This window comes from Ixodes scapularis, unplaced genomic scaffold, assembly GCF_016920785.2.
Source record: "Ixodes scapularis isolate PalLabHiFi unplaced genomic scaffold, ASM1692078v2 PGA_scaffold2__306_contigs__length_199485367, whole genome shotgun sequence".
Lineage (NCBI taxonomy): Eukaryota > Metazoa > Arthropoda > Arachnida > Ixodida > Ixodidae > Ixodes > Ixodes scapularis.
The window spans coordinates 96,932,123-97,004,211 of record NW_024609857.1 but is presented as its reverse complement, the minus strand read 5'-3'; the positions used below and the strand labels follow the sequence as shown (position 1 = coordinate 97,004,211).

The 72,089-nt window shown below is 44.7% G+C and overlaps 2 protein-coding genes across 2 annotated transcripts in view; both read left to right on the top strand.

Moving 5' to 3' along the window:
• The first annotated feature begins 22,912 nt into the window (after window positions 1-22,912).
• On the top strand, window positions 22,913-24,403 carry LOC121836386 (uncharacterized protein K02A2.6-like). The gene has a single exon (XM_042291279.1). The coding sequence runs from the start codon at window positions 23,101-23,103 to the stop codon at window positions 24,262-24,264; it is 1,164 nt and encodes a 387-aa protein (XP_042147213.1). The 5' UTR covers window positions 22,913-23,100; the 3' UTR covers window positions 24,265-24,403.
• A 44,494-nt stretch (window positions 24,404-68,897) lies between these two features.
• The window catches only part of LOC8038819, a 10,074-nt gene continuing 6,882 nt past the window's right edge, over window positions 68,898-72,089 (top strand). Inside the window, exons 1-2 of the mRNA XM_040219466.3 lie at window positions 68,898-69,001; window positions 70,175-70,260. Of these exons, the coding sequence (XP_040075400.1) occupies window positions 68,956-69,001; window positions 70,175-70,260 (132 nt within the window). The 5' untranslated portion in view covers window positions 68,898-68,955. The remainder of the gene's footprint in view (window positions 69,002-70,174; window positions 70,261-72,089) is intronic.

Genomic DNA, 72,089 nt, shown 5'->3' with positions numbered 1-72,089 from the left:
ACCCACTATCCTTCCAATCGATCGGTCGAGCCAATCAGAGCTCGGCGTTTTGACGTCACCGTAACCCCTGCGCAACAAGCAGACGAACTTGCGGGCTATACTCGCCGACCTCTCCTCAGAGAATACAGCGAATGACCCTCAGTGTGCTCCGCGGAAAGGCGGACATGGAGGCATTTTAAAGTGCGGAATATTAACGTTTCTATTTTCTTTCTTAGGTGTACCCTACTGACCATCTATTGCGGCTGGAACACGCAATCATCGCCGAACTATTAAAAAAAATAATAAAAAACATATTTTCAAAAACCTCAGTGTTTCTTTCTTTGCTTACTTTTTGTTATTCAGTTTAAGTTCGAGAGATTAAGAAACGCAAACAGTGCCAAGTTTTCGGCATCTAAGGAACCTATGTCACATAAAGATGACACCAAGTGATAAAACTCTAGCTACCGTTGGTGTATGGAATGGAAGCTGCCATACCTTTACCGCTTTTTTTGCGGCTGGTCCAAGTCACGGAAGAGGCAGGAAAGGTAGAGCAACCATTTTTCCGCACTCCAACCGAAGTTCGAGCTTTCGCCGCTACGAGTGGACGCCTGCGCATGTGCAAAACCCTTCTTAAAAAAGGTACATTGCAGCTCCGCAGACAGTGATATTCCGAGATTGGGAACTCGTAGCAAACAGTTACCGTTTTCCGCGTACCGCAGTACCGGAGCCTTTGAAGCATGCTTTTAAGCACGCGCCCCGCGGTCAGTCTCACCCTGGCGCGCGCATTAAAGCACGCTTCAAAGGCTCCGGTACTACGGTACGCGGAACGCGGTAACGATTCGCTACAAGTCCGTAGTAACTGATAACAACTTCAAAGAACAATTCACGAAGCAAAAAGCGGGAAGGTAATAAACTACGCCCTCATTTTCTTAAGTTGTCACTAACTATATTCAATAGGTCTCTGCAAACGGTTCTGATAGGTGAAGACCAAGGATGGACATTTTCGAAATATCACTCTTGTTTTTTACCAGTATTGTAGACAAACTGAAATAGCACATGTTTGGAGAAAAAAAAAAGGAAGCGAATAAAATTAAGAATCGAAAACCCGAAAGAGATCAGGTATGTCGGAGGTTTGCTCAACACTCTTTCTACAATGAAAAGCGTTTTAAACATGCCATTTTCAAAAGAGGTCCTTTAACCGACCCTAGCAATCATATTCAAACTACGGCTGGAATAAAATCATATATATTTTTTAATAGTCCCTTTTATCCAATTTCGCTAAAAGAAGATGCTGTCAATACCGGGGATCTAAACGTTTGCCCAACTCCTTTGTCGTGCGAATGAATTTCAGTTTCCTGGAAGGAGACATTATGGAGGCTGTGATGAAGTGTAATGTAAATTATCTCTGTGGAATAACTTGAAATTGAGAGCGTTTGTGAACGTTATGAAACGTGGTGCAAGACGCAAAAAAGCAACGGACACAAGGAAGAAGACACACACACGTGTACTCACGACTAGAGTGTCTGGCTAAAAATAGGGTTTTTCAACAAATACAAGATAGACATCAACGTATCTGAATATTCTTCCAGTAAGTCCCTGTAATTTGTATTAAATGCTGGATCCACTCTTCCAAAAAAAAATACTCCTCAGTACAAAGGCCACCCTCGACCCCATGCACACTCCGGATTTCTGAATCCAAACTTAGTCTTGTCATCCAATACAAGTGGACTTTAAATAAAAGGATAGAACCTCAAGAAAATCGTCGACTGTTACACCGCATTGAGATCTGAAGGCTATCATCTCATTCAGGTTCAAAATACATTCCTGTACGCTCCTCACGAAGTCGCCGTGGGGCATAGCATAGTACAGGTCTTCAACGTCAATGCTGAAGGCACTGCAGCTTTTGCGCGGTTTCCCTTCAGGGACTCAATGACAGCAAAGGAACTCGGGGTGCCAAAAGGGTCACCTATTACCAGCGACTCAAGGTTCCTCTGTATACACCCAGACAATGCGTGAAGCCGGGTTCTCTTTTCTGATACAATAGTAGGAAACGGGATATCAGGTTTGTGTGTTTTAGCCATTAAGAATCCCTCCAAAACGAGGTTCTTTCGTTCCTTGACACTTGCGGCCACTTTTTGGAGGTCAAGTCTATTGAAGAGTCCCACAGGCTCTGCCTTAACCTTTGAGGGGTTTTGAACACTCCGTGATATAATTTTTATTGCGTTTAACACATGCAATCACGATGCTATGAAATAACTGCTGATACGCGGACGAGGGCGTAACTACCGAATATATGGTCGTTTTTATATGTTTTCGAACTAAAATATTTTAGTTGATAGTCAGCTCTTTCAGATTAGAAAATCTTGACGACCGGAAAGATGATGGAAAAGCCTCATACAAGCGTAACCGTAATATGGGACATCCTATACCAGCGAAAAGGCGGCTCCAGCAGAGTGGATTAAGGCGGAAAGGGACATCCTATACCAGCGGGGTGGAATATGACCGAACCATATAGGCGCACAGAACCATGTAGGAGGACGGAACCATACTAGCATAACGTAATATGGGATATCCTATACCAGCAAAAATGCGGTACCAGCGTGGTACAGCCATATGGCTCCACCATGCTAGTAACGCATTTTCTCTGTTATACAGGGCGATTGTTTTAAGCTTTACATATTTGTTTAAAAAGGTTATGAAAGCTACACTCCTGTGGTTTGTGCAGGTTAGTTATACGGCCAGGGGTACGTTGTATAGGGGCCTGATCGTAACGATCGCTCGGATAATTAAATAAAAATGGTAATTAACTTTTTAATTACTGAAAATGCACACATGGTGCCAATTAGAAACTTACTGAGAGTCATTGAAAACCACTAAATCAACTCTTTTTAGAAGGATATAACGCAGGGGTAGCATTTTACGCGTTATGTAAAAACGCTTCATTTGAATGCGTTTCTAGGTTTCGGTTTCTTATCGGAGCGCACCTCGGCGCCACGGTCCTGTTCCCCAGGGGCTTAGACGCGCAACAAGCGTGCGCCCTGCTTCCCTTCATTCTACGAGGGAGGCGCGGGGGTCGCTTTGCACTGCGGCCACCGGGCAGCACGATTCCGGGCGCAAAGATGCACATTGCAAAGAAACCGAAGTCTGGAAACCCGGCCAAATCGAGCTTTTGTTTTAGAACGCAGTAAAATGTTGCTCCTGTCTTATATCTTCACAAAAAGGTTTCATTTAGTGTTTTTTCGATGATGCTTAGCAAGTTATTAATTGAAACCATGGGCCTATTTTCACTGATTAAACATTTCAGGAACATACAATACTTAAAGAGAGGCTGAAGAGGCTTTGTATTTGAGGAAACACTTTTAAATCTTCTTCATTTACCTCCAAAATCTCGAATGTCAAAATTATTTGGTAATTTGGTGAATCGAGGCTGCATAGAATCATTTTTAAAGTATAGCCGGAGGCACTCTTTCCCGGAGAGTGGCGTCACAAAAGGAGCTTTTGAAATCTCTGCTCACGCATCTTCATCGCCAATCAAAGTTATGCACGCACACGCAATTTTTAAAAAGGGGAAAGAAAAACGTCACGACTGGTGCCAGTGCGGGAGAATAAACCTAGAAAGCTTGCGATTGGCCGCGCGGCCCTCAACCGGCACATGCTTGGCAGCTTAACGATCCCCTTACGACGTCACTACTGGTCGGATGTTCTTTTTGTGTTTTCTCACGTTTAGTTATATCTTCGGGGAAAACGAACATGATATTCAGATTCACGGGATAAAACTACACTAGAATCAATCTCCATCTAGTTTTCTGAAAGAAGTCATGCACTTCCCTTTAATAAGCCGACTCATCATTACAATTCAATTCAATTCAATTCAAGCTTTATTTTCCAGATATACACTGGAGGGACCTCCAACAAAAAGCTGCTATGTGAGCAGCTTGACGGGGTCTGGGGTCCTGTAACAAATGACAGCAGCAACTTCGCGAAAATATCCTATGTACATTCTGTAAAGTATATAATATCACAAATTAATACATTTCTCACGCCACAACGTCAGACCAGCATGTAAAAAAAAGAAAAAAGAAACATTTCTTATGATTTTAAGCAAAGTATGTGCGAAGTTTATTTTTAGGAAGAGTAAAAGCATTGCTACTATGAAGATGCCATTTATTTAAGAATGTTGGAATGTTGTAGTGAAGAGACTGAAGATTGTAGTTTGTGCGATTTCGAGGAACCAACCATTTCTCTGGAAAACGTGTATTCATTGTGCTTTCATGTAAAGTTAGTTCGGAAGTGCAATATAAAAAATTCATAAACGTAGAAGATGAGAAGCGGATTGAATGAAGTAGGCGGTACTCATAGAAATGTTCTACACGAATTACTTTGTATTTATGAAATAAGGATTCAGTATGATAGTTATACGGAACATCCGCAATAAAACGCAATATCTTTTTTTGAAGTAATAGAATGCTATTTAAGTTTGTCTTCGTAGTTGTTCCCCATACCAAGTGACAGTAATTCAAAAGAGAACTGAATAAGGCGTAGTATATTTTTAGCTTAATGTTTACCGGCAAAAAACTACGGCACCTAGCGACTGCCCCCACTACTTGAAAAAGTTTTTTCGTTAAATATTCAATGTGGTAATTTCACATCATATGTTCAGAGAGGTACACGCCAAGAGTTCTGTGTTGATGTACTATTTCGATTGACGCGTTTCCAATCACTAGGGGATTTGTAATATTTACTAATTTATTAACGGGTCTAAATAGAATTGCTTTTGACTTTAATGTGTTAATTTTTAAACCATTGACATCTGACCAAAAGAAAAAAATTTCTAATACGCAATTTGCCCTTCTTATAAGCTCATCAACATCATTACCAGAAAAAAGAAGACTCGTATCATCTGCATAAATTATAAATTGAGCTTGATCAGTAATGTTAACAACATCGTTTATATAAGCATTAAATAATAAAGGTCCCAGGTTACTGCCTTGTGGAACACCACAAACAATGCACAAATTTAGCGCTTTATACCATGCCCCCTTAGCCATAACTCACGTGCACAGACCACGTAAGTGTAGCTTTTACGGCTTTTTTTCAACAAATCTGTAAAGCACACAAAGAACACTCTATAGTTTGTCCCCTAATACAATAGGACTGTATGGTTCCTTCCCCGCTTGCATCCTTCAAGAGAGGCTCGCAGACATCCAGCGTTCCATTGGAATGCTGGAAGTCAGCGTGTCTCTACAATCAGCGATTGGTTTGAAACAAGCATGATGTTTGCACACAAATAAGCTGTTGTCCGAGGCCCTCGAGGAGCACTACTAGCAGTGGCGAAATGTAGTGACGTGGTAAATTTGGTAGCAAGTATTTATTTCTAGAAGAATTGCACTTAACAAAGCTGAACTTTGCTCAAAAGATGATAATTACAAATTCAATACTGAACATAGGTGTCCCTTGAGCTGTCAGACCAAACTCCCACTCTTGCCGCTTAGGGATTTCTAACTTGTGCGTAGAGGATCAGCACAACCCAGATTTGTGCTGCGAGCGCACCTGTGACATAAAAATTTAATAAACGTGAGATGAAAAATGAAAGACGTTTACAATTCTCTGTAATGCAAAATTAGAGCGCAGCTCTTGAGAAGGAGGATAGGAGGGTATGCCACTCAACCCCCTCCCCTCCTCCTCTTCTGTTCCCTCCCATTTAGCGGGAAATTCCCCTAAATTTCGCAGGAAAATTTTCTCACTAAATTTAGCGGGGAGATTGATGTAACGTGACCTTAAATCCAATTCAGTTTTGCCACTAAATGTAGCAGGGAAAATGACGTCACATGACTTTGTGTCACGTCAGCCAGAAAAAAATACTGTTTTTCCACTAGATTTAGCTGGAAAATTAATGTCAAATGACCTCTACATTAATTCAATTTCCTGCCAAGTTTAGCGGGGCAGTTATGCCGATAGCGACGCCGCAAAACGGGCTTTAAGAGCTCCGCCCTAAAAAACTAAATGCCTAACATGAAATAAAGTGATAATTAGAGATAAGACAAAGAAAAGAGAATCTAAGATACCGCTTTAATATCATTCCTTTTGTCCGTTCTCAAATATTTTGATATCAGGAAATGTTTATATCTTTATTCATAACCAGAGAACCCCTCCCAGTTTCAACATGAATGCAATAAATCAGTGCAGACTAGACCTTGTAAACCATAATGCACATGAAAGTGAATGTTTGCCACATAGTCTTGCATGAGTCGGTGGCTCAGATCTGTAAATACATTTGTAGTGAGGGTACGTTCTTGAATAAAACATTTAGGCTTTGAATTTGACAGTTTAAATATCCATAAGGAACACCTTATGTCACTGATGTTTCGTGACATATCAGAAATGGCGCAGAACTGTCATCCTTGCACACCTCAAAGAGTTTGCATTTTTTAGCGTGGCATTGGGGGTGCTATTCTGATATGCATACAGCCCTCTTTAACAAAATTTCGTCCATAGAGCTTTTTCTTGGTTCTTAACTCACATCACAGATTGAGTAGCTTGAATTCTCACTCGGTATCAACACTTCTATCTAATGATGTAATAGTAAAAGACAAGATGTATGGGCTTGAGTACGGCTCAACAAGCACAGATGTGAAGAAAAGTGCTGCCGAAAACTCAAATGTCAAAATAATAATTATTAGGTAGAATGCGGATACAATTATGGATATGGTCATGAAAACAGTTAGCACATTTTACATGAAGAATATATGTTAGACGCACACTCAAAGAAACCTGTTGCATTTATATTCATGCAAATTACTTCGGAAAACCAAGCGCTGCAGTCTGGGGAGGGAGTTCTGTGAATGAGTCTACTGAAAATGAGTGTAGACGGAAAAAGCAGTTTGATCTGCGACAATGAGCATTACATAAGCAAGTGGCGTGTCATTATTACTGTTACAATGCCGACTGTTTCTTATAGATTTAAACAAACTCATCCGCGTCATTCGGTGAGTTCCCTCCGTACAATACAGGATTTGGCTCTCTCGAATGCTCTGCAAGAAAGTTGATAAACTGGAAATATCTAGGGTAGGTCTAATAAAAGTTTTTCCAGAATCTTATCTCAGCATCGTAAAGAATATGAAAACCTTCTAGAGGCAAGGTTAGGGCAGGAGTTGAATAAAAGAAATACTTAGTTTTGCAAAACCACCTTGCAAAACCATAAATGTATAAAGTAGGTAGAACTAGTCATTATGGATGATTGTGCCCATTGCATAGTCTAAACATTTAATTTGCAACCTACAATATTTACAGGCTCAATCAACTCTGAATAAGTGAAACACTTGACATTCAAGATTGGTCTCACCATGACTGTCTACAAATATGCACATAATAATTTCCATGAACCTATGTATTCGAAGAAAATACTTGGCGCGAGCTGTTTATAGAAAACCATAACAGTTTTTAACACAAATAGAAAGCCTGTAGCGCGCCACAAATTAAGCAGTTTTCACTTCATTATGAAGAGCAATTACACATCTGTTAACCTTAAAACTAGGCCTGCACTGAATTGCTTTGTTAAGTTGAACGTGCTATGTTCTGTTCACTATATAAATCTTTGCAGAGCTGACAATCTGGAAGTTCCTGTTTTCTTATACTTCACATCTCATGACTGCTGGGCGCGACAGGTACATAACATTGATGACACAAACGTAACACACTGATTATTTTAAGAATTTGTTTGGGTATAGCAGGAGCCATGCGATCTGCTGGAAGTTATTTGTGTGACACCGTCAAACCTACATCTGCGGGCTTCACATTGTTCACATGTTAATCATGTCGGCAGACTCCTTTTTGTAATTGGAACTTCATCCAACACAAGATTTGAATATGCCTTTTGCATTTTAGGCTTAGTAGTGCTTTTGCTGTTTGACTTAAGGGATAGGTAAGAAAAATGCTTATTTCGAGTGGCATTCCTAACACCTGGTGGCACGAGGACTCCCTATCGCGATGCTAATCAAAAGTCACTGGCAGGGAGATGTTGCGATGCTCTTGTTGCTGGGATTACCTCCCCATGGTCCTGGCCAGACCACAGAAGAAGATTGAGTCCAAGCTTGTGGTCACCAGGATCTCCAGATCTTGAGGCACCCAGGTAGCTGAAAATAAAAACCATTCACACTCAAGTACTTTTCAGAGATACATTACAATGAATAGCATATTCTTGAGTGATCAGCACATAGATACTTTTATTTATATATTTTTTACTTGTACTTATAAAAACGAAACTGCTTCTTCACTGCCACAGCCATAGTTTCCCCTGAGGACAAGGCAATGTAGGCATTGAAATGATGGGTACCTAATTAAGGCAAATGATTAAACGCGTTCGTATAACCCTCTTTGGCGACAACCTGAGAGATTTCTGTCGAATATTAACATTCAACTGTGAAGACGCTAAAACACTACTACTGCAATGGTAAGATTTTCCTACCCTCGTGCTCAACGAGTGTCGAGTGGGGATACAACTTCAGTTCATACATTCACTGAGCATGAGGGCACAGTGTGCCAGCAGAAGGCAGGTGTCTGCATAGAAAGATTTTAGTTGGCGCACCAAGAGGCTAACCAATAAAAATGGGTACTACTCTAAGCAAAATGTCAAAAAAGCGCCGATCTCGACTTGGCACTAACAGTTGCACACAGTATCTATTTTACTGACTAAAGGGTACTCAATCATTATTTCCAGCTACCTAATCAAACTAAATATTCTTACCGGCCTGCTTTTTAGGAAAATCTCTAAATTTACCAGAGCTCCTAATGAGACCAACTAGACGCATTCCACCACGTACAGGCGAGTATGTTTAATGAACTAAAGTAAAATTCATATCATTCAATATACACAGATAGGCTCACAAACTGACGACACCATCATTGTTGTTGCTGGTTCTACTCTTGCATACGAACAAAAGTTACCTCATCTTTTCTCCGATATGCAGTAAAACCCCTTATCTTCGCGGCCCCTATTTCTTTTTGAATTGGTCACAGAGGACATAATCGCGGCCACTAAATTTCGCAAATTTAAAGGCCACATTTAAACGCTTAGGAACCGCAATTTTCCTGCGCCCTTTTATTTCGCGAACTTCACAATTCGCGAAAATGAAGGGCTCGCGTACATTAAGGGGTTTACACTACTTCCGTCTGTAACATGATGTTAACATTTCAAGGAGGCTAAACGTATTAGTGTAAGAAAAAAATGGGCCCATGCAAGAAAATGCCCTTTCCAGGTTAGGTACGCGAGGATTTTTCGCACTACCTATAACGTGGCAGATTTGTTTTGGCAGGGCTTTTGGTAAAACGGAGTCTCACTTGGCCAATACTCGGCGTCAACAATTTTGTGCTGCATTGTAAAAGATAAAGTAGCTTCCACAGTGCTTCAGCCCAGCACGGTTACGAGAGCATGTGGTTTAGTGTTGCCTCTCATATGCATGGTCTAGAGAAACTAGCGTGACAGAGTTGGAGCACTGCGGAATAATAACACACCGACTATAGAAGCGTCGAGGGATGCGCACATGCAAACTGAGCATATCTTAAAAGAAGTGGGTTCGAGCAAAGGTAAAAACAATATGTGTACTCACGGCGGCCATACTTGCCTTTCTCAAGCATGATTACTAGTCTCTCGGTACCACCATTTGGTAAGAAGCACCGGCAACACGCCTGTGAGACACCGCCGACTCCTGGACTGAATGACGACCTGCCTCAAGTCTTGGAAAGAGATCCGAAACACTGCGTCATGCCAGATGTTGCATCTGGCAGGGCAGGGGCTAAAACTAGAAATTAAAAGATTTATCAGAAGCGATAGATTCCTATAGCATAAACTCTAGGGTAGCAGTATTTTTTTAGGTCAGTGATGTGCTTTAATTAACGATGTGTCTAGCGTTACGTCCGACGGAACCCAAAATAAAAATTAGAGTTACGTTCGACGTAACTTTACCCCAAGGTGTCGAGTTACGTCCGACGTAACCCAATGTGACAATTAAAGTTACGTCCGACAGAACTCGAAATAAAAACTACATTTGTTACCTCCGACGTAACTTTACCCCAAGGTTTTCAGTTAATTACGTCCTACGGAACTCGAAATGAAACTCAAAGCTATGTCCGACGGAAATAAAAGTTAAAGTTGCATCCTGTGTAACCTGCGCAACCTTTTTTAATGTCACGCTTTACGGCCGATACATGACGTAAACACCAAACATGTTGTGAATTATTACTACGTTACGTCCGATGCAGCATTCGTTAATTGTTTAAAATCGCGACTCCATCTGTACCTCCAGGTACAGATGCCCGTCATATTTTTTTTTCTCGTGTTATCTCTTTCTTTAACACAATTTTATTTGTTTTTTTTTCTCCTTCGTTGCGACGCTTTCTGAGCATCGATGACGTTCGAAGCAATTATTAAGATATATAGAATGGCAATGTGATACGAACGTGCTGTTTATAGCAGCAGGGTTTCCGGCAGACTTGTTGAAGACTGGCACAATATTCACGTGCCACTCAAGTCGTCACGCGCACTAGCTTTGGGAGTGTTTTCTTCCAGAGTGTCTTAAATAAAAAGCTGTTTCGAGAGGGTCGTCCGGGTGTGAGAATGAAAATAGAACATCGGCCTTTAGCCATATAAACTTTGCTCTCAGCCCGAGCCAGCAAGGACTACAAGCAGGTGTAAAAACGTGACAAGGATAGCGAAAATGGTTTTCATATTGGAAAACAAAAAAAAAAAAATCAATAAATTGTTTTAAAGCCTCGATGTGCGAGGAATACACTCCATCACTCTCAACAAAGCTGAAGGTACGAATAGAGTTGAGATTTTAACCGATTCGCGAATGCTGCATCGGACGTAACGCAGTAATAATTCACAATATTGTTTGTATTTACACCATATATCGGCCGTAAAGCGAAACATAACCGTAGGTTGCGTAGGTTACAAAGGAAGTAACTAACTTTTATTTCGTTTTCCGTCGGACGTAACCTTACTCTTTATTTAGAGTTCGGTCGGACGCAGGGTGTAAGATAGACAGGTGGGGAAACGAGAGCCAAATGAGCGACCGGATTGTGTCCCCCTCGGTTTTCTCCTTTTATGTGGCGCCATCTATGTGGAGCACCGCGAACTCTCACCCCAGGTGGGCGACCTTGTGGCGACCGGCTAAACTGACGGAGATGGTTTCTCGTGGATTTTTAATAGGGGACTGTCGTGCTCTCAGTTTATTTTGCGCACTCTCCCATAAGGTTCCATGCAAATCCGATTCCGATTTTTTTTCCTCTCGCCGCAGCGCCATCTGTCGGAAATCGGGGGTACCCGCAAGCAGACGAGTACACAATCCGGTTACGGCGGTGCTGTAGGCTTTTATGGGCCGTTTCCCCACCCTGGTTGGACGTAACTTTAATTTTTACTTCGAGCTCCGTCAAACGTAACTTCGATTTTCATATTGGGTCACGTCGGACGTAACTTTAATTTTAATATTGGGTAAAGTGGGACGTAACTTCAATTTTCATAATGGGTTACGTCGGACCTAACTTAAAACCTTGGGGTAAAGTTACATAGGACGTAACTTTAATTTTTATTTCGGGTTCCGTCGGACGTAACGCTAGACACTACCTTTAATTAAACGCAGAAATTGTTGGTTTATATGATGAACCAGCAGCCCCTGTTTTGCATAAATGTAATCGACAGGATGAAAACAATCGCTAGTATGAGCTGGTCAAGAAAACGCTCGTGGTGAATAAAAGCTTTGTTCGATATACATGCACCTCATGCACAGGTGCAGTAAAGTTTCGGGCGGTGAACTTCATGTAAGCAATTTGGCGAGCTACGAGACAAGCGACGAGGACCCACTGTTGCTCAGTCTGCAGTGCCACGAGACACGCGTTATGAAAGCGAAGGGAGCAAGCGACCAACGCGAGGAGCGACGTTTTCTAATAATCCAAAAACCGAGCGACCCAACCAGCGACAGTGAGAAATCTCCGTCGCTCGTCGCCGGTACTCGTGGCTTCTCGCCGTCGCTCGTCTCATTGCTCGCTAAATTCCTTACATGCAGTTCAGAAAGGCGCTCTAAGTGCTTACCACTGCATTGGGACCAGCCTCGCATCCAATCATAACCACAGTTTTTTTTTTCCTTTTTTTTTTTCTTTTTTTACGCCGCCCGGGTACAAGTTAACATCGTACATCGTTTTTAGGCATGGCACCTCCGTTCATCGGCTCGATTTACATTTTCGGTATATGAAAAACCGTGATTATGCACAATTTTTTTAGCTTAAAATTGTCACGAACACTTGGCACACAAGTTTACATTCAAGCGCACCTAACGTAATTTAAAAGTAGAACCAAAAGGGGACGAGATTCACTTACCGCTTCACGGAAATACAGGCGCCTTCGGATCCTAGGTCTACTTCGAAGATGTCGGCGGTCCGGCGATCAGACGAGGCGAGCCGGCCGCGCTGCGGTGACCCTGGCTGACCACGCCTGGTTGAACTATGAGAGGCGCCGTCGAGTTGACACCCAGAACGTAAGAACCGGACTTCAAAACACCTGTCCCATAAAACGTAGAACGAGCCGACGACCCCACTGCCGCTATACGTCTCGCCTTTCGCCGACGCCGGCTATGGGTTGGGGGGTGCTGGGTTTGCGGCTGGTTGCGACGGTTGCGACGAAGCCACGAAAAAACGCCGAGTTGGCCGAGTACGAGTGACGGCCCTAGGTTCGTTGCGCGGTATCCTCGGCTTGGTGTCACGACTGGTCTGTTGCCGTGCACGTTGGCTTTGCTATGCGGTACGGCTGGTGCGGTTGTCGAATACTTGTGTTGCACATTATTCGAGACAGTCGCCCCAAGACGTCGCCGTGAAGGGTTGACCGAGGAATTTATGTGAGCTCAACGTCAGTCTATATTCCGTTTCGGCATGTAAGGTACATGTAACGATACCGGTGGTAAATTATGGACTTGTTTTTTTAAGTTGTTTGGTCGCCTTTCTGCATGTATGATTTGGTGATACCGGTGTTCCTGTGGTATAAGCGTTTTGTTGGATAGGCGTTGGTCGCCTACGTCATCGGACGCAAAATCATACTAGCCACACCGAATCATATCAAAAAGCAAACTGGTTGTCATTATAGACAGACGCGGAGCCATTGCGGTGCCGGTATCTCCAGTTATGCCGAACGCCAAACTAAACTAGCGGCATCCATAACAAGAAATTATGTGGTGAAATACCAGAACTGAACAAGCAGCAGGTATGTTTCTTGTACGTTTTTCCAATGGGGAAAGCAGACTTTGAGCGGCCACGTTCGTTTTTGACATCTTTCTGGATGATCACTGTCATAACTTTACGTGCACCCTACTTTCAACCATCAAGGGTTACTACATTTAAATCTTATGCGCTTATTAAAACGACACATCTATGATTAAAGCGGTTTTTCGCTACCACCTCTAGGGGATACTTTTCGGCTTCTGGTTGGCCAAGAGCATGTCAAGCCGTCTTTTTGCATCTGTTATACGCCCGAGCTCTTGCCGCTCCTCCCATCGACGAAACTTCCTCCACACATACGGCTCTGAAACGCAGAAGCAGAAAGCGTCCCAATACACCTTTTTGATAAATTTCCCAATCACCAAAGCGCATGCTATGAATGTAGTTACAGACGTTGCACGCGCTGGCGTTTGCAATAATGACTGTTCTAAGCAAAAGCCTAAAACAAATTTTGCTTCGCAGGCGCGTTCCCTCAAAGCCCTATTATAATTATTTACTTCGAATCTTTCATACAGAGAAAGCTGGCGCGCGCGTAGTGTAGAGTTACGCTTTCAGCATTCTCCTCGATGCTTGGCTATTTTAGTAATAGGCACTCTTGCACTGGAGCCGAATTTCACGGTTTTCAATTGACGATTTTCTTATATGCAATCTTTATGCATGCTGGCCAATCACGCTGCCAGTGTTTCGCTCAGGTTTCACCTCTCACATTTTTCTCATCGTTTCTAGGAATGAACTTCGTCGCCCTCTTTCAAACTTAGAACGAAACCTAAACGAGGTTTGCCTTCACCTTAGACAGCCATACATTTAGACATTTCCCAAACCAGGGTTAACTTATATTTACCTTACCCTACATGTGCCACGAGCAACAAAAGTGTTTCTTAAGCTCAAATGTATGCCGCGCTGCGTCGCGGAAACAGTGGCGGGCTTTAGGTACAGCGCGGAAGGATCGGCGGCCGAGTGGCCTAGCGCACCCCAGCTCGGAGCACGTGGAGCAAAAGCTCAAGCAGAACTCGGAGATCCCGGGTCAGTCCCCACCCCTGCCCGTTCGATCTAGATGAGCATCGTTCCGGCGTCCGGTCGTGTATCACTAGTGCGTGGTGCACATTAAAGACCCCACGCTAGCGGTTGTACTGCACTGGGAGACTCGCAGCCCGTTGAGGCAGACCAAGGCCCAGGTGTGAGTGTGTTGTCCACTTCGCCGTTCCTTAGTTTGGGGTTTTCAGGATGTTAACCGTTCAGAAACACGCCTGCACGTCCGTTATTATTTCTATCATTCTTCTTTTTAGTTAAGAAATTCAGATTGAATGGAACAATAAAAAAAGTACTCACTGAGTTTACGACCTTCGCTGGAAAACATAATCAATCCACACGCCAGAATTTGCTCGAAGCATAGAAGCGTTTTCATAGTCGATGGGCAGCTAATATAGATCTTCTGATAACTAAAAGCACTCCTGGTGTCTCCCCAATCAAAAATAAATAATATTCCAGCATTATTAGCAAGTGTTTAAAGTGTTACACATGACGACACCCTAGAAATCGCACTACGCAAAAAGTATTTGAACGCGATTCTTTAGCCTATGGACGTGATTAAATATATACCTTGCGCACTTTTTAGCCACGACTAACGCAGACACGGCAAACCAAAGAAATGAACCGCCGCAACAATTATGAAATAAGTATAACTGTCCTACAATGCGCCATGGGATCAGCAATTATAAGCATTCTAGCCGCAGTGGCGTAATAATGAATATATACTACCCTTCCTGGGTCCGAGATTGTATAAAAATATCAGCAGCGACGACACAATAACATTTATCATAGATTTATGTCCGTATAGTATAACTCGCTTATGTCAACATTCTATCATTTAAGATTTTATGCAGTATCTCTATCAAGTCTAAAATTGGGTTTAGATTCAAAATGTATTTTCAAAATGTATCTTTATTTTTACAAGCTGTTAATTCGTAAGATACTTCTTTGAGAATATGGTTCCTAGTAAAAAAAAAACTGCTGATGAAGGGATCCCTTGGTGCTAAAGTTCAAGTTAGCGATCAATAGTTAGCGTAGCATTTAACATCACAATCGAAGGAACAACATCACTTTCGGTAAACTGTTGTCCCGACATCGTTTTCTGCCACTCTTAATATGAACATTCTTTTTTAAAGTGTGCGCGCCATGTAGTAGCCGATGCGCCAATAACCCGCGTCCGCCATTTTTTGTGAATCTACTCTGAGCATTAGATTAGACACGAGGCCTGCGTCAGTGCCTGTCAAGGACTCGGATCCAATCACGCCCTTCGGGTCCTCTAGAAATTGCGAGAGCTCTGCGTATCCGCGGATTATCCGTGGATTATCCGCGGATATCCGCAGTAAACTGGCGGATGCCGATAAAAATTAGTCAGATTTTGCGGATATTCGATCGGATGCGGATGTTATGAGCTGCGGATACGGATATCCACGGATGCGGATTTCAATGTTTGCTTGGTGGCCTTCAGTTCGCCGACTGACGTTTCATCTACAGATCGTTTCGTCGACATGCGACGTTTAATCGATAGTTTGTTTAATCGAAAGGCTTCGTTTTTTTTTTTTGGTTTTTTTAGCCTGTGACATTTAAATTTTTGCGTATCGCCTGGATTACGGTTTGCAAAAAGAGGGGGGCATGCTATAATGAAACTCGTCTTAGTCAATCACGTGCTAGCTTTTAGCGGCTTAGTGAATAAATACGTTGTCGCCGAAGCGTCACAGAGGCATCTTCCCACAAAACGAGCTTCCAAAAAACGTACAGCGTCGACGAGCCGTGCGTTCATGACATTCATATCCTTGAAAAGTTGTCCATGAAAAGTGTTTCCATCAAATGCGTTTCGACGAAGCGATAGAGATCCTGAGAAAGATCCGATTTTCACCGAAGATTGCTTTAGTTAGTGCATTTTGTCTGGGCAAATATACTATCCACAGAAAGAGTAAAAACTGCAGGGCGTCAATCGTCCCGGGAAAGCTTGTACCTTGACGGAGGAAACGCGGAAAACTTTTATCGGTCAAAGTAAACCTCAAACGTACAATTCACAAGAAAGTAGAACAAACGTCCCCTCTCCACGAAGAACACTTTGGTCATGATACGAAAGACAAAAGTGCTTCGACACCACTGATCTCTATGTCTATTTGCTGAATAGCGTTTGACGAGCTCCGCCGATGGACCGGAATGCGGCCACGATCGGCCGTCTCTTTGGTAGAGCTATATTACCTCTAGCCAATCATAGGGTGTGTGTGGGGGGGGGGGGGGGGGGGGGGGTGATTTGGCAGACAGCGCTATGACGGCAGGCTGCCAAAAAAAAAACAAAAAAAACGTGGGTCTAGTACACTCTACCGTGGGTGATATTTTGTGCTTGATTGAAATTGTTCGACAAAACATATTGTTGAAACCCGCCGTGAAGGTAGCCCTTTTTTTCAGGACCACCGAAAGTTTTACGAAAGCGCAGCACCAAGGGAAAGCAGCGCAGCTCTCATCGAAAGCAGACGCCGTAGCGGAGTCTGCTTTAGATGCTTTTTTTATGCGACTTTCAATGCGAGCTGTGCTGCATTTCCCCGGTGCTCCGATTTCGTGAAACTTTCGCCGGGTCCTCAAAGATCGGGCTACCGTTCACGCTGGGCTTCAACAATATGTTTCGTCGAACGATTTCAATCAAGCACGAAATATCACCCACGGCTATTTTTATGGCAGCCTGCCCCCGCAACTGGCACAACGCTGTCTGCCATGAATGGGTGATAGTGGCTGCACCAGCTGAACATTGGCTAGAGGTAATATAACTCTACCAAAAAGATGGCCGCCAGTGGCAGCATTAGCCGTATGGGCAAACGCGATCCACCAAATAGACTTGGAGATCAGTGTTCGACACCGAGCGCGACCCTGCGGCTCCACGTTTTGCAAAGTTACGGAATCAACAGTGCACGTAGATAGGCGGCCCGTAAGCTTCCTTTGTGTTTTATTTTTATGCTTGAAGTTCTAGCCGAAGAAGTTTTGTAGCCCCTATTCGTCCGGCAACGACGCCAGGGCGCCAGCAATGCCGACGGCCACGGCATGCTGCCTCCGTAACTGTCCCGAGGAAATCGAAAAAAAAAAATATTTATTTGTGCGTTTTACATCTTACGATAGAGCTAAGACAAAGAAAGAAAGGCTTCTGTCCTCCTACAACTGCTTCTCCTCCTCTCTTTCCACATACATGTTTATATATATATATTGCCTCCTGTTTGCAGGCGTTCAGACTTCAGTGGAAAGTAAAGCGGTCAGCGTGATTTCCGCTGATTTTACGAGTATCAATGTACTTGCAACGTCTGGTTATTAGCAGGAACATCGCCATAGACTACGACGTCATCAGTGGGAAATGTTGAAGTCGTGAGTTTATGTTAAAGTGGAAGACGGGCGAGTTGGAGATCTGAGAACGATTTAGAGAATTCCTTGCAAAGACGAGGTTATCGTGGACTTTATTGCATGCAGCACTTCAAAGAAGGTGTTTCAGTATTCGAGCCACAAGAGAGATACATCTGACCTCTTGCAGCCCAAATGTCAAACGGCAAATCCAACCCTTGGGGATACCTTAAGAAACCGAAGCCTTCTTCCTCCATGACAAGCGCGATGAAGGAGCGTGTCTTCAAAAGCACCCTGGAATTTATTGCGAGGGATATGAGACCGTTTAAAGGGATTGCCGGACGAGGTTTGAGAACGCTGGGACAGTGTTTCCTTGATATTGGATGTGAGTGTGGTAAGGCTCGACGTGGCATTATACTACTGCCGCACTCGACTACGGTGTCCCGGAATAGGGCACGCATTGCCGACGAAACAAGAAAGCTTGTGAAAGCAGAAATAAGTACAATCGTTGAGTTGCAAGGCGCAATGGCTCTCCTTGATTTATGAACGGATGATTAGCGAAACAACTGTTACCTTCGTTTACCACTGCACTACATGAAGCACTTCACATTGGTGGAGTGCGTGCTTTTAGCTACAAAACTAAACAAAAAGAGCAAGAAGAAAGATAAAAATATGCGATCTGAAGTACTCCAAGCGGTGCGGAGGTTTGACCTTCAAGGCTGTTTTACAAACATTGTATTTGTTACTGACAGAGGCGCGTATGTAATCTCGGCACTGAGAACACTGGGGCGCCTTAATTAGGCCACATTCTCAACACTCTTCTTGAGTCGACAATGCTTTCTGACCAACGAGATGATGATATTGCTTTATTAGATTTTCTCCGAGCTTGTCGATCCTTGGTTACATTCTTCAACCGACCTGGATGCAGTGCCGTTAAGATTTCTCGGTCAATGGAGACGTCGAGACAAGGTGGAGCAGCAAGCCATGGTGTTCTCATCTATTTTGCAACAATGCGTTCAAATTGTTGAAGTTCTGACAGAAAAAGGCGAAACAAGCCGCGTCGACGAAATATAGTGGGGCACTTTGCGGTGTCTCGTAATTTTTCTTTGGCCCTTTAAGGCAGCGAGTGATGCCCTGGAGTGATGATGTAGGCAAACCCTCTATTTCGTGGTTCAGTGGCGAATGAAACTTTTGAAGGACCTAGAAAGAGAAAGTAACGATTCTGAGCTTCTGCGGGAGGTCAAAGATACGTGCTCCCGGCTCCGTGAGAAAAAAAAAAAAAAAGATGAGACTGCACAGCAAGGAACAAAAACAGAAAAAAAAAATTGCGTTTTATGTATGTTTAAACAGCCTAGAACTTGGTCTGCCTCAACGGACGACGAGTCTCCCAGTTGTAGATGATAAATGTAGCCAGTGCAGTACAGCCGCTAGCCTGGGGTCTTTATTGTGCACCACGCAGTAGTGGTACACGACCGCACGCCGGAAACGATGCTCGTCTCGATCAAAACGGGCAGGGGTGGGGATTGATCCCAGGATCCCTAGGTTCTGCAGCGCGAGCTTTCGCTCCACGTGCTCCGAGCTGGTGCACGCTAGCCCACTCAGCCACCAATCCCCCGGAACTGCAGAGCTTGCACAATGTTGCCGTGTTTCTACACGCCAAACTAAAAAAGGTCTCCCCTGCTCGACGACTCAGAAAGGCATTTCGTACAAATGACGCAAGGAAGATGTTCCCAGCTGCCAAAGATCGTCGAGTGGCGAAGGATGATGAAGTCGAAGACAAGAAGACATCCGGACGACGGGGCACTCCATCTGATTTGTAGGACACCGACGACGAAGTGGCAGACACTGCAAGTGGCGAAGTCGACAAATTCATGACCTTCTAGTGGATCCAGGAGACTTAATTCGATCTGTTGAAGTGAAGGAACTTGCGCCAACACGAATTTCTTTACCTCACTCTGGCGGCGCAGTTCGTGCACGTCATTCCAGCAACAAGTGCACCAGCCGAAAGAAACCTCACATTGGCGGGGTTTCGTTCAATTTAAGAGGGGCGAACAAGCCTGAGTCGATGTATCGTTGACGATTCCCTATTCCTAGATAGAAACCTCGTCTAATGAAACGGGACGTGTGGTGCGTTGTGGTGAGTGATCGCCTTTACTCTCTCACTTTTGAATTGTTTGACCGAACTAAAATGCCATAATGTAGTATGCCCTTTTGTTAACTTTAATGTTTTGACAGTACGCGTCCTCTTATGAGTGTTCTAAACAAAAAAATACACACACACGTATATATATATATATATATATATATATATATATATATATATATATATATATATATATATATATATATATATATATATATATATATATATGTGGTGTTTGGCGGAGTGAGGTTCGGGTCGGGTCACCCTGGGTACAACGCCGCGGGGAACTCTGGGATGGGGCACCCGGGCGGCGGGTAGTCTGTTGCATTGAACCGCTTGAGCTGGACGCTACGGAGCAAGTCGCTCCCCATGTTGGTTGCAGAATAAAGACACGTTCCGTACCAAAGTCTCTCCTTTGTCGGCGGACACACAACATAAAGTGGCGACGAGGACTTTCGACCGACCTCCCATGCGAGCAGAACTCGAGCAGCAACTGGTGGACGCCGTGTAGGCCTGAGAAGACAGCAACTGCGGCGGGTACGGAGGAGCAAGCGACGCAGCGGAATGGTGCAGAGCCATGGCCAAGTTCGGGCAAGTCGAACATTTTGACGCTTCGTTGTGCTCATGGTCGTCATACGAAGAAAGACTAGCGTCGTTTTTGAGAGCGAACCATGTGCCGGAAACCGACCAGGTTGACGCCTTTTTAAGCCTAATTGGGCCTACGACGTACAACTTACTCAAGTCGCTAACAGCTCCTCAGCTACCAGTAACGAAGTCCTTCGACGAGCTAACGCAGCTACTACGAGACCATCTAGAACCCAAGCCGTCTGTTATTGCAGAGCGAGCCAGATTTCATCGCCGAATTCAAGAGGAGGGCGAGACTATTGCGCAGTTCGTCGCCGCGCTAAGGACGCTCGCACGAACGTGCGACTTTGGCACGTTTTTGGATGAGTCATTGCGTGACCGGTTCGTTTGCGGAATGCGCCGCGTGGATATTCAGCGAGCACTTTTCGCCGAAGATAAGACGTTGACCTTCCAGAAAGCGGTTGACCGGGCCGTGGCTTTGGAGACAGCGATAAAAAGCACATCCGAGGTGCACGGGTCTGGTGGCAACAGCGACCAAGTGGAAAGCGCCAGCGTCCACAAGTTGAAAGGTGACAAGGAAGATACTAAGAAGCGAGGGGTGGCTTGTTACCGTTGCGGGTCAAGCAAGCATCTCGCACGCACGTGCATACACAGCGAGGCGACCTGTTACAAATGCCAGAAAGGGGCATATTCAGCGAGCATGCCGCTCATTTCAGGAGAGGAAGCCGCAAGGAAGGAAGAAGTCGCTGAAAACTTTAACGGTGACTAAGGACGCCCATGTCAACCGCATTACAGCTCCAAAAGACCAGCCATTGACGTTAGAAGTGCTGGTTGAGAATTCGCCGGTGACAATGGAAATCGATACCGGAGCGGCGGTATCAGTCATCTCAAAGCAGCAGTACCGTGAGAGGTTTGCGGCATTGAACTTGAAGCCGACGGCGCTGCGGTTGAAGACGTACACCGGGGAAACTGTCAAGCCCTGTGGAGTTCTGGAAGTTAAAGTTTCGCATCAAGAGGAAACAAGAGTCCTGCCATTGTATGTCCTGAACCAGTCAGGGCCACCACTTCTTGGCAGGGAGTGGCTACAGAGGCTGCGGTTGAACTGGAAGCAAGTGACTGGCTTCAACAATCTTCAGAGGAGCACACAAGGGGCAAGTCCGATGCCAGTGGACAAGTTGCAAGTATTACTAGACAGGTATCAGTCCATCTTCAAGGACGAATTGGGGAAGATCTCTGGAGAGGAGGCGAGGCTGTTCCTTAAAGAAGGAAGTCATCACAAGTTCTTGAAGGCCAGGAGTGTACCCTTTGCATTGGTTCCAGCTGTAGAAAAGGAACTGTCGAACCTAGAAGCCCTTGGTGTCATCACACCGACAACCAGTAGCGAGTTTGCGACACCATTAGTGCCTGTTCCCAAGAAGGATGGCACCATACGATTGTGCTGCGATTACAAGATGACATTGAATCCGATGTTGGATGTTGAGCGTTATCCCTTGCCGAGAGTAGATGAGCTCTTCTCAGTGTTGGCGGGAGGTCAGAGTTTTTCAAAAATCGACCTCAACAGAGCATATCAGCAGGTTGTCATGAGTGAGGAGTCCCGACGATTACTGACCATCACGACACACAAAGGCCTATACCTCATGAATCGCCTACCTTTTGGAATAGCGTCGGCCCCGGCAATTTTCCAGAGGGTAATGGATAACATGCTGAAAGGAATCCCAGGGGTGGCATGTTATTTGGATGACGTGCTAATTACCGGAAAATCGCAGGAGGAGCATCTAAGAAGTCTGGAGGAGGTGTTCAAGCGTTTTGCGGAACGAGGCGTTCGCATCAAGCGAGAAAAGTGTGCCTTCTTCCAGGATCAGTTGCAGTACCTGGGACATGTGATAAGTCCTGAAGGAATAAGGACGTCGGAGGAGAAGGTGGCTGCTATCGTAAAGGCACCAGCACCAGCAGACGTGTCGCAGCTGAGATCGCTTCTGGGAGCCGTGAACTACTACGGCAAGTTTGTTCCTCAACTGGCAACCATAGTGGCTCCACTCTACAAGCTACTGCATCAAGATGTGAAGTGGCACTGGGACCGTACATGTCAAGAGGCCTTCCAACGAGTCAAAAAGTTGCTGATGTCCTCAGAAGTGCTTGTACACTACGACCCAACAGCACCCTTACAACTGGCGTGTGACGCATCATCTTACGGTGTCGGAGCTGTGTTGTCTCACATATTGGAAGATGGAACTGCGCGGCCAGTCGCATACGCGTCACGGACACTGACGTCTGCAGAAAAAGGGTACAGCCAGTTGGAAAAGGAAGCGCTGGCGTTGCTGTTTGGAGTGAAGAAGTTTCACTTTTACCTTTATGGACGCACGTTTAAGCTTGTGACGGACCATAAGCCCTTGCAGACTATTTTTGGACCAAAGACTGGGATCCCGGCAATGGCGGCTGCACGTCTGCAAAGGTGGGCAGTGACCCTGTCTGCCTACAGGTATTCCTTGGTCTTCAAGCGGTCGACTGAGAATGTTGAAGCGGACTGTTTCTCCAGACTTCCAGTGGAAGGGCGGCAAGAGAGTGACGAAAAAGTCGAGTCTTTTTGTTCCTTAAGATTACTGTCCTTGCCGGTGGACAGTCGGGACATCGCAAGAGAAACCGCACGAGACCCGTTGCTGAGGCGGGTGTACGACTACGTCTTGAAGGGGTGGCCTCCTTACGTGGGAGACCAAGCGCTGAAACCTTGGTTTCAACGTAACACGGAGCTGTCGGCACAACAGGGCTGCCTTATGTTAGGACTGCGAGTGGTAGTGCCGGAAAAGCTACGGAGCGTGCTGCTGGACGAAATCCATGAAGGGCATCCAGGAGTAGTGCGAGCCAAGGAGCTAGCTCGGAGTTATTTTTGGTGGCCCTCAGTGGACCAGGATGTGGAAAACCATGTGAAGGCATGTGAGCAGTGTCAGCAACAGCGTAATCTGCCTACGCAAGCGCCTTTGCATCCTTGGTCGTGGCCCACCAAACCATGGCAGCGGGTACATGTAGACTACGCTGGACCATTTCGAGGAGCTATGTTTTTGGTAATTGTGGATGCCCACTCAAAATGGCCAGAGGTGTTTATTATGCAAGCGACAACCTCGGCAAAGACTATTGAAAAGCTACAGGAGGTGTTTGCGCGTTTTGGAATGCCCGAGACGTTGGTTTCTGACAACGGTACACAGTTTACGTCAAACGAGTTCAAGGACTTTCTAAAACGAATCGGAACACGTCATGTGTTAACAGCACCGTATCACCCCAGTAGCAACGGCCTGGCGGAGAGATTTGTGCAAACCTTAAAATCGGCGCTGCGCAAGGGAGTTGCCTCGGAGCCACTGCAGCAGACCTTAGGAAAGTTTTTGCAAACCTACCGAAACATTCCACATGCAACAACGGGGGAGGCGCCAGCAGTTTTGTTTTTGGGAAGACGCCTTCGCACTAGACTGGATGTTCTCAAGCCATCTGTAGAAAGCAGAGTGGCCAGGCATCAGTTCCGCCAGATGTTGCAAAGAAGCTGCCGTACCCGAGAGTTTAAAATAAAGGACCGGGTACGTGTGTGGAACCCCCATCGCGGAGACAAGTGGCTAAAGGCAACTATACTGTCAAGGAGCGGTCCTGTCTCGTACAAGCTGCGTGTGTACCGGGACCATGACACAGTCATCTGGCGACGCCATCAGGATCACATTCGGCAGGAGGGGGACCAGGAAGTTGGAACGCCGGCGTCGCGGGAGGAAGATGGAGCTAGCTTCATACCGCAAGCTTTAAGTACAGCAAGCCAAGCGCAGCCTCCCCCTGCCAGCCCACCTACAAGTGCCTCAACGGACCCGGGGTCGACCAGTATTTCAAGGCCTCGAACGCCGACTCAGCGCTATCCAACAAGAGTGCGCTGCCCTCCTGATCGTTATTCACCGGGGGACTGACCTAAGGGGGACTTTCTCAATCAAGTGCGGAAGAATGTGGTGTTTGGCGGAGTGAGGTTCGGGTCGGGTCACCCTGGGTACAACGCCGCGGGGAACTCTGGGATGGGGCACCCGGGCGGCGGGTAGTCTGTTGCATTGAACCGCTTGAGCTGGACGCTACGGAGCAAGTCGCTCCCCATGTTGGTTGCAGAATAAAGACACGTTCCGTACCAAAGTCTCTCCTTTGTCGGCGGACACACAACAATATATATATATATATATCAGCGTTCGGCAATGCCTAGTTTATTTTCTAGAAAAATCCCGTAAATCTGTTTGTGACACCATCCATATATATATATATCAGTGTGTCGAACCGAAAAAAATACGGGTTCGGTTACGGTTCAGGTTCAGGTAAATTTATTTTGTTCCGGTTCAGTTCCGGTTCGATTAATCCGATCCGCGAACCGGTTCACGAACCGGTTCGGGGCGCTGAACCGGTTCGCGAACCGGTTCGGAAATTATAAATGACAAATTGCAACATCAAAATAAATTACAAATAAAACATCTGAAATCAGCACGTACGAAACGGGATACATCGTAGTGCAAGGCTCAGGGATTTCTACCAGGAATGATTTTTTTATGTGCACTCAAAGGTTACCTCTCCGACGTTTACGCATTCGGACTTCATCTAATTCGGTCCGACGCAGTAGCTGTAAAATCCGCGACCTCCTTACCAACCCAATTACAAGTAGAACTCGCTAACTATCCCGCCACCTCGTCGTGTAAGCAATTGAAGGAACAGTGGGGAGAAAATACAGCTTTCTTTATTTGAACTAGCCTTCGGTAACTCAAATTAGACCCTTAAAGAAGTTTTCATTAAACAAGATACGGAATATGAAAAAGCACTTCACCGAACGCAACGCCAGAAGGACGTAATAGGATAAATATTAAAATAGAAGAGTTCGCTGTCTCACAAATATGTTAGCTTCTAAGTGCCTATACGAAACCGGATGCATTATTATCAAACTCCACAGCCTTTTCTTTTCTCATTCCGATGGAAGCAAGCTTCAAGAACTCGCGCGTTCTAGAAACGTGTTATGAAATGAGCACAAAGCAGCATTTAGGATTTACGAGATTGTAGAAAAATAAAATCCCGTGACGCGATTTTTTTTTTGCACAGCCTTCCTAATCTTTTTTTTTCCGTGTAAGCCGCGACCAGCGCAATATTGGTTCCTATGTCAAGATTCATGGATGCAGCGTTTGTCAAGATTCATGAATGCAGCGTTTATATTCCTAAGACTGAGTGGAGAAGAAAAATATGTAAGCGAGGGTGTATTTCAGTTGACGGCACTTAAAAAACAAATGGCATTCATAGCACATTCATTATCAACAGCGCCTGGCCGAACCGTTTTGACATGAGCCGGTAACCGTTATTTTTTTCCGGTTCAGTTCCGGTTCGGGTTCATCGCGATAACAATATAACGGTTCGGGTTCGGGTTCAGTTCCGGAAAAAATACCGGTTCGGTTCCGGTTTTCGGTTCGGTTCGGTTCCGGTTCGACACCTTGATATATATATATATATATATATATATAAGCAGGATGTCAAAAAAAAAAAATATATATATATATACAGGGTGTCACAAAAAGAATTTACAGGATTTTGTTTACCGGAAAAATAAACTAGGCATCGCCGAACACTCACTTTCCGCCCAAAGGTGGCGCTAGAGGTCACAAGCAGATGCCAAAGTTTCAACCCGATCCGGTACATTAATCAAAAGTTAGAAGTGATTTTCTGAAAATTGTAATGGGAAAATGGAGCTCATTTTTGCCCGTTTTCGGTTTCTTGTGCCATAGAACCCCATGTATTCGAAAACTCCGTGGGTCGCCATTTTCCCATTGAAATTTTCAGAAAATCACTCACAACTTTTGATCAAGGTATCATATTAGGCTGAAACTTTTCCATCTGGTTGTCACCTCTAGCGCTACCTTTTGGCGGAAAATCAGCGTTCGCCGATGCCCGGTTTATTTTTGTCGTAAATAAAAACGCGTAAATTTTTTTTTTTTGTGACACCCTGTATATATATATGGGTGATTTCATCTCAACTCAGGCACGGATTTAGGGTCGAATTTTTAATTTTGACGAAAAAAATATATCTTTTGGGGCAATTCCTATAATAAAAGAAGACGCAAACGGTTATTTCGTCGGATTTTTTGTTCTCAAGTTATGGACCGTTGAAGCGGTCAAGGTGGAAATTGATGTTTTTCCAGCCTATCGGAGGTGCCATATTTCACTCCATCCCTTTTCCCTACTTTTTACGCTACATCAATAGAACTTTTTGGGTACACTCTAGACATAGGCTTTTTCATGCTAATAAAGCGCCTAGGTCATAACATTCTTAATGATTTTTTTTATTTGTCAAACCGCCTCTCTGTGACGATATTTGACGAAGTTCAGCAAGCTGTGCTGTGTGACCTAATCAATATATTTTTATGATATTTATATCACCGTAAAGCACCAATTATGCTCTTTCTTTTGAGTATAAGTTCAATATTTTGCCTCAAGTATATAATGCGCTACATGTGCCTCAAAAACGAATATTTCGAAAATCTAGCAAGTTTGGAGTCGATTTTCTAAAAAACCGCTCTTTTTATTTTTTTAATTTTTTATTCAGAGTTATTTAATATAGTAGTCTATCAGGAACTACCAACATAAATTGTAATATATTGTTTGTATGGCCGCTATTAAGACTCGAATCTTGTGCTATGAGCGTTTTGAACGGGACTTCGCACAGGCGCTCTGCTGAGCAGAATTTTGGCCTATATAAGGTTTTTTATTTATCGTTAGCAGTTACCTAATATCCAACCATAAATATTTAAAAAAAAATTTGAGTAGTGCTCTTAAGAAAAAGTTACTTAGAAGTCCGTATTCACAAGTGCGAGCGCATCTTTTTCTCCCAAAACGGGGGAATGCAAATCGTTAGAGAAGTCCTCTGAGGCCTTTTGCTTTCGGCTCCGAAATTTTACAGATGCCACCCCAGTCAGGCGGCGTGTATAGAATACTTTATCTTGAACATCACGGGGCTACCGCCTCTATCTTTGTCGGGGTCCTGGAGCCTCTAAGGATTATGCCTTTGGATGCGACCGACACGGAAACCCTGATTGTCGGGAGAGCAGGCGTTTCGAGGTTAGAGTTTACGTCGCGAGCCCCCCTCTGTCTCTCCAAGCTCCCCTCCTCGTCCTTCTAACACAACCGTGCCACTAATCCGCGGGCACTAAAAGAGACGCCGCTGCTGCGTGGCACTCAGATTACGCGCGAGACGGAGAGCGAATGTTTAAGTATGGATCGACGGGAAGATTGGGGACCCAAAGGAAGCCGAATCTTCGCACGTCGTCTAACTGATAATAGCCTTCTCGGTCCTTTTCTGGCTCTTTACTTGAATTCCTAAGCCACGGCGGAAAGCTGGTACTCATTCTACCTCCGTGCTGTCTGAGCTGGATGAACTTAAAACAGCTCCTGCTTTCAGAAAGCCAGAAGTGTTCGTTACTGCCATGGCTAATACATTATTCAGTTCAGACCGGAAAGTGTGCACCGACTATTCAAGGAGACACAAGAGAAGAGTGTTTTACGGACGCCATTTTCGTCAAGTCTCGGAGCTAAACCTAAGTTTTCTTAAGCAAGTTCTACCGGCTGAGGACGCCTAGCGCGTAAGCCCTGGAGATGTTCTGTGCAATAACTGCTACACAATGTTCTTGGGTCAGATTGAAAAACATAAGCAAGGACAGGAAATGTTGTCATCAAGCTCATCATCATCATCCCTGAAACCAGCGGACAGATCATTCGTTGACGAGGAAGCCCTGGTCCAAGGAGTGTCTGAAGCAATTGATGCTGCCGAAGTAAGTGTGACACCACTTAAACTCCCTTCTAGCGTGACCCCACGAAGTCGTACCGGCTATGTTAAGCGAAAAAAATCCGAGATAACCGCGGACTTCAAAAAGAAAATTGGTCGTAAACTAAGTGACGGGCACCGACAAAGAAGATCCATGCTCCTCGTGCTCCGACTGGGTCAGCAATTTACGAGCAGCCTACGTCAAGAGCGCGTCGCAGCTAGAACGCTGCCGCCTCTTAACTCTCTCTCATCTAACCTCAAAAAGAAAGATATCCTGAAAGCAATTCCTGAAGTGACGAAGCATGCTTTGGACCAATCAAGAAAGCTGAAAAAAAATAGGGGTCTGGGCGTCACCTGACCCATACCAAGGACATGCTTTCAACGAAAACGATGTCGCTCTTGCGTTGACTTACAACACATCAGATGCGAAAGACTGCTCAAGACAAATCCCGAACAAGAAGGATGCCGTAAGGCTTTTTATTGATGGTCAGGAAGTCTTCGTCACGAAGCGATTAATGACGAGATCTATTAGGGAAACCTACAAAGAATTCAAGGCGGCCAATCCCGAGTCAAAAATGGGCCTAACAAAATTTTATTCTCTTCGGCCCAAGTGGGTTAAGAAACACCCTGTACATGAAGAGTGTGTGTGTGTATGCTGCGCCAACTTCATACTCTGTCTGGCATCTCTGTCAAATGCGGCGGGGAAGACCATGACCTTTGAAGACGTCAAGAAAATTTTTCTTTGTGAAAATTCTTCCCAAAACTGCTTCTTGCTGAGGTGTGAAGCCTGTTCGAACCGGAAGGACATATCCCTCGAGATGCTAGGGATGAGCGCTGAAGATGAACTGGAGTTGGCGCTGTGGGAATCTGGTGGCGAGTTGGTGAAAAAACATTTGGAGGTCACTGCTTTTCTTAACGAACTCAACAAGTGGACGAAGAAATACATACCCCACTATTATATTCGGCGCGCACAACAGAGAGCAATATGGCTTGAAGAAGCAAATGTGAAGCCACGTGTCGTAGTCCTCCACTTTGATTTCGCCGAAAACTGGAGTATTGTGCTCCAACGTGCAGTGCAGGGATACCACGGGAAAACCAAGATGGTGACAATCTTCACCTGCGTTGCGACGACCACGAAGGGAACACTAAGTTTCGACGTCGTGAGTGACGATACCTGTCATGATTCTGCACACGCGCTCTTTGCGCTCACAATGATTGAAGACAGACTCGAGGAACTCTTGCCCGTTTTTTTGGAGCTAATCTATGTTTCGGACGGCGCTCCAAGCCATTTCGAAATTCTGCACCAATTACACGAATTTCAGGAGAAGTTTGTTGTCAGCAGGTGGATATACTCGGCGTCAGGGCACGGCAAAAAGCGCGTGCGATGGAGTGGGTGGTGTGCTGAAGCATCATGCGTCACTGCATAACTTGAAAACAACTGAGCTGAGCTCCATAACTAACGCGCGTACGTCCGTTGAAGCTCTCGGCCAGAAAATCAAGGGGATAACGCTTCTCTTCATCGACCGAGAGGAGCTGTCCCATTATCGGGAGCTTAAAAGGAAGGGGTGGGAGAAGGTAACCCCATCGAAAGGCATCCAATCTTCTCATGTGTGGAGCAAAGCAATGGGGGAATGGGGAGGTGATGTGGTCCTAGAAAAGAGTTTACCAAACCCCAGAATAGACAGAGCTAAATGGTGGGACCGTGAAAACGCCGGACCGTTTCAACAGTGCGTTCATCCTTGTCCCCCTGTGAGTGCGCGCTGTGTGATCAGACGACGCGCGATAGACTTTGACACTGAACTGACTGCAATTTGGACAAAGCGAAAACTGGCTCAGAATCGCATCAACCTATTGCCTCGAAATGTGCTACGTCGAAAGATGACTATCCCTATCCCAGGTGTTTATCACTGTTTTTGTGTGAGCAGCGCCGTGTAGTATTGAAAAGGTACTGCGTCGTCTATCCGTAAACCAGACGGAATTTGGCGGTGTTCAATTCGTTTTAAAGTTTATATTTGTATTAACTTTGAGTGTATTTTATGTTAATTAGGAGTATATGAGACATTTGGTCAACACATTTTGATATATTTTATCCAATGAACATGTTTAGGCATGAAATATTACTTCCCTTCTCTGGTTACGTGTCGCATCTTGAGTTTAAAATTCCGAACTTTATATGTAATTGTCATATTTTCTTATGTCAAACAGAAATGCAGTGCGTATACATATGTGCGATTTAGTATCTGACGCTTAGGAAGTACGGTCTATTTTGTGCACATACGGGCTCTTTCGTAAAATAACGAGCATTTCGTGGTGTGTAAGGACGAGCATTTCGTGGCGTGTAAGGCTTCAAATGCGTTAGCCATGCGTTTAGGTTTCATTTCTATTTGCAGTGATTCATGCCAGGTTACTTAGACTTTTCCCTGGTGACTTAAGTTTGTCCGTGAGTTTAGATGTTACGTACTTCTCCGTCAATACATAAGGCGAAGCTCACACACCTTTCAAATCACCCAAGTGCCAAGTAAATAAATATTGTAAGGATAAATATTGTTACTTCACTTGCTTTTACGCTCAGATATTGTGGTAAGTACTAACATTAAACAGAAAACTTTACATTGGCCAAAATTCTGCTCAGCAAAGCGCCTGTGCGAAGTCCCGTTCAAAACGCTCATAGCACGAGATTCGAGTCTTAATAGCGGCCATACAAACAATATATTACAATTTATATTGGTAGTTCCTGATAGACTACTATATTAACTAACTGTGAATAAAAAATGAAAAAAATAAAAAGTGGGGTTTTTTAGAAAATCGAATCCAAACTTGCTAGATTTTCGAAATATTCGTTCTTGAGGCACATGTAGCGCATTATATACTTGAGGCAAAATATTGAACTTATACTCAAAAGAAAGAGCATAATTGGTGCTTTACGGTGATATAAATATCATAAAAATATATTGATTAGGTCACACAGCACAGCTTGCTGAACTTCGTCAAATATCGTCACAGAGAGGCGGTTTGACAAATAAAAAAAAATCATTAAGAATGTTATGACCTAGGCGCTTTATTAGCATGAAAAAGCCTATGTCTAGAGTGTACCCAAAAAGTTCTATTGATGTAGCGTAAAAAGTAGGGAAAAGGGATGGAGTGAAATATGGCACCTCCGATAGGCTGGAAAAACATCAATTTCCACCTTGACCGCTTCAACGGTCCATAACTTGAGAACAAAAAATCCGACGAAATAACCGTTTGCGTCTTCTTTTATTATAGGAATTGCCCCAAAACATATATTTTTTTCGTCAAAATTAAAAATTCGACCCTAAATCCGTGCCTGAGTTGAGATGAAATCACCCATATACATATTATTTTCTGTGCTCTTTTGGGCAAAGTGTCCCGGATTCCTAGGACGATCAGGTAATTACGATCATTTTTCCAGCGACGCAAAGTGTCTAGGGAAGGCTGATCGCTTTTAATATTACCAGGTTGAAACAGGTAATATTAAAATGACATCCACCGCGTATTGTCAGCCGAAGATATCTTTCTACAAAGATAAGCGAACAGCTTAGAAAGTGCTATTTGTCTTCTTCATTTCATTCACGCTTGATCTTAGGATATGCAGTGAATGCCTGTAATATGAGTGGGATGGGATGCGGCTCAATATGTTGCGCCTACGTTTTGGATGCGGATACAAAGACAGCAGATGGTAATTAAACTCTTATCAGCGCAAGGCTCTAGAAATGAGGACCCGAACGCTCTTAGCAAGCATGTTATTTTTAGCGAGAGATGACGAAACTTATTACGATGACAATCGATATGTTGATACGTAAGCGGTTAAATTATGCCCAGTTAATCGTGAATTTTCAATAAACGGAGCACAGGCTATAATTGGTAGGAACGCTGTGAAGGACGAAAAACGCAGTTTTTTTTACTGGCAAGCTCACGCTGTTTTTCCCGCCAGGTGTACATAGGCGCCCCGCGTGCCCAGAAACAAGATTCGCGCGAAGACTGTACACAACACCGACAACAGCACAACCGATAGGCCGAGCATTCGTAATATATCTCCTGGAAAGAAAAAAAAAACACGAAGCATAGTCAGATACTTTATTCAAAGCAGTTTTTTATTCTCAGTGCTTCCTCGTTCTCTCGTTTGCAGGGGACGCAGAAGTACGCGTGAATCAGTGTTCACCGAGGTCCCAAAACACAGATTCTCTCGCATTCAGCTTTGGAATCGTGAACGTTTTTTGTATTACACATCTGGCTGCCCCACTCTGGCACGCATTCTTTTCCGTCGAAGCGCCAGAAGTTGCGCTTAGGTTCCTTGCAGATCAACAGTGTCCGCAATTTCGCGCAACGTGGATCTTCATTCCCTGGAACATGAAAGTATCCTGAGCTTAAGTTCACCCGCTAAAATTGCGGAGGGGTAGCGGAGACGTCAGAACGCCGCATTTCGATTACATCTCCGACCGGAAAGGCGGTGGCTACAGTAGACTTTGAGGCAGCTATGGGCATCGAAGTCTACCCGCTATATTTTTAATCGAAGCCGATCGGAGCTCGCCGTTAGGACGTCACTGTTGCGGTGACGTCAGAACACCGAGCTCCAATTGCAACCACCTGCAAAAAAAAAAAAAAAAAACACAAATAAATGGTGCACGTTTTGGCCCCGATTGATTGGCTCCAGCGGGTCGTATAGACCTTTGCATCGCTTATCACTCGGGTAAAACACTCTGAGTCACTGAGGTGTGGACACAGGCGCAGGGTCTGGTAAACTGCAATGCAGAGCAACAGCGCACACTCGGAAGGCTTTCCACAGCCGAGCAGACAAAGATGGCAGTGCTCAGAAGGCGACTTTTGCAAAGGTCTATACAGCCGGCTGCGATTAGACTTGGCGAGGAACGTGGTATATACAGTTGAAGCTTTAACAAAAGAGTTTTAGGATAAGGGACCCCATCGCTTTGGGTCGCCAGAGCAACTTGAAACATCGGACTGCGCATGCGCCGAACTTCTAGGCATGCGTGTTGGCGACGCTTCAGGCTGCACAAAGGATTTAAAGTCTTGTTTTTGTTGTTCTTGTTGTCGCTGTTTTTCTAACTCTCAAATAGTCAGTTTTGCCGCTAAGCCATAAACACTCGAAGTGTTTATGGCTTAGAAACAACGCAAAAAAGACGCGGGACAATAACTCCAAATACACAAACACTGCCCTAATTTACGATTTCGTTTCTTTTTTTCTTCATCGAGACATAACGGCACTAAAGAAGAAAAAATAGAGTCCTGAGTTGGCGCTGTGCTTCTGTCTTTTGTGTTCTTTCCCTGTGTATTTTTTGCGCTCTATTACCTTTTTACCAATATGCACAGACCAACCTAACTTCAAACTATAGCCAATATATTTATAGTCTAATGGAGTTTAAAAAACAAAACAATAATCTCAGATGTGTCATCTCAAAAGGAAACACTTATTAAAATTTGAAGTTCTGAAGCGAATGGTACCATAGAAAAGGCACTCACCGAATCGGTCATCGGAAATGGAGCTGCCAGAGTCCACGACGAGCGCCACTAGAAGTAGAGCGAAGCAAAAGAAAGTCTTCATGGTTTGCGTCTCACGGGAAGAACTACGGATTGCGAAAAACATTCACGATTTATAGATAAATAATGAACATCCAACGGCTATTAGCAAGTTCTTAGATTGCTGTACACGAACTAAAGAATTCCTAGAATCCGCGCGGTATAGACGCGATTTCCACGAGATATATTTTATTAACCCACGCAGCATTTAGAAATGTGTGGTTTTTACTGCCAACCAATTGTAATTATGATAAAACTATCAAACCTTTCTCAGCCGCGCACTCAAAGTTGTTATCGTCTTGCCCGCTCAAAAAGAAGACTCGAATATAACCATTAAGAATCTGAATGATAAAACTTAATTGCCGCAATATTGCTCCTACGCGTTAAGGTAATAAATCATGTACATTGAGCTGGTTTCTTGCATTATTACATTCCGTTTCACATTAACCGCAGTCACCCCTACAAACCGATGGAGACCTTGAGGAGCGACCGTGACGCCCCAAGCGGTTAACTTTAGAACTACACGGATGGGGACAACAAATACAATGACTCAACGCTCGGCCGACATAACCGAACGCGGCGTCAGCTTTCGGCTGGAGTTCATGTTCTCCAGTGAGGGGGAGGAGGGGCTCTTTTGTTTCGACTCTGGCCTGCATGAACAATGCAGCATGCACGGTCCCAGCTCAGCACAAAAGACGAAGTGGGTCAAACTCACATTCTCTGATATATTCGGCACTTAACGTCGCTTCGTCGATTGTTAGTATTTTTTTTAATTAAACTGTGCCCCGCGCTCTATTGTAGAAGATGACATGGACATGCCCATAAGGCCTGTGAGCATGTGCACAGGCCTTGTGTTGAGTAAACACCGAGCTGTGAGGAAACAAACGGGTCAGAGCGCCCCGGGTGTAGGCCCGTTTGTCATGTGCGCATTCGTCATAGGCCAACTGGTAATAGGCCCGTTCGTGACAGCGGAACATTCGTCATAGGGGAATTTGTCCCTAGGAATGTTTGTCACTGTGCGAACCGGATATTTGAATTTGCCCAACATATATTCACCTGGCTGTGCATGCAATAAAGATTAGTACTTGATATTTCCATTTTACAGAAGAGAGGGAACATCCAAACAAGTCATCGTTGTACTTGGAAAACAACACATTTATTGAGCGAAATAAAAAAAAATAAAAAAAGCGATATTCCTAGCTGCCACCCTCAGGGTTTCTAGATGATTGCGACCATTGTAGCGACTCACAATGATTTGAAGACGCCGGTTGCAGTCGTCGTGCTTCTTGGACACCCTCGAAGATGTCGTGCCGCCCTCTGCTTGAGCCAGCTTCATCTCTGTTAAGGATAAAAAGAAAAAAGAACAGACACACTCGTGGAGAAAGCTTTTTGAGTGGGCGCCGTACTGAAAGTTTGAGCCTCAAATACAAAAATGTACTACAGAAAACGTCCAAGTTCTCAGAGGATTAGGTCAGTTCTTACGTGCCGTCCCCGGAGCCACGCTTCGATGCTGTTGTTCGTCCTTGTTGGCCTTTCTGCTAGTGTTGATTCTCTGACTGACCAAACCAGAGGTGGGGAGGTGGCGGACGACAAGCCGTTTCGACGGGGTCTCCCGATATACGCGTCCTCGAAGTAGTCCGCCACGAGCGAGGCATCGGTGGGGAAAACCTCGAGAAGTTCCTTGAAGGCCTCGGGAATGTCGGTGATTGGCAACAAGGCCAATGCTGGATGCATTCCCGTTTGAAAATCAACAAGAAATAGAGTAACCAACTGGCTTACCTGAAGACAACAATATGACATATAAATAGAATGCCGCATACCAGAACAGCAAACTCGTCATCTGAATTGTGGCGACTCTGCATGGTGACCACTGGAGCACACCTTCCTATAGACGATTGCAAGCTGGGCGACTGGCCGCCGCCATGTCTCTGCTCGAGCAGGCACACCCGTGCGATTACGAGCTTGCCAAAGCTACGTTCACCCGCGTGTTGCATGCGCTTGCATGCATGGGGCACCACTTGTGGCGCCATGCTTGCAATTGTCTATACACCGACTGGGATAAGTGAAAAAAGCATCCCTGTATCGTTGATGGCCGCTATCTTGAAGTTCGTGTAAGCATAGGCGTAGACTATGAGGGGGGGGGGGGGGGCAACGGGGCTCGTGCCCCCCCCCCCCCGGGCCATGATCCTTACCGAGACGCTGTTTACGTGCCATGTAACGAGCTTCTAGCAGCGGCATCCAGCGGCGTAGACTTTCCATCTTCCCGGGGGGGGGGGGGGGGGGCACGATCCCTGTTGCCCCCCCCCTCCCCCCCATAGTCTACGCCTATGGCGGCATGTAAACAAAATAACGCGCACGTTGCCTTATTGGCAAAACACATAGGAAATGGAATTCCAGCGTGTTTTCTTTAGCTTCAATCTCCAGTTCTGGCGAAAAAATAACGCGCAGCACCCCCCCCCCCTCCCCCCCGGGAAAATGGAAAGTCTACGCCGCTGTGTGTAAGCCACCTCAAGGCAGTTGGCCCCCCATGTGACTCAGAACGACGTCGAAGAACCTTAAAACGAGCGAACATATTTTGAAGTGTGTGAACACATATCCAATAATAGGAACACCAAGCGTTTCGTTTTATACGTTTATCAGAGCTCTTGAATGCTCACCTTTTGTAGGTAGCTTTAGATTTGTTGGGCAGCAAGCTGTAAACCATTGGCTTCACCACGCCGTTGACTGTGACATGCACCGTGAACAGTTAGTAGAACTGTGCCGGGGTCACTTTAAAGGTCCCGTCCGTGAGCCACGTAGTCGCCTGAGCCAGACAGCTCAAGTTGCGCTCGGTAGCAAACATCAGAATTCTTTCCCCGTCGCCCTCTCCGTTATCGTAAAGAGAAAGGGGTCTCCTCTGCCTGTGGTCTGCGTGCAGGTAAAAAAGTCATTATTATCGTAAAATGAAAGCCGTTTACAACTCCCTGTAACGCCGAATTAGAGCGCAGCTCTTGAGGAGGAGGAGGGAAGGGTACTGGGGGGGTGGGTCAAGTGACCTCGGGGGCGGGGGGTCACGTGACGTTGGGGCGTCACGTGACGTCGGGGGCGGTCACGTGACCTGGGGCCACGTGACGATGCCGATGACGTCATCAGTGACGTCACTGATGACGCCATTAGTGATGATGATAATGACGATGCGGATGCCGGTGACGTCATCAGTGACGTCACTGATGACGTCATCAGTGATGATGACGATGACAATGCGAATGCCGGTGACGTCATCAGTGACGTCACTGATGACGTCATCAGTGGCTATGACGTCAACGGGGGGCACGTGACCTGGGTAACCATCGTGACCCTCGTGAGGGTAACCCTAGTAACCCTTGTGAGGGCAACCCTCGTGACCCTCGTGAGGGTAACTCTCGTGACCCTCGTGAGGGTAACTCTCGTGACCCTCGTGAGGGTAACTCTCATAACCCTCGTGAGGGTAACCCTCCTGAAGGTAACCCTTTTGAGGGTAACTAAACCTCGTAACCCTCGTGAGGGTAACCCTCGTGAAGGTAACCCTTTTGAGGGTAACTAACCCTCGTAACCCTCGTGAGGGTTACGAGGGTAAGTAACCCTCGTGGCCCTCGTGATCCTCGTGAGGGTAACCCTCATGAGATTAACCCTCGTAACCCTCACGAGGGTTACGAGGGTTGCGGTTACGCCGACGGCGACGCCGACGCCGACGCCAACGCCGGGGAGGGTCACGTGACCTGGGTAACCATCGTGACCCTCGTGAGGGTAACCCTAGTAACCCTTGTGAGGGCAACCCTCGTGACCCTCGTGAGGGTAACTCTCGTGACACTTGTGAGGGTAACTCTCATAACCCTCGTGAGGGTAACCCTCCTGAAGGTAACCCTTTTGAGGGTAACTAACCCTCGTAACCCTCGTGAGGGTTACGAGGGTAAGTAACCCTCGTGAGGGTAACCCTCGTAAGGTAACCCTTTTGAGGGTAACTAACCCTCGTAACCCTCGTGGCCCTCGTGATCCTCGTGAGGGTAACCCTCATGAGATTAACCCTCGTAACCCTCGTAACCCTCACGAGGGTTACGAGGGTTGCGGTTACACCGACGGCGACGCCGACGCCGACGCCGACGCCGCTCAAGCCGGGAACGGGCCCCTAAGAGCTGCGCTCTAATATGTCGCGCACTGTGATTTTGCGCTGCAATACACTTTTTTAGTTTGAACTCTGTGGGCATTCGATCGTATGTCGGCTCTGCAAGACGATACGTGCTGTACTCGAAATTCGCCCGCTGCCTTCGCTTGCGGATGGTGCGCCGAAGTGTCGGCGGTGCGGGAATCTGCAAAGCAGTCACTGACACAGGCAACCGCAGCCAGAAGTATTTGGTGTGGTCACTCTGGTGCTAGACAGCCTTCCAATGGAATAAAGGACATTAGTGACCTTGTTTTGGGAATATAAGAGCCGGGACAGATTTTGGTTCATACCAGCTTTTTCCTTCATCTGATGATGAACCCAAGCCCGTTTATCTTGGTGTTGTCAAATGCATGCGTATGGTCTCCTGAATAAGAGATTACACGAGTCTTGGCGTGATCGGTGACTATATTTAGTTTTACAAACTCCTCTTCGCCGGCAGGCCCAATACAACGTAGTTTCGTAAACCTTAATGCAAGTGTAGGAATGTCCTTCGTGACGAAGCATATCGCCACCTCTCTTAGTAGTAACTACCTCCATTTAGAAATCGAGAGTGACATTTTTATAATCGGAGGGCAACCGGCATAATAAGCCCTACAACGTGGAAAAAAAAAAAGAATCGCGTTTGGTTTTTTTTTTTTTTTTTTGTGAACTTTATGTTTTTGAAGTTTTTTTGTAAAAAAGGTGACCCCGATAAGACAACATGCAGACTAAAGGCTGCATGCTGCCTTAACTTGGGGTCATTGGGACATGCTTTTGTTTCCCGTAGTCAACCTCACTGGCCTTGTACGGATTTAATTAAGTGGCCCCCTTTCGTAAATTTCCTAAGAAAACAAGATAGAAAAAAAAACGTTTAACAATCTTGAAGCCATTGTGTGACGAACTGCCAGCGTGACGAATCACCCTATCACCAATGTTCCGCTGTGACGAACGGGCCTGTTACCAGTTGCCCTATGACGAATCGACATGTGACGAATGGGCCGTATCCCGAGCGCCCCCTATAGTTCGATCTCCTGCCCTGTGCGTTTTTCTTTTTTTGCGGTTCGTGATTTGTCGAGCCGTAGTTGGCAAACGTACAAAAATGATGAGCGCCTTCACGGTGCACTTCTCACGCAGCTTCATTGAATTCACGGTATCAAGTTGGCTCCGGTATTAATAGCAGTGTAAGGCAGTCACATCACGTGAATCGGTTTTATTGGAGACCCACTTATGTAGGTTAGTCGCGCAAAAAAAGAAGGTAGCAACGGCGCGTTTCTCTTTTTTATACTGACGCGCCCCCAAGCGGACACGAGAAGATGGGAGAATAGAGATTGTTTTTTTGTCCTTCTCCATGAAGACGGCAAAAATGTTCCGCCCTCCGCCTCATTTTTTTTTTTTTTTCGGTTTCGATTTGTCACGCATCTCGCGCGCTTTCCTTAAAAAATTTGGTTGATTTGATTGAGCTGCAGCGAAAGCAAAAACTGCCTCTAATTCCGTCTCCCCCTCCAAACGTGTATAACATTTTGGTTGCATTGATGTATTTTACCACTAATTTTATTATACGAGTAAACGAAGCCCTTAGAAACTGCGAAGTTCCGGAGCAGTGCCAGCAGCGCTGGCAGCGCTGCGTACACTGGGCTAAGACGGCCGCCTCCGCATTGCGGAACAACGTGACGTTGACGACGTTATGGAAACCACGGATACTGGGACCGGACATTTCATCGAACGCCGTTTCGTCGAAGCCGTTTCATCGAATGCCGTTTCGTCGAACGCCGTTTCGTCGAACGCCGTTTCATCGAAGCCGTTTCATCGAACGCCGTTTTATCGAACGCCAGGGTGGCACTCCCGCTTCCTGAAGCTGGTCGGAGGTGCCCATCCCAGCCCAAGCGGCACAAGAATATTAGCCGACTATCTACACAATATTGTCGGCAAATACTCAGAATATGCGGTTCTTCCCATCCACACGATGTCTAGACAATATCGTTTCAAAAGCGGGGCAGTACCAGCACAATATCACTGGAGTACCGCCACTCTCAGGCTGAGTACCTACCGGACGCCGAGTATGTCTATTAGCCCCGAGAAGTTCGCCTGGCGCCCCCTTACGGCGAACGGGGGTGACGTCACGGCGAGGAGAGAATTTTTCCCCGACTCGCCCCGCTCGCCCTGTGGAGGCTGTGACGACGCTAGCTGTCGGCGCGCTCGTTTCTATTTAATTTTTTTCGGCGTGTTTTTCGTAGGAAGTGTAAATTTTTATGTATGCCTTTATTGAGGTATGGCCTGTAGCTACAGGCGAAACTTCAACGAACATTTTAAGCATGGCTGACAGGCCAGGCAACGCATGAACCACAGCTGGTATGTGAAAATAAAGGAATATGGCCACAATTGCAGGGGCATCACTACAGATTTACATCTCGCACAATGAGCGCTGCTGATGGTCCGAATGAATTGGCAAATTATGTAGACTATTTATTTTTTTTTTGTATCTCTGTCTTTAAACAAGATCGCCGAAGCAGAAAAGCTGCATGCTGCTCGAGCAACGTGCTAAATACAGTCTCGGCCATGGGGAGAGAATCACAAGTAAGACAGCCCAAGTGCAGGGGCAAAGTAAAAAAACAAACAAGGAACATTTATTATATACATTGCTCGCACTTGACCTTTGCTGGATTCGGATAGTATTTCAATGGACTACACGGGTGGTATCTGTGGACTTGTTTATATCGATCCTCAAGTAATATATAACAAACGTAAGTTAAGGTGTCTAGCTCGTTATTAGACCATTAAGCCCTAAAATTGAGATTTACTTAAATCGAATTGTCTTGAAGCTAAAGTACCAGAAGCTTTTCTCACGCAGACTGTCGCCCTTCACAGGTTCCACATTTTCTGCTACCAATGCAGGCATCTACCACTGGACAGACGTTCGAATGCTTGCTTTTACTGCTGTATTCCTCTGTTGTCAGAGAGTCCAGTTGCAGGGAGTTTGGAGGCTGAGGAAGCTTTTGGGGACCTGCGGCAGTGACTCTTAAATGGAAATGACAATTCAGACTGAACGGTGTATTTTCCGAATACCAAAGGCTGGAATAAAGAATGTCAGGAAAAGCATAAACATTCCAAATTACGGCACTATTGCTGTGCATATTTTGGGCAGTTTACTACATATCATAGAGGCAACTGGGGGAAATTCGGCCGTTTTTGCTGCTACCATACAAGCTAATTTCCAGTAATTGTGAATCCTCTAAGAAATATGCCTGCATACGAGTATAAACTGTATAATTAATTCAGGAAGAAGCTACATTTATGTAAAACAACCCTGTTCCATGAGCACTTCAAAGATCATCAGACGCAGGGCCTTTAAAACATCTGCGAACCAGCGCATGCAGAGTGCCAGCGCAGAGTCGGGGTCGCGAGCTAATTTGCCGACCACCGAAAGGCCCATGATATAAAGGCCGCTTCAGATGCCTTGAAAGCGGGATGTAATATCGTCCTAAATCATGAACTTGCAAGGAACAGAATTCCAGCGTCTGAAACACTTGCGTCACCGCTTCACCGACCCCTCTCAGGATTGCCTTGCGTCGTGTGGACGGACGGGGAGGTTCATCGGCGTAATTGCCTCCGCCGATAGTTTTCGGGATTTGTAACCCAATTTTAAAGTTAAAAGGGACAAGCAGGCTTCTAAAATGTACGGAAGCACGTTAATATCGGCCTAACTCAACGTCTTGTACACCGGGTAAACGAAGTCCGGCTCCTCGAAGAGCTCGCGGCACACAACGCCAAACCAGGGAACCGGTGCTGGGAAGTGACCCGATGCGAGATCGCGGAGCGGGGTATACTCGCCCTGACGTCACGGTACACCTCACCCAATCAGGGCGCGGCGACCGCAGCGACGCTTGTGTTCGCTCTCGGGGCTAATAGAGTACTAGCAGCGTCGGCTGAGTGCACGCCGGACGTCGCGTGTTAGTCCAAGGTCAATTGAGTTGTCAAAGTACCCGCCGGATATCGCCCGCATATCCATAGAGCACTTGGAGCGTCGACTGAGTACCCACCAGGCATCGCGTATGTCAATCGAGCTGGCGTGTCGTCTGAGCACCTGCTGGAAATCGGGCGTGTATTTATAGAGCACTTAGAGCGTTGGCTGAGTATCCGCCGGTGGTCGAGAATTTCAATTTTATACTGGAAGTGTCGTCCGTATATCTACAGAGTACTTGGATGGTAGGGCGAGAGCAAGACGGGCAGGAAAGGAGGGAGCAAACGGAACGCTGCAGAGAAAAGAGGGGGAAACCCCCTTCCCTCTTTAGCGTTCCATCTGCTTCCCTCTCCCCGGTCCGTCTTACCCTCGCCCTACCTTCTCGAGTTGCACCGGACTCCAGAATCCAGATACCGTCCAATTTATGTGCTACAAAAATATTTTCATTTGCTCACGCCACCATTACGCTTCGGGCTTTTTTGGCACCTTTATTATCTACACATGTAGATACATTACACATACCACGAGCATCACTTGAAAATATACATTAAGCGCATAGACATACACGGCGCATACAAACATCAGCCCAATAGTGCACTAACCACCACCTTCTAAAAATAAGACGGTAGCGCTCTTCTCGTGACGTCGCAACGGAAGGCCATCGGGGACACGGGACGAAGCGAGGGCGACGCTCGTGGATCGACCGTCGTAACGCGTGTCTTATTAGCTAAAATGAATGCTGCACATAGCAACTGGTCGAGAAAGCATTTTATTACACGGGAAAAACATTACACCACTAAATACTGTAAAGCCCTTAATGTTCGCGAGCCCTCAATTTTCACGAATTTCACGAATTGAAGAATTCGCGAAATTTAAGGGCGCGCGAAAATTTCGGTCCTTAAGATTTTCAATGCAGGCGTCTGGAATTCGCGAAATTTAGTGGTCGCGAGTATGTCATCTGTGACCGATTCGCGAAAAATAGGGGCCGCGAAAATAAAGGGTTTTACAGTAATCGGTACAAAATGGCACGAGGTATGCGCATAAGACGTCTATAGAAAAATGTGAATGTTTTAAGTAGAAAACATTGAGTCGCAATTATTTCTGTAGGAATGCATGTTTTATACAGAAATACTTCGGCAAAATGGCGGGACATGGAGTGATTGGACACAGAAAAACAGATCACTGTTAAAAATCAGGTAGACGTAGTCAACGCGGGCTTGGCTGGACAAGTGTCATTTACGATCATGTAAGTGGCTGTTATCGCGTGCAGTCACTGAATACATGCCTTGCACCTACGTCATTAAAATTGCATGCTGGGAGGGCCGTCGCCATTACGCCGTACCAAATCGTCATCGCTGCATAGGAAGTTCACTGGAGTTGCCGTCAGTTTGCCTCGCTGAGCGAACGTTTCGCTACGTAGAATGGTTGCATGTGCGGTTATTAATTGTGCAAACAGGACTAAAAGCAAAAAGCGTTGTGATCGTAACACCGTCAGTGATGCGAGATTTTTCAAACTGCCGAAGGGGATCTGCGCTCAGTGTCGGCGGACACACGAACTGTCAAAGAAGCGAAGGAGCATGTGGTTTGCGAAGATTAACAGGGCCGACCTGGTCGCGAACGTGAACACACAGGCGAGGGTAGAAAGTTGGGCGAGTTGGTGATCATTGTGAAAACACAGGGTGTGCAGCGAGCACTTTGTTACAGGTCAGAAATGCTTTTTGTCGTTCTCCGTTTTCGGGACGCGTTCACCCGATTGCTGTGGCAACATTGAATGTAAAACTCGGCGCAGCATTGTCTGCTGCGCCGAGTTTCGCGAACGTGAGCGCGCCAGCGAATGGCGTTTTTTCTTTGTTTTACAGGAGCTCCTTCTAAGTTGTTCGATGACACGAACCCTGACTGGGCGCCGAGTTTGAAGCTCGGTTAGACGGACGAAGGAGATCGCTCAGCCTCGAGTCGCAGCGCTCGAGGCTGAGCGAGTTACGTTAGGGAAAAAGACGCGTCGAATGTCGCGTCCACGCCGACGCGAAGGTTGTAGGGATCCTCGCCGTCGCAAAGTTTCACCTTCTTCGCGTATCTCGCTCTCGTAGGCCCAACGAGCTCGTCGAAGTAATCTCCGCAGAGCGGCAACGTCCGCTCCTCCGGCGACGGCATATTTAGCCCGTAGGCGCTGATAAAAATAGATTAAAACGATTTGATTGCAAATTGTGCGAAAAACAACAAACGCACACAACAAAAGAAAAAAAAAACGCTACGCTCTCAAACTGCGTAAACATGTCACGGTCGGACGAAACACGCCGTTGACTACGCTTTGTAGGTCCTCCGGTGGTACGGAGCAATGGCGATCGAGGGCGGGGCATCGCGGCGTGACGTCAGGCGCAAGGCATGTATACCCCGGCCACATGGCAAAATTATTGTATTTTCGATCGAGTGACATTATGGGGCTGACAAATCAGTTTGCGACGCTCGTATAATCACTCAAGACCGCGAACTGATTAAATGTCATATCATTTAATGAAAATATATTACCTTTTTCGTGTGGCATGGGTACTAAACTTACTGTTTAGTCAACTAATTTACTTCTCCCTATGAGCTTGAGCTGCCTTAGAGCAAAATATAACTTACTTTGTATACAGTAATACTGCATGTTACCTTAACACCGTTAAGATTCTAGTATAAACGCGGTAAAGGCAATAAAGTAACATTAGTATAAATATACACATGAGCACTAACAACGCACTTTCAATAATCGCAAACTTGTTATTCACCTTCCAATAAGGTATAGAATATTACCACACATATTAACAAATGTCGACGCAACAGCACGCGGATAACGACGAAGAACAAGATTCCATTCTATCACAAGATTTCAAAAAAGAATTGACTGCAGCACTTCGCTGGCGTCCTACATGACCGAGAAAACCCGTAAATAAGTTTTTTCTCACCTGTCGATCGTATCCATACGTCCTGCTCTATCCGCCACGAAGACATTTGAACACAAACTCCAAGAAGTCTCTTTGTCGAGAGAGGGGTCTATCGATAATGTCCAGTGTCATCGTTGACTAGCTGTGAAGTTGCCACACATGTCACTCAAGCCGTAGCAGGACTTGTTCCGCGAATCCACGCAAAATGGCGTAGTATCAAGCGAACAAAAAAAAAAAAAAAAAAAGACTACCCGGCAAGCACTCGCAGATCTGGTCGTCTCGGAGAAGCCGCGTCGAGTTCCCACGGTGTTGGAAATCATCCTTTCCTCAATATCCCCTCTGTCCGTTGATGTCTCGCAGCCTCCAGGCCGTCTCGCCCGAGGAAAAATCTGCCTCCTGGTCTCCGCACCGTCCCGTACGCCCAGCCCCTGGCCCCGTTATCCCTTCCTTTTTGTTCCCCTCCGGGGTCGTCCATTTCCCCTGCAGAAAAGGTGGGGAGAACTTCAAATCCCTCCAGTCGCAGGCTCTGCTGGAATGCCCTCGCCTGTTTTGTTTGCTTGGGCAACGTGGTCCTTTTCTTGCTCGTGGTGAGGGGGAGAAGGCGAGCAGATTGTCAGGTTCGATTTGGGGGGGGGGGGGGGGGGGACGCCTTCTCGGAAGCATGTCGCGATTGCCATGAGTCACCGCCCGTTGCCTCTCGCTTCTTGAAACACGCAACATATCCACACACCCGCGCGCGCGCACCTAGCCGGATCTTGCGTTGGGCCCGAGCGCCCTGTTGGGAAGGATTAACCAAAGATGTGTACGTCACAACTGTCTCTCCCCCTCTCCCTTTCCAAGTTTGCTTTCCAAGGCGCCAGCGAGTCTGGTGACGTGAGGTTGAACTAAAAAGGTTGGGATCACCTCCCTCTTATTATGCCTCCTCTCTCACTCGTGTCGTCTCGTCTCTCTCCTCTCCCTTTCCAAGTTATCTTTTTCGAAGGAAAAAAAAAAACAATTTTCGTCCCATCGTCGTTACCGGGTATGTGTCGGTAAAATATAACAGATATTCTGTGGACATCGGCCGTGTCAAAATGGTACCGGCTTTCTGTTAATATCATTTTCGAATCGGCCGAAAATGCCTCATACTGCGCAGTTATTGCCGATTCAAAAACGATATTCAGGGAAAAACACGGTTCGTGTACCTTACATAGCATGGTTCTGTCGACATCGGCAGAATCAAAATGGTACCGGCACAATTTTCCCAATACAACGGAAAAATCGGCAATACTCGCACGACTTTCCCAACCCGAGGCGAATATCGCTCAAATATTGTGTGCTGCCTGGGAGGTCCTGGAAGTTTTCGACTTGCTTCGCCACAGAACATCAACTGACGGAAGACAAGCTGTAGGCGACGCTGAGTTCCCAAGAGCCTCCTCGCCAGAAGATGGCGATATAGGGGATACGGTTCATTCGTCACATGCGCACTCGTCACAGGACGATTGGTGACAGAACGATTCGTCACACAGGAACATTCGTCATAGGATGACTCGTCACGCGGCCAATCGGTCCAACAATAGTTCGTCCCCCCAATTATGTATTGTTCAATTTGGTTCGGGCGGACAAAGCGGCTCACCTCATATCTTGCTATTTCTTTGGCTTCTCAAAGGCGAATAATTTGTAACAAATGTTTTAGCTTCTGGTTCGGTCCCGAACATTGAATGTTGGTTCGGACTGACAAAGTGGGTCACCTCTTATCTCAGCACGTCTTTTGCTTCTCAAGGTCGAATAATTTGTAACAGACGTTTTAGCTTCTGAGTCCGTCCCGAACGGTGGATGCGGAGAACATATAAGCGACTATTTTTGGACTCAGGCTACATTCAAAAGGATGGAGGTAATCGCAACAGAGAGAGGTGGAGCCATGCTGCTGCACGAGAGGTACTCGTACACATGCAGCAGAAAGAATTCCGATACTTATCGGTTTGCTCGAAGAGGCGTGTGCAAGGCAAAGTAAAAACTGATTTGGCTGCCAATCGAATTATTGCTCGTTCAAGCCAGCAACTTAGATCAACCTGCTGAAGAGTCGTAATATGATGAAAGGAAAAGCGGATGAGTATTGTAAGATTAGTTTTTCTAACCGTTGGTTTATGTCACGGTGGGAAGTCGTGAAACTCAAGTAGAAGTTTGGGCTAGTTGGTATTTCATGATTAAAGATTAAAACAGCGCAAGGACACGGACAAGAACAAGAAGGTAGACAAGGCGCCTTGTTTGTCTACCTTCTTGTTCTTGTCCGTGTCCTTGCGCTGTTTCAATCTTTAATCGTGAAACTCCTCAGGCAGTGTGGGCGGTTGTTGAAATTTACAATTTACTATCGTACCCTGCCCGATCGATGTGACCAGTTGCCCGCATGACGAGTCATCCTGTGACGAATGTTCCTAATTGACGAATCGTCCTGTGACCAATCGTCCTGTGACGAGTGCGCATGTGACGAATCGTCCTCATCCCAATAAAAAGACATGAGAGGCTAGGAGGCTCACATGGCTAAAGTTGTTGCGCCTGCGCAAAACCTAAGTCGCCTTCTGGCCTCCATGAGTTGGAGTGCGCTCTTACCGGGAGTACGACTTTTTATTTATTTGTTACAATACCCTCAAGGCCCATCGGGTAATACAGAGGGGGTGAACAGATAAGCACAATGTACGAAACAAACATAAAGATCGGGACAAATATACTCATGGGTTACTTGCATCAAAATAAATTGTAACAGCTACAAGTTTGGACATTAAAAAAGCAGACAATGAAATGGGTGAATGGCACGAAAATGCACTCGATCCGTGCATAAGAGAACACCTTTCACACTTTTTATTTAAAAGACATTCGATGAAACTGCCGTCAGCGATTCGATGAAACGGCGTTCGATGAAACGTGCATTTTTTCGATGAGACGGCGTTCGACAAAACGGCGTTCGATGAAATCTTCGGGAACCTACGGAAACTGCGTCCAAGGAGGGCAGATTTTGCTGCAGGGTGACTGGGTACCTTCTGTGCCGAGTTCCGTTCTCTTTTTTAACGCCGAGTGCCAAACGGCAATCAACGTGGTTCTGTATTTCTGCGAGTCAGCAACTTAGCAGCAACGTCGCGATGGCAGTGTTTAGCGTTGTGAACGGAAGACTGGAATCTTCGCTGATGTGACCGCGTGTTAGCGTATGAGTGGTGTAAAAACCAGATGCGATTACGTAAACTCTCAGGCACTGAGGCCACTGGTCGGGCCGTCATCGGAAGGGGTGTCGCAGGTTGACATTCTGCTTTACGTTAAAAAGTTTTGAGATCACTTGAGGGATTACCTGCCAACCCATCGACATCCGGATAGTCATGTTGAAACTTTGGCCTTTACCGTAGCTCCTATCGTACTGTAGCCATTGCCGTCTGCGATGTCCTATTGTCTCCAACCCGAGAGCCATTGCGCTCTTGGAAGAGGACTGAAGAGTATTGAAATATGACGGGAAGTAGTGTACTTACAGTTAGGTATTTTAGCGTTAAGGAAAAACAAAAATATAAAATCGAGAAAAAAAGAAAAGGCTATATCCTCAATTTTCGTTTTCCCCGTTTTCACCTCAAGAACCGCAGTAAAACAAGTCCGGCTCCTCGCGGAGCATTACTAATTTCCCTCTTTCTGTTGATAATTAAGATATATGTAGGTGAATTTTAGATTAGATATATGCTATCTTATCAAGACGCACACGTTCCAACCATCAAAACCACCGCTTTTTCCTCCGACAAGCAATTCTCGTAAAAACTATTTCGCACAGCGCATGAACAATGCGCAAAACTTACTTTTTTCTTGAGATGAAAACGGGTATAGCGCAAGACGTTTTCGACCTGACCACGGCGTATCTCTGTACACTTAACACCTGCCGCATTTGACGGCTTTAACTGCATTCAAGGTGATTGAAAAGTGATCTCTCTGCCCGGGAAGCATCGCTTCCACCTGAGTGAATACTTCTCTTAATAGATTAATACAAGACGACAATTGCAGCCGCGCGCGAACAGCACAAATAGATAAACAAATACTACAATAGAAAAAAAATGGCTACGACGTGCCACGCGGGGAAGCAAACGTATGCTTCCAACCGCTGTGAAGCGGCTTGTTTTAATTGCTTTCAAATAATTGCGGCATGAGCGATTACTTTTTACTAAGAAATTTGTACCCTGACCCGCTCAAAATGCTCTGAAAGGTAGACATTACTCAAGAAATCAACATGGTGCGAATATCACTTATTGCTTATGTGGTCTACGGGAAAATTCGGAACTTCAAATCGACGAGTATAAAAGGTGGAAATACAGACCTCCGAAGTAGCGATCAGGTTAGTGCGCAGTTGTATTGATGCTTTTATGTGCCGTGTATCTGTATGCCCCTAATATATATGTTCAGCTGATGCTTGTAGTATGAGTAATGTATCTACATGTGTGTATAATGTAGGCACCCAAGGTCCCGAAGTTTAATGGTGCCATGAGTAAATAAAAAAAAAATGTTTAGCAGATGAAGTGAGCGGTACTTACCGCCACCTGGCCTAGCTACTTGCAATTACTGCGCACGAACGTGCCACGTGGTCGCAAGCGATTTAACCTTCTTTCACCCTTCGCGATAATTTCGGGTTGCCGTGCAACAATGAGCCAAGTGGGTCTGGTTTGAATTAGCTCTTTTGAGAGCGGCGTTTTGTTTCGCGAATGGTTTATTTCTCCTTCGTGGTGTTCGGTTGACGAAGGGATTGTGTCTCGAGGAAAAGCAAAGGTAAGACGTAAAGTGTGCGAAGTATCTGGGCATCGGTTGTCTCCGTTCAGCATCGCACTCCTGACGGTGACAAAGCTGAGCGACTGATTTCGAAACGGAAGTTTCTTTACCTGCATAAGGAAGCTGGTTTCAGAAACAAACACAGTTCGCGGAAAAATCGTGTTACTCTTTTATTGGCTGCTCCTCTCGCCCCGTACAATAAGCGTAGTGTCCTCGTAAAGCCGTATTCAGCTCGGCTTGCTTCGTCCAGGGACCCCATAATGAAATGTAGGCGAGGGAGGAACTTTGTTCTCCTGATTTCAAGACGAAAGTTTCTCCCTTTCTCAAAGAACATAGGTTACAACAGCGTTCCTCTCTTTAGGGAGGTCTATAGCGACACTTCCTTTTGAGAATGTAATGTTGATAATGGGACTAGTTGGTAATCCATGACAGACATTGCCAACACAGTGGATATTTCGCGGAATAAGAAGTTTTCATAAAAAATATAAAATTGATAATTGATTTGCGTTCCAGATACCCCACTAATTACAGCTCTCAAGAATCTTACAATCTTTTGACAAGAAAAGAAGAAATTGAATGTTGTGTAAAAAAAGCCGATAAAATTCGATTTAAAAAAGAAAAAAACTTTAAAAAAAGTTATGCACGCCGAAAGGTTAAAATGCTGCGCATTGTTATGTAAAGACTGGCATGTAAAATATTCCCGGCAAGCATTGCGGTGTTTTTTGCTGTTCAGTCTCAATTTTGCGCATGCGCCCGGGCACTGACGTCCTAGAAAGTTTGGGGCTGAATTTGGCGCAAACAGACGAGGACAAGAGAAAGACAGACACGGCGCTACGTTCCACTCAAGATTTGTTTGTGTTGGCATCCAGTACAAATACTACCGACGTCTACAAAACAGAATCCAGGCAAGAAATAAGACACCAAAACTAAATGGCGAAGATAGGCGCATAGGTTGCGTGTCATCCTACTGCATTCTCCCACTCGTCCAACAAAACGCTGTTCTTTATCTGACAACGACAACAAGGGTTTCCTAGTAGATTGTAGCACTAATTTATGGTGGCTAGAGAAGGGGAAGTGTGACGAGTGCCGTAGGGGGCGCGAGGAGCGATGAAAATGTTCAGAGAGCCTCGATTGTAGAGATGTTCCTTCTAAAACTATGTGATGCCTTTTCAATTGAATGGCGAATGCCTCCGGCTGAGATTGGTCGCAAGTTAATCATGTGCCGCACTTTCACGTGTCAAGAAGGAAAGCAGGCGGAAAGGAGAAGCCGCTCGCAGACGACCAACGCTTTCGTCACCTCCTCGCAGCCCCTATGCGAACGCGGCCCATACAGCACGTGGTTCCGATCAAGCAGTTGGAAACTCTTTGTAATGCAGGCTCTCTAAAACTTTTGGGGACCGCCGACTCGCCTGCTGGCTGCAACGCCCTTAGCCATATCCCCAATCCTTTCATTCCGGAATTTTTGATCCCGGAATTTTCACCGCGGAACTCAGGCGCATAAGCCATGTAACGGGTGAAATGTGCGCAATTCATGTTGTTGACAAAAAAAAAAAAGAAGAAATACCATCATACACGTTTTGATAAAAACAAAACTCGTGCGGGTATTTTTATTAGTCACGGGTCGAATCGGCCCAACTTGAGATTCGGCAAAGTTCCACACGTGCCGAGCATTTAAAGGAAAGTTCGGCAAAGATGTGGCAAACGGCAAAATCTTTTGAAAATTACGAAACTAAAATGTTTGAGTTATCTAGCACCGTTTCCCACTTGACGTCAGCGATTTCACAAATGGAAAAGAAGGTTGATGACCTTGAAAACCGTAGCCGACGCAATAATGTAATTGTCTGCGGTATACCCGAAGACCCCCGGGAGAACCCTGTTCAAGTAAGGCAAAAGGTTTGCACTGACGTTTTCGATGGCATGCTGGATGTAACCGTTACCTCCATTGAAAGGATATACAGACTGGGTTACAGTAGGGGGACTAAGCCACGGCCTGTCCTCTTGAACCTTCGTGATTTCAATGAAAAAACGAGTATCTTCAAAAATGCTCGGAAACTAAAAATACCGGAATTTCGGTTTTCGATGACTACTCCAAGCCAGTCTGGCTACTTCGCGAAAAGTTATGGGACAGCGCAGCCCAGAACAGGGAACAGGGAGATAAAGTCGCCCTCGTATATAATAAAATGAAGATTAACGGTCTTACTTATGAATGGAACGCTGCAAACGATACCAGAGTTTGTGTTTCTAGACCAAACAAAACACGAGAGTCTGATGAAGGTAATTTGTCACCGTGACATGCTGATTTTTGTTCAAACAAGTTAAAACTGATAAATGTAAACGCTGGAAGTCTTGTAAATAAAGTTGTTGATTTTGAATGCGTGCTACGTGGCTATGATCCTGATGTTGTCACCGTGACGGAAACATGGTTACACGAGGCAATCGCAGATTCCGAGATAATTCCTCCTTCATATAACATACCTCGGAATGACCGAGAATCTCGTGGCGGTGGCGTTGCCATAATCATAAAAAATCATTTAAATTTTGTAGTACTTGATTAAGTTTTGGAAATTGAGTCACTGTGGCTAAAATTACCTAGTTTTACTCCTGCAATCGTTATAGGTGTCGTTTACCGACCTCCGAATGCATTTCCATCCTTTCTTGAGGTGCTTACGGATTTTGTTTACAAAATTAAACAAAAGCATCCGCTCTTTTTGATGGCTGGTGATTTTAATTTGCCTTCAGTTGATTGGGAATCTCAGTAGCAATTCCACGAACTGTCCCAATACTTCCCTACTAATTGACATAGCGTTCAATAATAATCTACTTCAAATTGTAAATGGCCCTACACGTATTACTGCGTCCTCTAATTCCACACTCGACCTTGTGTTCATATCCGACGCAATTGCGGCACGGAACTATGAGTGCAACGTAGTGGAAGAAATTTCTGATCATCTGATGGTGGTGGTTGAAATTTCAACTTCTGGAACTAAACAATCACCACGTAAACAGAATCCCAAGCTTATTTTTAATTTCTCTAAAGCTGAGGATGAGTCCATTATTGACGCGCTGGAACTTTCCCTTGACATGTTTTTAAATATGTGTTCAGACGGTTGTTGTATTGGCCTTCTTTGGGGCTTTTTTTAAGGAGGTTGTGCTTGAATGTTTACGCCGTTTTTTTCCGATGAGCACTAAAGTTGCACGCAAGCATAACCCGTGGATAACTCGTGAAATTCTGCACTTGAAACGGAGAATTAATCGTGTTAGGAAGAGCTACTAATTTTTACCTATCTCTGAAATGAGAAGACAACTTAAAGCAATGATTCGCCTCGCAAAGTTTCGATTGAGTAGTGTCACTCTGCAAACATTTTTGAAAGAATCGCCTGATAAATTCTGGAGGGCGTTATCGCCGGCCCGAAAAAAGATTTCCGGGCTTTTCGTTTCAGACAACCCTTACAAAAATATGTATGGACACTTCTAGGACGTTCTATAGACCAGCGTCCATAGGGAGGACAAAAGGCATCTATAGGCGGACCACGACCTCTGTTGCCTCCGTGAAGTCGTCCTATGGCTGCCCTATAGAATATTGGCCAACGGACGTTCTATGGACGTCCTATTCTATGGATGATGTGTGGTTATCCTATATCCTCCCTATGGCAAGGCGCCATATAGAGTCCATAGGGACTCTATAGGGTGTCTACACAGGGTCTTTACGGTGTCTATAGGGTGCCTGTAGAAAACCCATACGAAGTCTACAAGGAGTCCCTAGGGAAGCCATACAAGGTCTACACAGGGTCCTCATGGGGTCTGCAGAAAAGCCACACAAGCTCTACAGGGAGTCGCTACAAGGTCCGCAGGGAAGCCACTCAGTCTGCAGGGGGTCTGCTATGGGGTCCGCACCGACCAACGTTTCTAGAGCAAGTCAGTTGGGAAACTGCTAAAGAGCTTGCTCTGAAAAAGTGGCACCGATCTGTACTCGAAAACCAAACTAATTGCAATCGCAACGCCACCATTCCACCCGCAGCGGCCACTCGGATAACTGCACGACTGCGTGTGTTGGTTTGAGACTGTCGATATTCGACAGCATGTGACTGTTCTGCTTTGGCTTTAATCGGCCACTTTGGCGCCGAAGCATATACGGTAGAAGAGGGGTTTCAGGGATGCCAACCCCCGTCTCCCAGGCGGACACGCCGCGATTTGCCACCGAAGTTAAGACGCACCCAAATCGGGACGCGCTACCTGAACTCGCCGGTGGGGCATGGCTGTAAAAAAAAAATATTAATTGTGCCGCAAAACCCTGTAAGCTAAAAGTGTATGCAAATATCACGCTCTTGTCAGTTTGTACTGATCTCCAATAAAGGGTTCTACAAAAAGAGCTTTTCCCTATTTGTTTTTACGCAAAAACGTGCTCTGTATAAGTCATTTTAAAGAGTGTAAAGAGTGTAGGGTCCTTAGGGGTCTGCAAAGAAGCCATACAAGGTCTATAGGGAGTCCGTAAGAGGATCACAGGGAAGCCATACAGGGTCCACAGGAAAGCCATACAGGGTCTACACGGGCTCCTCATGGAGTCTGCATTGAAGCAATACAGGGTCTGCACGGAGTCCCTACGGGGTCCATAGAGAAGCCACTTTAAGCGATGGTGGTACCGCGGTGTGAGAATCGCACTCCCTAGCTCCTGGATGATTGGCATCATAATAAAATGGCTTGCCTACACTTTCCTGACGTGAAAAAAAAAACAAAAACCTTTGATACTGCGAGTATATAGCAAAACTACAATTACTTACGCGTCGCGCGCAGACCCAGCCTAGTATATTTTGATAGGCACCAGTGCGCCCACTATGGGTTGTGAAAGTTGCGAATATCTACGGGGGCCGCAGCGACCCCCATACACCTACCTCCCACTGAGAAAGTAAAAACATTATTCCGGCACAAACTAAACACTTCCATCTCCACAATGAGTATACCCTGAGGTTGGATATGCCTCTAGACATCAATGTAACATATTGATACCCGGAACTTAATTAACAACTCTTTAACTCGGACACCTCACTACACCTAAAGAAAACGTCTACCCGGCATCACTTTGTTAATGCCCCAATATATAGCTCACACCATAGAGAGGCAATAGGATGACCATAGACTTACCGGGACCATAGAACGGAAATAGGAAGGAATGAAAAACTTTCTTTCGCGAAGATCTCTATAGCGTTTTTGTGTCCATTCTGTGGCAAACCAATGGTACATAGACGGTCTAAGAACTGTCTACAGGAATCCATAGGATGGACAAAGAGGTAATAGAACGGTAAAAGTATGGACATAGGACGTCTATACATATTTTTGTAGGGGAATCTGGTAGACAATAATAGCGCTATCGCAGAAGGTTTTAACGAATATTTTGCGTCTGTCTTCACTACGGATAACGGCACCGTGCCTTGTTCTCATCAGCTGTCCACTTTATCAACGTTACCTGATATCATTATCTTTACAGAAGGAATATTCTCAGCTCTGCTTAATCTTCCAGCAAAGAAAGCCATTAATGCCGGCGGTATTCCAAATTCATTTTTGATTCGCTACGCTGAGTGGTGCTCGAAATATCCTTGCCTTATTTTTCAAAGGTCTTTAACAGAATCTGTCATTCCTGCTGAGTGGAAATATGCAAAAGTAATTCCCGTTCATAAAACTGGCTCCCTGCTACTTCCGGTAAACTATAGGCCTATTTCATTACTTCCTTACTGTTCGAAACTGCTAGAACATGTTTTTAAACACCTCGCGAGTTACTTAGAAAAAGATGCTTTTTTCTTTTCAAATCAACATGGTTTCCGTCATGGCCTTTCTACTACGACTCAGTTACTTGAAACAGTCCATGATTTCGAAAATATCCTAAATCGATCCAAACAAATTGACGTCATATTTCTAGATCTTTCTAAAGCTTTTGATAGAGTATCCCATAGTATACTTCTCCTTAAACTTAAATCGATTGTTCAAAACGAAGGTATCTTTCGCTGGCTCGAGAACGACTTACAGGACAGAAAGCAGTATACGTACAGATCAACTCGAGTGAATCATCATTAGTCCCTGTTTTATCGGGTGTTCCGCAAGGGTCAGTCCTGGGCCCATTACTGTTCTCAATTTTTATAAACGATTTAACCGCTAATATTCCACTACGTGTTCGACTGTTTGCAGACATTATGGTTTTATTTACAGAAGTCAATGAAATAAGTGACCAGATTCTACTAAACACCTGCTTGTCCAAGATGCACTGGTGCGACTCGTGGAAGATGTCATTGAATGTCAAGAAGTGTGTTCGAATGCTTATAACTCGTAAATTAAGCCAACTTTCTTTCGATTATTCCATTAATATAGTACTTCACTAGCCGAAGTTACTTCTTATAAATACTTCGGTGTCATTATATCGAATGACCTACGCTGGAACACTCATATCATGTCTACTGCGCGGAAAGCACTATCCAAGTTACGGTACTTAAGACGAAATTTAAAACATGCCTCTTCCGACGTTACATTGACAGCCTATAAAACTGTCATATTACCCATCCTAGAATACGCTTCGACGGTTTGGGATCCGTTTACAAGTACCAACATAAACGTCCTCGAAAATGTTCAAAGAAAAAGTTTACGCTTCATTCATAATAAATTCCAGCGAAAATATCCCGTCTCTGAACTGTACGCCCTTTCTGGGGTGAACTTACTAAAGCATAGACGCATGTTTACGAGAAGAAAGTTTCTATTTGATTTATTAAACAACCGGTTCAAGATCGACATCTTAAATATATTTCACCCGCACCTCAAGATTATCTCATGCGAAGTTATCATTGCAAAACGCTCAAAGAATTCAACAGTCGGATTAATACATTTAAGTACTCTTTTTTCCCAAGGACTGTTCACGACTGGAACTCCCTGCCAAGCGATATAATAACAGCATCACCAGAATCTTCCTTCTTTAATAAACTCCTAGATTTTTGTGATTCTTGTATCTGATGCTCATTTATTAATTTTTTTGCGATGAACATAGTCTTTGTATAACGCTGTTTGTGTGTTTTTAGATCAGCTAGAACGAATATCCTTGTGCTTGTTACCTGCTGTTTTTTTATTATAGTTTTTGTGTACCATATGTTGTAAACCACTCCTACCACGTCTCCTGAAATAGGAGACAGTAGTATTAATAAATAAATAAAAACATCCGGCAAACGTATGCGCACCCGCCAGAACTTGACGGCGTCATGGACTGCAAATGGCCGCCGTGCGACTGTGCGGTTAACATCGTACGTTGGAGTGCTACCAGCGGTTACGACAAAAGAGCGGAGGAGGCGACATGGTACCTGTATTTATTAGCTTTTGAATGGGGTTCTTATTAATATGATCCGCGTCAAGGACAGAAGATTTAGCAGGAATTGAAGCAAATTCATTGTGCAAGTGACAAATGATGCAGTACATTCGGGATAGCGTGATTTTAATTTGATCTTTCCAGTGATGCAATGAGGTAGTTGCAACATCGACTGACAAGTAATTAAAAAAAAACAAAAAACCCTCCTAATTCTAGCAATCCTGTTTTCGGCTTACAATATTGCTTCCTAAATAGGATCATTCCGCGTTTTTTTTTTATTCGCATAAAACTAAACACAAAGCTATCATGCTCGACGTTGCATATCAGGCACTCCCAACTCTTTTCATTTTTCTAAATGACCGTGTGTGTCCTAACATCAGAAATCGGCATTTTAAAAGTAAAAAACGAGACGTCGCGAACATAGGACCTCACACGGGTGTACCACGACTGCCCCGGGCACAAAATCCCCGTGACATTCGCCTCGCGTTTCAAAAACCCCGCCCTCAATGCCTCGTTTTATTTGCCCCACGAGCCAAACTCCCCGCCTTTATTTGCCCCCGTGCCAAAATCCCCGCATTCAGTTACTCCGTTCTATTTGCCCCCGTGGTGGTGGTTATTGCATACGCTTGCAATAATTGTCTGGTGGTTTTATTTGTGCCCATCATCTGGTTTTACCAGATGATGACATTGAGCATAGTGCAAGAGGGATGCAGCTTTAATGTTGCGTATTTCTTGCTGCCAGGAAAATACCGCGGCATGTACGTTCATGCCTTCGAGCATTTCAAACACGCTCTCACTGGTTGCGATCTCTTTATTTTGCTTGAGCTCGTCTGAACGGAGTTTGAAACGGAACTCATTGAGGCCTTCCTCTTCGTTTTTCTTGGGACTCATCACCGGGGGTGTCACTTCCACCTCTCCCAAGCCATCTGGCCGAAAGGTCAGGAGTTAGGGCTCGCAAAGGCGTATCGCGTGGACACCTCAGTTGCTGGCTTCGTCAGAAACAGGATCAGCCTCACTTCCGTACCTCCAAATTTACTGCGGGTTGCACGCAACAACCTGAAGCTAGCTGCACCATCGGACCCCGAAATTCCGGTTTTAATTCTTTATTTTGAGGACACTTGGATTATGGGTCATTTTGATATTCCACAGTGGCACCAACACAAGAATCACGGAGCCCGCACCGTTCGAACGCCGAACGCCGACCGCAGAACGCCGGCGTCCGGCGTTTAGGAGCGAGACGCTACGCGAGGAGCGGACGACGCTCTCGTTCGCTCTGATTGGAGGGAGACACAGGGTCTACCCACTAATCCTTCCAATAAGAGCTCGGCGCTCTGATGACGTCACCGCAAGCTCTCGTCTCCTCCTCCCCCAGAATTTCTCTCGGTATAGCCATATCTTTGTGTAGTAAAACACGGCGAAATCGAATGTCCGTCGAGTCGTTCTCATTTCTGGCACAATTGGCGGCTTCCAGTTTGCCTCGGTGGGGACGCGTACGCTAACCAGCCTCACCAAAATGTGGTGTCACACATGATCACGCAATGAGCCTTGGTTCGGTAATTGTTGCCTGTCTCGTCGCAAATACTGGTCGTAAATTTCGTGCAGCGCCTTCTATCAAAGAAACAGAAGGTGTGTGGAGGATTGAAGCAGCGGATCAGCAGGCATTGGGGCTAACAATAATAGTGGCGCACATTCTACGTGAGCCCGGATTGACCACAAACTGCGTAGTTGCTCAAATTTTTATTAGAGCTACGGCTTATACGAGGGCGTGGTAAATGGTAAATCTCGAGTTTGATTTTAAACCTTTTAAACATTGTTTATATTGATAATTCTGCAACATGTATATGTATCTTTTTTTGTGACGTGTTTACATTGATTAGGTACTCCTATAGTCGTTGCGATGAAATACGGAGAAAAACATAAAGAAACGAGGAGCGAACTCGACATTTCGCGCGAGGAGCAGACGACGCTTTTGCTCGCTCCGATTGGAGGAAAACAGTGGGTACAGCAAAAGGCAGCTAGCCTTTGCGTGTACCCACTACCCTTCGAATCAGAACTACTCTACATTTTGATCTCCTCTCACGCTCTTATCTCCTCCTGTCCTTCAGTTTGTCACCCTACTCTCTTGAAAATGCCTGCGCGTCTACTTACCCGCAAAACACTCAAAGAGCCAATCTTCGCGATCTAGGAAATCAGCTCAGCAAATGATGAGGCGCAACATCTGTTTAGACCTAAGAATTTAGTCTATGCTGCTGCATTACGCGATGCAAGCATGACGCTTAGCATTGCGTAGTGCCAGAGCGTAGACTTCATTTCTAGGTCTAAACGGATGTTCCGCCTCATCATTCGCTGAGCTGATTTCGTAGATCGCAGAGATGGGCTCTTTGAGTATTTTACGGGTAAGTAGACGTGCAGGCATTTCTTAGAGCGTACTGAAGAACCGGATTAGATCGAGACAATCAAAAACTCTCTTTCTTGGGCCGTATGAATAGATATCTACGCATCCAGAAAGCTGATACTCCGTGCCAATGTGACGACGGCGTTGATGATGGAGTGCGATGGCATGACAACGCGACGTTGCATGAGCTGAAAGATCAAAAATAAAACTCATTTTCTTTGAGCCGACGTACAGCTATAGGCCAAATATTCCTCTAACTAATAGGTGGCATTGCGAGCGCCTCTGGCATTGGTTACAGCGAAAACACCTTGTCAGCAAGAAATAAAAAGGCCACTGTCTTTCTTGCTGACGATTCGGGTGATGTGAGATACAGCACGCTCTCAGGCTGTATGAAGAGATAAACAATATGTACTAAGTGTGCCGTACATTTGGAATAATGTTTACGTTAATGATACTACTGCCGCACCATAGATAAAGCCGATGTTCCCGTCGCGTCAAGGCGCATTAAGAGGAGGTCATCACTCTCCTCTGCTCATCGAAAATGATTAGGCGACAAAGCTTTTTCTTTACGCACGGGGCAGTAAGATTTTATTTTGAGGTAAATATACAAAATGAACTTTCGATAAATATTACATGCTATTTTATTGCCAGTCATACTTTCAGATCATATATTTTGAGAACGCTTAACGTTGGCTCTTTTGCTTCCTTCAGCGTTTACTCCTTTGGTTTAGTTTACTTCTCTGATTATGAACGGTCACACATTTGCTCCAACTGTGGTTCCTTTGACTGTAAACTACAGTCACAAAGCGTCAGTTAATATAACATGCATACTACAACAGCCTGCATTCTACACCGACACGCAGGTTCAAAAAACGCAAGTGGTGGCTTATTGTCTTCATACTAGAAGAATGCATAAAATCGTTTTCATAGCTGGCTTCTCACAAAAGGAATGGCTCATACCCAGGAGGCACTCTCGGCTTCTCCTTTGTTAAGAGAACTTCCAGGGCTATTATCAAGAGCATAAATTGTTGCGCGCGGTCTGATAAATTCGTAGAATCCGCGTTGGCATAAAAATGTTTTCCGCGAGGTTATTTTCAAATCTTCAGGTAATAAAACACATACTAGGTTAAGCACGCCTTCTGACCGCTAACTCAGGCAACGCACATTATTCCGTTTTATTTTAGCCTCTTCGTTGAATATTTGTTTCTGAGAAATTATTCAAGCATCCCACGGAAAAAGAAATGACATGCAGTTATACGAGCAATCTTCATTATTGCCATTCCAAAGACTCATATACAAAGGAACATCTGAAAATTAGTCTTATCAACGGACTTCAGACTTTTAAGTAGTTCAAGGCAAACTACCTTGTTTTTTACACTTATTATACGCACGAAACAAACAAAATATTCCTGGGGTGGTGCGCGACGGCGAATTGATTAAGATATTACTAATTAAAAGAAAATTGAAACACGGGGAACAAAACCATGCAATTTCTGTGCAGTCTAACAGGGGAAGTGTGATAGCTAGACCACCATGTCTAGACTCCAAATACAACCGCACGTTGTACATTAAGAAAATGGCGTATAATGGGTAATATGGCTCCTTCGAAAGGCACTATACAATATGGGTTGTATGGGTGTGCGAATGCTTTTGTTTTAATAGGCATCGCAGGCCAACCCACTTGACTGCCGGCATGCTTTTGATCCCCCCATCCCAATCTCCGCGCTTTTTTTCGCCTACCTCAGTCCCCACAGCCTGAATATTGCCACTGAAAGCTTAGAAAACCCCTTATGTTACGACTTGTTGAAGGGACCTTTAAGGTATTTTAATAACTACCATGTACTCAGGCATAAAGATTAAACGACCGTTAGGCGACCCTGTTTATGGTTAGCATTTTGTTCCGCTTGTTCTTTTTTTCCCAAAAGAATGGACAGTTGCAACAATAATCTAAAGGGTATAGTTATTCCGGTGTTTACTTAAAGGACCCCTGAAAAAAAACATTGTTTTAAAGAGTCTTGTTAGGACACGCGTGTCGATAAATAAATTTTACTGCCGATAAATAAATTTTACGCGAAAAGAAATATTTACAGCAATATTGACGGCAAGAGATTTATTTTGAAATTCTGCGCGCGAAGTCCATGACGTCATGGGATGGTCATTCGCTCAACGAGATGGCCTTTCGCGCAACGTGAAGGCCAAGCCGATCGTCCTCTCCTCCACGCGCCCGAAATGCCCAGTGAGAATCACAAGTGTAAAGGAGGTGACAACCCACTAAATCGCGTCTCGCGCCGTCAATATTGCTAAAAATAAGTTGTTTTTTTCGCGTAAAAATTAATTTTTTAAGACGCGTGTCCTAACAATCGAAGTCGAATTTGGGGGTTTTACGTGCCAAACCAACGACGGGCATCTGGCACGCCCCAACCGAGGACTGAGGATTGATTTGGACCACCTGGGGATCTTTTGACGTGCAACCGAAAGCTCGGTTACGCGGCGCCTCCTCCGCAACAAGCCTCCGTCAGATTGCGGGCACCTGGACCGAGATTCGAACCCGCCACGGGGGGATCCGTAGGCCAGCGCTCTCGCATCGGAGCCACCGAGGCGGCCTCGCACGTCCCACGCGTGGCCACCTCGCTGGAAAAAAAGTAAAACGCTCGTCAGGCCGGTCGTGGAATATGCATGCAAAATCCGGGACCCCCAGACTAAGCAATATGCCCCTAAATTAGAAAGAGTGCAGAGGCTCGCTTTGCGCTTTATATCTTCTAAATATCGTCGATTAGAATCGCCAACGGTTTTATACTCGAGAGCCAAACTTTCGCTACTAAAGGCTATGCGTAAAGAGAAAAGGTTAAAATTTCTTTACATGGTTCTTAATGATTATCTACAGATAGACAAGACAGCTTACTTAATTCCTGATGCGTCTAGAATTACACGTAACAAACATAGCCGTGCCCTTCACCAGTCCTGCGGCTTTAAAGGCTGTATTAAGTATTCAGTCTTCGTTTCAGAGCGCAGCTCTTAGGCGCCCGTTTCCGGCTTGAGCGGCGTCGCCGTCGCCGTCGGCGTAATCGTGCGGTGCATTATGGGTAAATTCCCCGCTAAATCTAGCGGAAAAATTTCCCCGCTAAATCTAGCGTGAAAACGTCCCCGCTAAATCTAGCGGGAAAACTTCCCCGCTAAATCTAGTGGAAAAATTTCTCCGCTGAATCTGGCGGAAAAATTTCCCCGCTAAATCTAGGGGAAAAATTTTCCCGCTAAATCTAGCGGAAAATTTCTCTGGGGGGTCACGTGACCTTCGGGTCACGTGACCTCGGGGGGGGGGGGGGGAGCAGAAGGGTCCCGTGACCACACCCCCATGTCACGTGCCCCCCCCCCCCCCCCCATAGAGAACCCGTAACCCTCAGTACCCTTCCCTCCTCCTCCTAAAGAGCTGCGCTCTAATTCGGCGTCACAGGGAGTTGTAGATGGCTTTCATTTTTTCCCCTAACGATACGCGAGTGGAGCTCTCTCCCAGAACCAGCAGTACCGTGTCAATCGCTGGAATCTTTTTTTTCATATCTTGCATTTGATGACGCGGGCAGCAATCCTTGAAATGACATGTTTATTTAGTTACTATTCCCTCTTTTTGTCGCGTCATGACTTTCAGCCAGCGTCATACTTCCATTGTTGTATTGATTTTACACTTTTTCCCCAGTGCCGAATGATTCATCTGTAATATATTTTTAGGACGAGTTTGCAACGAACGCAGTTGTCAGGTTTTTGTTTGTTTTTGTTTCCTTGTGTTTTTTCCAGACCAAGTTTCGAATGTTTTTTTTTTAATTTTTTTAATTTTTTCCATCAATGTTTATCAAGCTTTTTGTTCATGCCCTCCCTATCATAGTCCCATGTAAGGACTGACAGTATTTTGAAATAAATAAATAAAAATAAAAAAACAGCACATTTTCTCCCCTTTCCAGAATCCAGATGGCACGTCGAGCAGCCTTCATTCGCTCGATCTGGGGCCCTAATTTATAATCCTAATCAGATAATAATGGACTCAGAAGCTCTGCTGAGTTCATTATTATCCGACGTTATAAACAAGATGCTTGTAAGTGGTGGCTTTCCCAACGAACTGAAATTAGCCAAAGCTATTCCTGTATACAAGGGAGGTGGAGCAAAAGATATTCATAATTACAGACCAATTTCTCTTCTGCCAATATTCTCAAAAATTTATGAACGCGTGATCAATGATAGACTGACAAGCTTTTTTCTGAAGTATGACATAATCACAAAAGAGCAATATGACTTTCAGAAACATAAATCAACCGAGCAAGCACTCCTAGATATTAAGAACAAAATTGTAGACAACATTGAAAACAAACAGCTCACGTTTGGTTTGTTTTTAGATTTAAAAAAAACGGCTTCGATACTGTTCGACATGATATCCTGCTAAAAAAACTTGAGAGATACGGTATAAGAGGAACAGCGCTAAAACTAATAGAAACTTATCTACAAAATCGTCAGCAGTACGTCTCTATTACCAACATAGCCTCTAGTAAATTGAGAATACAGCACGGCGTTCCCCAAGGTTCCATTCTAGGTCATTTATTATTTCTAGTTTACGTGAACGACATAACGATAATACCAGGCTCCCCCGAGTTGGTAGTGTATGCGGATGACACAAATGTATTTTTTACTGGTGTGACTAAAGAATACCTAGAAAACGCCTGCAATGCCTACCTCATTAGTTTATCGAATTGGTTACGAGTTAATAGATTGAAGCTAAACACAAGTAAGTCAAAATACATGATCTTCAAACCTGTTAGTAAACGAGACACCAGCTCTATTAACATTATATTTGAAAACACCGTTATAGAACACGTTGCACAGCAAAAGTTCTTTGGCGTCTGGTTTAGCGAAGAGCTCACCTGGTCCAACAATGCAAATAGACTGAAGGTAGAGCTGTCTCGAGTTATTGGTACCATATATAAAATGCAAAATTTGATACGCACTTGGGTTAAAATGACGTTGTATTATTCTCTTTTTTGTTCTTAGATCAGTTATGGTATGTTGGTTTGGGGTACGACCACTGCATCTAACTACAACAAACTAATGGACCTTTTCCGAGAAGCGTTCTGCGCACGTGCGAGCGCCCGATGCCAAGCGGCGGAAGTCGGAACGAAAAATCGAGGAAATTCGGAAGGAGGCTGTATATCCGCGAGTAGAACACGTAACTGCAGCATATATATAATTGTTTTACACAAAAAAAGAACGTCGACGGAAAGGAAAACACGACGTTTGGGTGGACGCCACGGATGCCCCTCTTTAAAGTCGCGTTGGGCAGGCGCCGCTGCTCAGAGAGCGAAGAAACTGGTAGCGTAGCTGCCATTATCGATTGGTAGCGCAGGTAGGTCACTTCCTCAATTTTTAGTTCGTGCAGCCACCGCCTGGTGCCGTCGGTATGTGGAAAAGGTCCATTATCCTTCAGAAAAAAATTCTTCGTATTTGCGAAAATTACATGTGTAATGTCAGAAATTTGAGCACTCAACCACTTTTTGTTAAATATAATATATTGAGGGCAGACCAGATATATCACTTTAAATTATTTCAATTTCAACCTATATTTGACACAGACACCTCATTCTATTGCCTACACATTACGAGACCCGAAACGTAGAATCCCAAGCATACGAACAAATTATGTCAGGCAAAATTTATCGTACATGAGCACTAAATTGTTAAATTCCCCCGCATTGATGTTAATTTCAATTCCTCTTTTCCAAAGCTCAAAAAAGACTGCAGACGAGCTCTGGTTTGCAGGGATATCGCATTTTCATCTATTTAAGGCATGTATATCTATTTATATTTATTTTCAATGAAACGTAACGCATACGAAACTTTGGAATTCTCATTTTTGGCTTTGTAGACTGATTTTTGGTTTTGATTTAGCTTGTTTCCGCTTTCCTTTATAAATCTTTCTTTATTCATTTTTAGAGGTTATGTAAAAAACCGGTGTCTATTTTTATTTTTACCTTTATTTTTATTTTATTTTATACTATGTTACTGAAAGTGCAGAAAAGAAAGAAATACACATCTCGTCACCTTCATTACGTCCACTCATGCGCTTGGCCGGGAAATACACGCTTTATCTGTCGGTCACAAATCTTGTAAAAAAAATCTTATCTCAGCATTATACAGTGTAATAGGCAAACATCTCCCTCAAAAATCCATAAGTTGACAGTGCGTCAAAGCTACAGGTACGAGAGCGCAGCTTCGAGACGTTGCGTTTACGTCTGAAAGGCCCGTTACAAAAAGGAGCTTTCGTAGATAGGTTCCTTACCTCCGAAACTCGTAGCGGAGGTAGACACTGTTACTGAGCATGCGCACCGCTAGCTTTGTCTGCAGAATTCCAGGGATCATTTCCGGTCGCCGTAAGCTAGCGGATGGCGGGTGTGGATGCAGCTTTCGCTGCCTTGTCAGCTTACAGGTGAAGGGAGTGCACCTACATTCTTTTTTCTTAAATACAATATTTTATTTTTACAAGGACTACCATAATGCGAGGGTATGAGAATTGTAAAGTAGTGTTGCGGAAAACCTTTTTAAACATCAAAAATTTTTAAATTGTTTTCTTGATAAATGTATGGGAAAAGTAACGTGAAAGTAATTTGTAACGTAACGAGTAAAGTAATATCCGTTACTTTTCGCCGAAAGTAATTTGTAACGGTAGTTTATTACCTTTGATGCTCGGTAATTTGTAATTGTAATCCATTACATTTTTCAAGTAACGAGCTCAAGTCTGCCCTTACCCAGATTTGTTGTATCAGAGAAAGGCGTTCAGTGTTTAGGCAAATGGTTCCCATCATGTCTTTATATATTTTGCGTTTGCTCTCTTAGTCGGCTTTCTACACGTAAGGTGGACTTCGCGTACCACCCCCGCGGCGCAATTAACGTACCGCCAGCATGCTCTGTGGTGCAGCCTCGCCTCTTACCGCTTTTGTCGGTATTACGAAGGCAGGGTCAACCGAATTCGCTCGGAGCTGAAAAAATGAGCGGTACTCCAAAGCGATTCGCCACCTTTATCAGATTGTGCGACATTTTTTGCACATACAGTACCATCTCAAACATGGTTTATTTAGCTCAGTGCCGTTTGCGTCCTTAGAGTACGGGTATGTCCTCTGCGTAAGACAAATGCCAAAAAGTGTGGGATCGAGTTTATGAAACCATACTTTACCAGAAAGAGGGGCACGCAACGTCTGCCACATCAATTGGACTGTATATTTCTGCGATAAGATCTTCTGTAAGTTTCTGTGACTAATAGATTAAGTGTATATTCCCCGGCCAAGCGCATGCGTGGACGTGATGAAGTGGACGAGATATGTATTTGTTTCTTTTCTGCACTTTGCAAACATAGTTCTGAGTGGAAGCTGTGTGTTTGTCTTCTTCCCTGTGTCGTTTCTTTTTTTCGCGCCTCATTATGTTTTATAAATTGTCTCGTCTAAATAATTGCGCAGCGTTTTTTTTTTCTTGTTTTTTTAAAGGGGCATTTTAGGAAACACTATTGTTCAGAGAGAAATTGTTGTAGATACCTCCAACAGGATAAAGAAAATAAAAATGCTATTAAAACGAAACAAATATAAAAAAGATTTAACGTCATAAAGAAATGTTTTTCATAGCAAAACAACCTATCTTCTTAAAAAAAACCACACTGTCGAAATAAATTTTTGAATACTCAGAATTTAGTGGGACCTTTCCAAAGTTAGCTCGCAATTATAAAACTATGTTACTAGTCCCAATAAATGTAGTTTCTTTATAGGAATATAACTCATGTCGACTGTAAACAAACAGTTATAGATGCAACAGGAGACACTGAACTTATGCATGTTGATGCAAATACCGAACTTAACACATGTTTTAAACATGTTCATGCCTCAAAAATAAATATTTTCACTATTACGTGTGTTTCATTTTTGCAAAAAGTGCAGTGAAAGGCTAAAAAGGTTTAACTTCATACGCAAATATTTACATAAATGTTCAGAAAAAAAAACACTTTTATTTCCTGCTTTTCAACAATTTGCATTCAAACCTTTTATTGGTGGTGTATTTATGATATGCAAGTATTATTAAGACAAACCTTTTAATGTTAGTGACCTCGCGGATTGATTTAACCCCCTACATTACATTCAGTTGTAAGTACTTGAACGGGAAAATAAAATTCGAGACGACAAATTCAGCTTAAGACTCAGAAAAAAGACAATGCTGAACAAAAAGTCGACTGAGAGGCGCCGATATTTACATTTTAATAGCTGCCGTCCCGTACAAAATAAGGAAGGAACTCGATACTGTCGGAGGGTACTTTTAAGTCGGCCTGACTATTCGATAATAGATTCAACTTTAGTTCAAGTGTGCATGACTATGAATTGAGGATATCTCGTCCCATTAATAAATAATTTTACCTAAGTTACAAAATTTTAACAGTTACTCCAACTGGCGCACAGCTGCAAAACCTTTCTAAAGGTAGCTATAAACAACAATTTTTTTTACCCCACTACTCCCTGCTTCCAAATATACTTTATATTTTAAACGACACGCTAACATTCGACACCAAGATTTTAGTTTGAGAACGATTTTACTTAACCATCAAGGGTAGCGTTCCGGAGCCTTCGAACTCTTGTCGATTTATTTAGATAACCTAGAAACTTCATCGGACAAAAAGAAACCATTTTAGATTGTAGGAAAGGTCATGGCAGTTGTTGTTGCCTATGCAACAATGTTACTGTGGCTGTCTAAATTATGAGTCAACCAGAATAAGCACAGCAGGCTATTTTAACTGTAAAAAATGGTAACAATAATTGTAATTCCGAAAACATGGCCTATTTAATCCGAAGCTAAGCTGGTGCTCCTCCGTATCTGTGTGAAAGTGAAACGAACCTGCTTCTTGGCATTTGAATTCACTTTCAAATAGATGACTTTGCGGTATTAGCTTTATTATACTACCGGACGGTTTTCGTATCACCCGAAAATACAGAATATAATACATCTGGATCTAGTCCAGGTTTAAAACTTTAGAATCCAAGATCCTTAATATAACAAATGGGGATATACCGACTATTTTGCTAACGTTTTATTTGATTTTGATTGGATACGCTTTCTTGCTTCTTTTTATTTTTTATTTATCGTTTAATTTTTTGTGCAAAATAAGTAACTCCTTTGATCTTCCCATAAAAATTATAAATTCATAAACAATAAGCATTGTCTGGGCCCTAAGAAGTTCTCTTTTTGTTCACTATTACTCGGCAGTCTGTCTTGTGTGTAGGAGGACTCTTTCTTTATATATACCTTCTACATTGAAAACAAAACAATGGAGAAAAACAACAACAACATGCGTCTGCCGTTCTTATTTAACTCCGTCCCGTTCACAGCCTCGAGAGGGCCTTGGCCATCTCATGTGTCTGTCAGGAAAGACCGCAATATTAGCCGCTCCTCGACAACTCGGAGTGGCTCATAATGAGCCACTATTGCCGTGCAGCGGTATAATGCATCAGGGTCGCGGCGTCTTTGTCTATGCGAGGTGGAGTGTCCGCGCCCGGGAATCCCAAGGATATCCGGACCGCCGAAAGACGGGCTCTAACGGCAATAACAGCGCCGCCGACGAAGCTATACGTGCTTTCCAGAAGCCCTATACGTGCGGAGGGCGACCGGGAGGGCATGCGACGTCGCTGGAGAGACACTGCGCACTTGAGAAGCAGCCTGCACGGACGTCATGGATGCCAGGGTCTTGGTCCTCGCTTTGATTCTACTCTCGTCCGGTAAGCTCGTTATCCGTTAAGTATCGCTTGCGCTTTTTTGTTTTAAAGTGTCGTCATTTTGTTTAAGGAGGAAGCGGATTTGAAGGGCGCATCGTAAATCGTAATCACGCGCAATTCCGTGTCGACAGACCGCGCACTTTCTTTAGAGCGCGGTTGCAAAAGTATACTCAATCAACCACAGATCGCTGAGGCTGAATGACCCCTGCGGTTTTAGTTCACGAGAGTATTAAACGTACATTGCCTGGAACACGTTTTCGACTGGTACGTTTAACGTCCTATTCAGTCAATACACCAAAAGTGCTCTCGAAGTGCTAACAAATGACGTCAAAGAACCCTGTGCGTCATGCTGCTGGATGTCGCGATGTTGGCCGTTGGTGCTAGAAGTTCCGTCAAAAAGTACGAGTGAGGCGCAGGCACCGCTGTTGTCTCTGCGCTCCAACTCCTGTCGGCTGAAGCTTTAGAGGCTGTCAAGCTGGATTACGACTTGAGTCGAACGGGTGTCTGCCACGCGCACCCCCGCCGCGGTCGGCGAGAACATTGCACGTCTTTGACGCCATCAGGCTGAAATTGAGGAACCACTTTTTCGGACACGGTAAACAGAACGTCGGAGACGCCTTACAGGCATTGTAGTTAGAAGTCCGGCGGCAGAGAAGAGCCTGGGCACCACCGGCTGGCTTGACCAGAGTTTGTAGAATGCCTCAACCACAAGTTGATCATATGTTGTTTTCCAGCGCATAGAACAATGTCGTCAATTGTTATTAGTTATTTATCGCAGAAAGACGGGAAAGCTTCGACCGTATGGTGCAGAGAGTTTAAAGCTAGTTAGCACAGTGTAATACTAAACAGATAAAAAGAATCTTGACAAAGCAAGGCATGCAACTGCAAAGTACAAACCTGAATGTCTAAACACTGCCTCTTTAGCAGGTGTAAGCCAAGGCATAAATGCAAATTACTTGAAAAATGGCAATCGCGCCAGTGTTACAAGATAGCGATCATTTTGAGAATATTTACTCGATGTTCGAAAAGGCTATAATACACCCTGGGAACGTTCATCACAGCTATCAAAACAAGCTCACCATCAAGGAATAAATAACCTGTGCTTGGACTGAAAATGGCAATCCTGGTCGATGTTGGTGCTTACAAAAATAAACTCTGTCGCCCGTCTGCTTGCAGCTCTACTGGCGGATGGTCAGTTCGGAGGAGAAAGCGGCTTTAGACGACGCATCCCTGGAGGAGGAAGGCGAGAATACGGCTGCGGAGTGAGTTTATCTTCGACAACTGCATGTAGTCACTGACAAGATGGAAAAGACAGGGAGGCCCTTCGGTTCTTCCGTGTTCAGCGCGAGTTTGCTATCTTCGATAGCGCTTCGCTGCTTTCGGAGAAAGCCATAGCACGGCGGATGGCAAGGAGCGCGTGCAGGAGTTTGGGCATTTGAAAGAGACGCCCTACCGTTCTCGACCATGAGTATGTGGTAAAAAAGAAGGAACAGCTGCGGGCACTTTCGTGTTTTTTGAGGGGCTGTCCTATGATTAGCATGAGACATGGCATCCGTCGAATGATTAAGTTAATCTGTTGCATACCCTGCAGAGTCACTAGAAGGTCCGTCTTGTTCCTCTATAGTGATACCTCACTCACCCTCTCTTTCATTCATTTGATTTAGTGACGCAGGAGTGATTTTTAGACCGCTGTATCTGCTCAATATAAACTTCGTAAATGTGCGTCTTTATAAATGTTCACAAAAGCGTTGCCTGCCGCCGAAATTCGGACATAATCGCGAGAGGAGAAGCCATCACGTTCTCTTGAAATTTACAATATACAGAACCGGGTGAGAATATATATATTTTTCTTTGAGTTTAGAAGTTACATGAGTTGAAGCGTAAGAAGTTGTTCACTATGGGTTCTACAGCTTTTCTGTTTTACTTCTGTTCAGCAGGTATATTCCTAAAATCACAAACAAATATATCATGAAAACAAATAAATTACAGCGATGCCATAGACCCCGTTAATAGGACGCTCCTCTCTATAAACAAAGTTTCCCGAGAACCGACCCTCCGTTGCGAACTTCTACTTTGTTTATATACAATCCCGTAGTCCGGACAATGGACAGCAAATGTGGGAGCGCACTGGCTAAATACCTACATTTTTGTGTCGCAATTATGTACACAAGCTTTCTAAAAACAACCCAAAGACACAAATAAATAAAACAAAACATATCAGTGCATCCCTGGAGTTAAAAACTGTACCGTTATCCTTACCTCATGTGAATAAAAGTAAAGGTTTCCCTTACAACTTGGGAGGAGGAAGCACCATGTGAAGTGTAGGCAAAAGCGGTCAAAAACCATGCCAAACGTAAAACGTGGGAACTGAAAAAACGCGAAGACCGCCCTACAGTTGGCAGATCTTTTAAACTTTTATAAATATGAACGTCGGCACCAATTCGTATGTGCAGATGGAAGTCTCAGCATTGCTGAATCATTAATTATTAATTGTTAAGTATTAGTGATCTTGAACTTGATTAGTTCATAACACGGATGGGCAGTATTTCAGATACAAGTATTTGAGATACGTATTTCAAATACTTTGTGTATTTTGCATTTGTGTTTAATTACAAACTGGGTAATGTTTTGGACGTCTGTATTTAAATACTAAAACGTGGGTATTTCAACTACACTTGTAATTAAATACAATTTTGTTGGCGAAAATACATCCCTCCAGACTACATTTTGCACCGAATGCAGTGTCTCTCATTCAAGCACAAGCGTTTAGTGACTTTGTGATTACGGTGCTAGTCCGAGGCAAGAATAGTGACGAAATCGACGTTCACAGGCAGACTGGCTAAATAAGTGCCTGTGACAACTTGAGATGTTTTCCAGCCTGATTTCCATCCATATTTTTGCCTGGAACATTCTAAATGCGCGGGTCGTCCAGATTTTCGTAACTATGCGAGTTGCAACAATAAAAAATTCTCTAGCTAGTGCTGCGCGTCTTGGTCGTAACGGTTCTTTGTTGGTCTATTCCAAAGTGTAATCGACAAAAAAAAGCTGCTTGAAGCTCTGTACTTTTTTCAGCTATCACATCCAAGTTGAT

Excerpts from the sequence above, each read along its gene's own strand:
- LOC121836386 (XM_042291279.1), top strand. The coding sequence starts at position 23,101 with ATGTTAGGACTGCGAGTGGTAGTGCCGGAAAAGCTACGGAGCGTGCTG.